At 41.8% G+C, this 72089-nt stretch overlaps 2 protein-coding genes across 2 annotated transcripts; one reads left to right on the top strand and one right to left on the bottom strand.

Annotated features, from left to right (window-relative positions):
* The first annotated feature begins 36385 nt into the window (after positions 1 to 36385).
* Olah (oleoyl-ACP hydrolase) lies at positions 36386 to 60378 on the top strand. Its single transcript, XM_038335274.1, has 8 exons — positions 36386 to 36518; positions 38157 to 38254; positions 42878 to 43008; positions 53475 to 53613; positions 54283 to 54382; positions 55046 to 55215; positions 59591 to 59673; positions 60019 to 60378. The coding sequence occupies exons 2-8, from the start codon at positions 38223 to 38225 to the stop codon at positions 60159 to 60161; spliced, it is 798 nt and encodes a 265-aa protein (XP_038191202.1). The 5' UTR covers positions 36386 to 36518; positions 38157 to 38222; the 3' UTR covers positions 60162 to 60378.
* Positions 60379 to 61892: 1514 nt separating this feature from the next.
* Positions 61893 to 66336, bottom strand: LOC119818061 (acyl-CoA-binding domain-containing protein 7). The gene is made up of 4 exons (XM_038335601.1): positions 66325 to 66336; positions 62214 to 62334; positions 62052 to 62114; positions 61893 to 61966 (listed from the first exon to the last, which is right to left on the bottom strand). Exons 1-4 carry the CDS (start codon positions 66334 to 66336, stop codon positions 61893 to 61895), a joined length of 270 nt encoding a protein of 89 aa, XP_038191529.1.
* Positions 66337 to 72089: the final 5753 nt, after the last annotated feature.

Raw genomic sequence — 72089 nt, 5'->3', positions numbered from 1 at the left:
TGTTGCTGTGATACAACTTGGGCTGGGCAGTGGTGGCACACACCTTTAGTTCCAGCACTTGGGAGGCAGAGGCAGGTGGATCTCTGTGAGTTCTAGGCCAGCCTGGTCTACAGAGTGAGTTCCAGGATAGCTAAGGCTACACAGAACACTGTGCATGGCCTAAGGGCCAAACTGCAAATTGGGAGACAAGGTATAGGCTGTGACAACGGTCTCCCTCCTCATCAGGTCTAGCTAACTTTGCTCTCCTGCTATGTTCTGTTTCCTTAGACCACCTATCCTAATTGCTTGTAAACTCTTCCCATTTGTTCATTGTAGTTAGTCCCATTCCTGGATTCAGTTCTCCAGATAATGAGACATTCTCTTGAGCATGAATTCCAGAAAACAAGAAAACAAACAAATAATAAAACCATTCACCCACATTCACTTTTAACCTGAACGGCAATCTAAACAAAGGTTAGAACCATTCATACAAGCAACTTCATCTGAACTAACCAACCTGAAATTTTGAACATTTTTTTTTCTTTTAAGGAGAGGTCTTATTCCATACAAACAGAAGAAATAACCTCAGAGATGCTCATAGCAGATACTTGCATCCCAATATTGTGGGACTTAGTCCTGAGAGGATAACAACTTGAGCTGAAAAGTTTACCTTCAGTTTCCTTGGACGCTGCTGTGGTGCACCCTCAAGAACGGGAACAAGTTCAGCCAAGAAACCTAAGAAGATGCCAGAGTTCTATTACAACACAATCTGGCTTCAATATAATCTGGATGATGACATTTGGTCAAAAGCTGAAAGGCGCCTTATGCAGCTGGACTTAGTTTGTAAGATTTAGAGGAAATGGTCTGCAGTACCTTATGCTCAGGCCTTCATGGCTGTCTACAAGGACAAGATACAATGCAAAGAAAGATGGAAGGGAGCAGCTCTGACATCTTAGATGATCCCTGTTTGTAGTCCTGGTTTATAAACAACAACAAACACCAGGACTCAGATGAAGTATCTTTTCCTACTACGGAACTCCACGCTACCTCTGTAGTCTCTCATTTACTCAGGCTAGCAGAAGAAAGTCCTCATCAGGATGCATACATCTTGCCCAGCAGCTGAGGAGCCGTGTGAGTTTCCCTGCTCAATGCAGATGTTCCAGCTGCTGGTGCACAGGCTTCTTTGCCCCAGCACAAGGCCAGCCCTCAGCCCAGCAAGGTAGGTGAAAGGATCTATTGCCATAGGGCACCCTTAGCTGAGGAGGTAAGAGGGGGAGGAAGGCACAGCTTGGGTCTGGGGCCCAAAGGCTAACATCTGGCTTCCTGCTATGTTTAGATTTCTGTTGCTGAGATAAAACTCCCTAGCAAAACAACTTAAGTGGTGGGGGAAGGGTTTATCTGGCTTCCATTTTCAGGTCATAGTCCATTATAAAAAAAATTAAAGCAAGCAATCATGCAAGAACTTGAGGAGTGATGCTTGCTGGCTCACTCTCTGGCTTTCTTTTGGATATACTTACTAGATATTATATATAAGAACACTTGCCTCAGGGAAGGGTGCCAATCACAGTGAGATGGGTGCTCCTGTATCAACTAATAATCAACAACCTCCCCACACGTGCGCGCATGTAGACACACATTCAGGCTAATCTGATCTGGGCAGTTCTTCAGTAGAATGTATTATGAAGCTCTTCCAGGGATGGTGCTTAGAGGCACTCAGAATGGTCCAGCGTTTGACATACCATCGTAGGCTCTCCTACAACACAGCCTGCTGTGTAGTACTCCATTGTGTAAATGTACCACATTTTCCCTATTCATTCTTCAGTTGAGGAGCATTTAGGTTGTTTCCAGGTTCTAGCTATGACAAACAATTCTGCTATGAACATAGCTGAGCACATGTCCTTGTGGCATGGCTGAGCCTCCTTTGGATATATACCCAAAAGTGGTATTTCTGGGCCTTGAGAAAGGTTGTTTTCTAATTTTCTGAGGAATCAGTAAACTGATTTCCAAATGGGCTGTACAAGCTTGCACTCCCATGAGCAATGGAAGAGTGTTCCATTTACCCCACAATCTCTCCAGCATAAGTTATCATCAGTGTTTTTGATCATGGCCATTCTTACAAGTGTAAGATAGAATCTCAGAGTTGTTTTGACTGCTTTTCTCTGATGACCAAGGATGTTGAGCATTTCCTTAAGTGTCTTTCAGCCATTTTAGATTCCTCTGTTGAGGGTTCTCTGTTTATGTCTTTACTCCATTTTTTATTGGATTATTGATGACCAATTTCTTGAGTTCTTTGTATATTTTGGAGATCAGCCCTCTGTCTGATGTGGGGTTGGTGAAGATCTTTTTCCATTTTTGTAGGCTGCTGTTTTGTCTTGTTGACCTTGTCCTTTGCTTTACAGAAGCTTGTCAACTTCAGAAGGTCCCATTTATTAATTGTTTCTCTCAGTGTCTGTGCTGCTGGGGTTAAATTTAAAAGTGGTCTCCTGTGCCAATGTTTTTAAGTGTACTTCCCACTTTCTCTTCTATGAGGATCAGTGTGGCTGGCTTTATGTTGAGGTCTTTGATCCATTTGGACTTGAGTTTTTGCATGGTGATAGATATGGGCCTATTTTCATTCTCCTAATGTTGATATCAAGTTATACCAGAACCATTTGTTAAATATGCTTTCTTTTTTCCATTTGATATTTTTTTACTTCTTTGTCAAAATTCAGGTGTTCAAAAGTGTATGGATTAATATTTGGGTCTTCCATTTGGTTCCATTGGTCCTCCTGTCTGTTTTTATGCCAATACCAGGCTGTTTTCAGTACTGTAGCTCTGTAGTAGAGTTTGAAGTCAGGGATTGTGATGCCTCCAGACATTCCTTTATTGTACAGAATTGTTTGGGCTATCCTGAGTGATTTGCTTTTCCATATAAAGTTGAGTACCATTCTTTTGAGGTCTGTTAAGAATTTTTCTGGGATTTTGATGGGCATTGCATTGAATCTGTAGATTGCTTTTGGTAAGATTGCTATTTTTATTATGTTAATTCTACCCACCCAAGAGCATGGAAGATCTTTCCACTTTCTAGTATCTTCTTCAATTACTTTCTTCAAAGATTTAAAGTTCTTGTCATACAGGTTGTCCACTTGTTTGGTTAGAGTTACTCCAAGATATTTTATGCTATTTGTGGCTATTGTGAAGGGTGATGCTTCTCTGATTTCTTTCTCAGCCCATTTATCATCTGTGGAAAGGAGGGCTAGTGATTTTTTTAAGTTAATCTTGTATCCTGCTACATTACTGAAAGTGTTTATGAGTTGTAAAAGTTGCTTGGTAGAATTTTTGGGGTTGCTTATGTAAACTATCATATCATCACCAAATACTGAGAGTTTGCTTTCTTTTCTGATTTGTATCCTCCTTATCTTCTTTTGTTTTCTTGTTGCTCTAGCTAGGACCCCAAGAACTATATTGAATAGACATGGAGAGAGTGGATAACCTTGTCTTGTTCCTGATTTCAGTGGAATTGCTGTGAGTTTCTCTTCATTTAGTTTGATGTTGGCCATTGGCTTGCTGTATATTGCCTTAATTATATTTGGATATGTTCCTTGTATCCCTGCTCTCTCCAAGACCTTTATCATGAAGGGATGTTGTATTTTGTTGAAAGCTTTTTCAGCATCTACTGACATGATCATGTGGATTTTATATTTCAGTTTGGTTTTATGGTGGATTACGTCGACAGATTTTTGTATGTTGAACCATCCCTGCATCTCTGGAATGAAGCCGACTTGACCATGGTCAATGATGGTTCTGATGTGTTCTTAGATTCAATTTGCCAGTATTTTATGTAGTATTTTTGCATCAATGTACATGAGTGAGATTGGTCTGTAATTCTCTTTCTTAGTAATGTCTTTATGTGGTTTGGGTATCAGGGTAATTGTAGCCTCATAAAAAGAGTTTGGCAATGTTCCTTCTGTTTCTATTGTGTGGAACAATTTGAGTATTGGTATTAGTTCTTCTTTGAAAATCTTGTAGAATTCTGAGCTGAAACCATCTGGTTCTGGGCTTTTTTTTTGGTTGGGAGACTTTTGATGACTGTTTCTATTTCTTCAGCAGTTAGAGATCTGTTTAATTTCCTTATCTGGTCTTGATTTAATTTTGGTAAGTGATATTTATCCAGAAAGTTGTCCATTTTCTTTAAGTTTTCCAATTTTGTGGAGTAAAAGTTTTGGAAATATGATCTGATGATTTTCTGTATTTCCTACATGTCTGTTGTTATGTCCCCCTTTTCATTTCTGATTTTGTTAATTTGGATATTCTCTCTTTGCCTTTTGGCTAGTTTGGATAAAGGTTTGTCTATTTTTTTGATTATTCTCGAAGAATCAACTCTTTGTCTCATTGATTTTTTGTATTTTTTTGTTTTTATTTTGTTGATTTCAGTTCTCAATTTGATTATTTCCTGCCTTCTAGCTTTCTTGGGTGAATTTGCTTCTTTTTGTTCTAAAGTTTTCAAATGTTCTGGTAATTCACTAGTGTGGAATTTTTCCAGCTTGTTTCTGTAGGCATTTAGTGCTATGAACTTTCCTCTTAATACTGCCTTCATTGTGTCCCATAAATTTGGGTATGTTGTATGGTCATTTTCATTGAATTTTAGGAAGTTTTTAATTTCTCCCTTTATTTCTTCCTTGATCCATTGATTACTCAGGTGAGCATTGCTTAATATCCATGTGTTTGTGGGCTTTCTGGAATTAGTATTGTTGTTGAATTTTAGTGTTAAGTCATGGTGATCTGATAAGATATATTGGGTTATTCCAAATTTTTCTATCTGTTGAGGCTTGTTTTGTTACCGAGTATATGGTCAATTTTTAAGAAGGTTCCATGAGGTGCTGAGAAGAAGGTATATTCTTTTATGTTTGGATGGAATATTCTATAGATGTCTGTTAAGTCCATTCGTGTTATAACATCTGTTAGTTCCCTTATTTCTCTGTTCATTTTTTTGTCTGACTGACCTTTCCAGTGGTGAGAGTGGAGTGTTGAAGTCTCCCACTACTAATGTGAGGGGTTTAATGTATGATTTAAACTTTAGTAGTGTTTCTTTTATATTTGAGGGTATCCTTGTGTTTGGGGCACAGATGTTCAGTAATCTGTGAATTCTTCACAGAGATTTCCTCTTGATAGATTTTTCCTGTGACTAATATGAAATGTACTTCTTTGTCTCTTTTAATTGATTTTAGTTTGAAGCTTATTTTGTTAGATATTAGGATAGCTGCACCAGCTTGTTTCTTAGGTCCATTCCCAACCCTTTACTCTAAGGAGATGTCTGCCTTTGAAGTTGAGGCGTGTTCCTTGTATGCAGCAGAAGGATAGATTCTGTTTCTGTATTCAATCTGTTAGTCTGTGTCTTTTTATAGGTGAGTTGAGTCCATTTATATTAAGGGATATTAATGACCAGTGATTGCTATCTCCTGTTAATTTAGTTTTCATTGTTGATGATGTTAATTTGTGTGTTTTTCCCTTCTTTGGGATTTGTTGCTATGAGATCATCAATTGTCTGTGTTTTTGTGGATGTAGCTAACTTTCTTGGATTGGAGTTTTCCTTCTAGTACTTTGTGTAGGGCTGGGTTTGTGGCTAGCTATTAGTTAAATCTGATTTTGTCATGAAATATCTTGTTTTTTTTTGGGGGGGGGGACCTTCTTACTAAACAGCCAGGTCTTTCAGAACTCAGTGCCCAGTGTTACCTGGGAGTGGAAAAACCACTTCCGGATGGGGCTTCTATCTGTCTCCCTCCTCAAACTCTGGAGTCACAGCTGGAGCTGTGTGTATGTGTGTGTGTGTGTGTGTGTGTGTGTGTGTGTGTGTGTTTTCAATGCTATAGATTGAACGTAGGCCCTCACACATGCAAGACAATAGCTTTACCACTGGGCTAAAGCTCCCAAGTTACTCAGGCTGTCCTTAAACTCATAATTTTTCTGCCTCAGCCTCCCATGAAGCAGGAATCACAGTCCTGTCCTGACAGACTTTGCTATGCTTATTTCCCACCAGTGTGGTTCTCTGTTTCCTGCACATTTCAGCTGTCCATAATGTCTATTGGAATTTCCGGTAATCTTATAATTTTTCTGTCTTTAGTATCCATTTGTGATCTCTTCTCACTCATGGTGTCACACAGAATCAGATTCTAACCTGCATGACGCACATACGAAACCTGAATTCCTATCCAGAACTCACAGATTGCCTTGAAATTACCACCCAGTGCTCCTCACTTTGAGAGGAAAGCAGGCACAATTGCTGCTGGAAACTTTCATAGAAATTGTTCTGTGTTTACCTCTGGTTAGAAGAGAAGTCAGCAGGAAGCATGTGCCACTCATGGTGGGGATTGGAGGGAGGTCTGTCCTCCCACGGTGAAGGACTTTTAAAATTCATCCTCTGATAATTTCCCGCACAGGAACAACACATTTTGTTCTTCTCACCACCCTCTTCCCCTCTCTGCTCTCCCTAGGTTCCCTTCCCAACTTCATACCCTCTAAGTCCCAATATTGTTGGCCTTCTGTTCATAGTTGTGGGGCTATCATCTGGAGCACGGGAGCCCTAACAGGAGCCACTTCCTTTAAGAAACTGACTCTCCCTATCCCAGAAGCCCTAAGTTTGCAAAAACTTCTCAGCTAGGCATGGAACTCTGTAATTCCCTGAGGCAGGGCAAGAGCATAAGCACAAGCAAGCTCCATCAGCTGATCAAAAGCATGGTAACTAATGATGCGCACTCCTAGCCAATCACAACATGCCAGCAGTGACCGCCAGTTTCAAAAGGACCAACCAGTATCGTTCCTGCAGCAGCTTAATTTCCCTAACCCCATAAAATCCCCCAACTTGTTTACAATAAAGAATTTACCTACGGGAATCTCCTGGTCTATGCTGCAGCCTTCAAGTATCTTACCCCTCCTCCCCCAGGAAGCTGGGACCACACAACAGGCAGCAGCAACGAGCCCACAAAAACTAGAATTCTCTCTCCCTTCTGTGCTGGCAATGTTGACTGGCTTGATATTGTGTAGGTCTTGTGGAGGCAAGGACAGCCACCGTGCCTTCACTAGCACAATGGTCTGGACTTGTCCAGAAGACAGTGTTTTCCATCAATCCTCTCTAACTTCCAGCTCTTAAATCCTTTGTCTCCTCTTCCTCAGGGTTCTCTGAGCCAAAGAGAAAGGAGTATAATATCCTTGGCTCACTTAGGGCTGCTCACAGTTACTCATTGACAAGGACATTTTTATGAAAGCCAAATAATATCCTAGGAGAGGACTCTGTTCTTTATTAATTTTACCATCTTCAGAGTTTTTCTGTTGAGCAAGAAAAGGAACTAAGGAACTCCAAAAAGAAAGGCAGTAGAAGAGAAGACTAAGACCCTGCTAGCCTTGGTTTTAATAGTAGGGTACTACTGATGGTGAGAGAAGTCTAGCTATAGTAGGTTGCGATGAAGGTGGCAGCTACCTTGTTTTAGCTCATATATTCCAGAGTAAACTAAAGAATGTTAACCTTAGGAGCCCACACTTTTGCAAAAATCATATCCTAACCAAGCCATAAAGGAGCAGCCGAGTGTAGGATTGGTCTTCCAAAATGAACTACCGAGAATGTAAAAGATGATGAGGGTGAGAGCTAATGATATTGCTCAGTGGGTAAAGGCCTCTGCTGCTGAGCCTGACAACCTGGCTGTGATGTCCAGGACACCACGATGATAGAAAACCCAACTCCTGCAAGCTCCATCCCTCCCCCGACTAAATTCAAATGTAATAAAATATTCTTAAAGATGGTGGGGATGAAATCTGTTAGCTGTACCTCCTGGGAGAGAAAGCAGGTGCACAGTAGAAACATGGGAAAACAAAGCTAGAGAAAAGGAGAACACAAAATAGAGAAAGGAGGTGAACCTTGAGCTGTGGCTTTCTCAATCCTTGGAATGCTACAAAGAGCATCGTGTCCCTTGCCTTAGCTGTAATTTTGAGCAAAGAGCTTCTCATACTTTCTGATTTGTTTCATTGAAATCCCATCAAGAGAAACAGAGGAAAGACTTCTACTCTCATGAATGTTGTGGTTTGAGTGAAAACAGCCCCCATAGACCCATAAGGAGGGACAATATTGGAAGGTGTGGCCTTGTTGAAGGAAGTGTGTCTCTGGGGGTAGGCTTTGAGGTTCCAGAAGCTCAAGCCAGGCCCATTGTCTTTCTCTTCCTGCTGCCTGAAAATCCAAATGTAGAGCACTCAGCTACTTCTCCAGCACCATGTCTGCCTGCATGCTTCCATGCTCTTGCCATGATGGTAATGGACTAAACCCCTGAACTGTGAGCCATCCCCAATGAAATGCTTTCCTTTATAGGAGTTGCTGTGGTCATGGTGTCTCTTCACAGCAATAGAAATCCTAACTAAGACAGAAGTTGGTATTATGATACAAATTTTGTCCCTTGCCAAATAAAAAGTGCAAAAAAACTTGCCCCTTGCCAGAATTATCAGCCCATAAAAGAGATAGAAATGACTGTTCTCTATCAAGGATTTGAAAGACCCACAAGACAAGGGGAGAATGATGGACCAACCTGTCTCCATCTTAAGATTAAAAGCCATCTTGTTACAAGGTCCAAATAAGTCCATTCCTGTTTTACATAAAACTTGGGTTTGATCATGTCTCCTTTTTTGTAATTTATTTATTTATTTTACAGCCCAGTCAGTTCCCCCCTCCCCTCCCAGACCCTCTCTCCTAACCCTCAATCCACTCCTCACTTTCTGTTTAGGAAAGGGCGAGTCTCCCATGAATATCAACAAAACATAACAAGCATATTAAGTTGCAGTAAAACTAAGCACCTCCCCATTATGAAGGCTGGGTAAGGAGACCCAGTATGAGGAGCAGGGTCCCAAAAGCCTGTAAAAGAGTCAAAAATAGCTCCTGTTCCCACTGTTAGGAGTCCCACAAGAGGACCAAACTACACAACTGTAATGTATATGCAGAGTGCCTACTTTGGTCAGTCCCATGCAGATTCCCTGGCTGTCAGTTCAGTCTCTGTGAGCCGCTATGAGCCCTGGTTAGTTGATTCTGTGAAGTTTCTTGTTGTGACCTTGACCCCCCTGGCTCCTACAATCCCTTTCCCCCATCTTCTACAGGATTCCCCGAGCTCTGCCTGATGCTTAGTTGAGGGTCTGAATCTATTTCCATCCATTGCTGGATGAAACATCTCTGATGACAATTCAGTTAGGCACCAATCCAAACACATCCCATAGTTAGGACAGACTGTAGGTCAAAGGTTATGTGACTGGATTGATTTCCCACTTCCTCCATTTGAAGCCTTGCCTGGTCACCCATTTTCTGGAATTTGACATGTCCCACATGCTATAGGATAGATTTAGGGCCTATATCCTGACCTCTACTCTGATAACATATTCTGTCAAATAATATTCTGCCAAATTCCTTTGTGACCAAAAACCCTTGGAAAAACTTTTCCTTTGCAGGTTTTTTGTTTTTTGTTTTTTTTTGTTTTGGATGACAGTTAAGAGAATGCCATGAATCACAAAAGAGACTTTGAACTTTTGGCTTTTAAACAGAGTTGAAACTGATAGACTATGGGACTTTTGACTGAATGCTTTTTGCATTATTATTATATGGCTACAAGCTCATGAGGTCCAGGGAGCGGAATGTTGTGTTTTGAATAAAAATGTACCCCATAGGACCATAAGGAGTGACACTATTGGGAGGTGTTGCCTTGTTGGAGTGGGTATGTCCTTGCTAGAATAAGTGTGGCCTTGTTGGAGGAAGTTATCACTTTTAGGTTTCAAAAGCTCAAGCCGGGCCCAGCGTTTCTCTTTTCCTGCTGCCTGGTGATCCAAATGTAGACCTCTCAGCTCCCTCTCCACCACCATGTCCGTGTGCTGCCATGCTTCCTGCCATGAGGATAATGGACTGAACTTCTAGACTATAAATGAGCCACCACAATGAAATATTTTCCTTTATAAAAGTGGTCATGGGGGGGCTGGAGAGATGGCTCAACAGTTAAGAGCACTGACTGCTCTTCCAGAGGTCCTGAGTTCAATTCCCAGCAACCACATGGTGGCTCACAACCACCTATAATGAAATCTGGTGCCCTCTTCTGGCCTACAGGTAGAGTACTGTATAAATAAATAAATATTTTAAAAAAGTGGTCATGGTGTCTCTTTGTAGTGTGGAGTGATGGGCTGCATTCCTGCCGCCTGGATCCTGTCTGCCTGGCTAGCTTATGCCCCGAAATAACAACACACAAATTGTATTCTTTTAAACACTGCTTGGCCCATTAGCTCTAGCCTCTTACTGGCTAACTCTCACATCTTGATGAACCCATTTCTAATAATCTGTGTAGCACCATGAGGTGGTGGCTTACCAGGAAAGATTCAGCATGTCTGACCAGGCAGCTGGCTCCATGGCGTCTGTCTCGGAGAGGAGAGTCATGGCGACTGACTAACTTCCCTTCTTCCCAGCATTCTGTTCTGTCTACTCTGCCTACCTAATTTTCTGTCCTATCAAAGGGCCAAGGCAGTTTCTTTATTAACCAATGAAAGTAATGACCCTCCTCCATCATCTCTTCACAGCAATAGAAACCCTAACTAAGACAAAGAAGAGGAACAAAAGAATGACATGCCATTTCCCAACTTAGATGGTCACTAAACCACATTGCATAACACACATCTCATAGTTTTTGTGGCCTGACACCCTTTGGCCTCACACCAATCCTGGAAGGAAATGGTGGGAATCTAAGCTCTGAGGCTTATGTGATTTGGCCTTTTAAATGATGGAGTAATGCTAGAAGCTGACCCAGCATCCTTCTGTCCTGCACAGTGCTGTCTGTCTTCAGAAAGAACTAAACATGAGCCCTAGGGAGGCCTTAGCCCAAAGCCAAAGTGGACATGGAAGTCATCTGTTTCAGGAGCTCCTTCTACTCCTTCAGCCAATAGCTGCTGAGATACCAGCCCATTGAGGTGTGGTCTCTCCTTCTTTAAAAAAGCAGCAACTGCCCTCCATTAGCTCTCTGGCTTCCGGCTCCGCTTCTGGCGACTAGGCTCCCTTCCTGATTGCGCAGAGGGCTGTTGTCTGGAACGGTGATCTGTCAGTTTTTCCCCTTTAAGTAAATAACCATTCTATTAATCATAATTCCAAACTGGTGTGGGATTGTTTGTGATTTACGCCTTCATCTGGTGCCCCAATGTTTGGTTTTAGGACCCCTCCTTTCCCCGCTTGGCTGCTGGCTGCCAGTGCAGTTTGGTGTGAGCCCTCCCTCCCTCACCCGTGGCCAGTGCCTTGTGTGTGGAGACAGCGCTTAATATAAATTATCACACAGTGGCTTTTCTTGCTGGAATTCTTTTTTTTTTTTTTTTTTTTGGTTTTTCGAGACAGGGTTTCCCTGTAGTTTCTAGAGCCTGTCCTGGATCTAGCTCTTGTAGACCAGGCTGGTCTCGAACTCAGAGATCCGCCTGCCTCTGCCTCCCGAGTGCTGGGATTAAAGGCGTGCGCCACCACCGCCCGGCTGGAATTCTTTATATTTTCCCTTTACATGCCTCAGATTGACTTCAAGTCCCCACACACCCTACTGTCTGCCTCCCACATGGATGTAAACTCCACAGGCCTGCACAGTCTCTGACTGCCTGGCCTACTCTTTTCTGAGACGTTTTAAAATCTCCCTTGCAAGCGCAGCGCTTAAGTGGCGCGAACCAGAGTGCAGGCGGTTGCTGAAAACTGCAACCCCTCAGGGCGACTCTGTCATGTGGAGGCCATATGTGGCTTCCGGGTTGCTCTTCTCTACCCCTGGTTTCTGAGTTTCTGTTTCCAAGTATGGAATTGATTTAATTACATTTTCTTTGTTGAGCAACTCACATTTCCCAGTTTTTAACAAATACTAAGGCAGACACTGAAACAGGACCCCGTTTTAGTCAAGTTTGCAGCGGTTCTACTCGCGACTCTGCAACAGTGCCACGGGCTGGATAATAGGTAATATGGCAGTTTTCGTTTCCAACGCAAATTTTACTGTTTTGTTTATTAATACATTGGACTATATCATGCAAGGTTTATATGATTATGGGGATACCTTAATTTGCTTGTTACTAGGTTTCAGTTTTATTTTATATTCTATCATTAAGAAAGAATAAGGCATTTGTAAGAACAATACAATCTCTATGGACTAATATTGAACAATTAGTTGAAAGGATTAAAATTATTGAAAATCAGAGGTTATCTGAACAAGTGGATACTATGATAGACAAAATTGACTCCATATCCAAGGGTACTAGGAAGTTACCTGAAAGGGCTCAGGCTGTTGAATTTGATGTTCAGACGTTATCACAAAGTTTTGATAAGGTAACAGACAGAATGTACCTCCAAGATGGGAATCTACATGATATACAAGAAAAGTTTAAGGAGGACATGTTATCTTTGAAGGAAAAAAATTAAAACTTTGGAAACACAGGTACAGAATAGGGATCAAAAAATTGATACATTGGTGAAATCACTAGAAACACATATAGGTCAGGAGATTCAGGATTTAAGAGAGATAATGATAAAAAGATTTGAAAAGAATGAAGAACTTATTGGAGCTGGTGAACAGAGTAAGGAGGCATAAAGACAGGATACAATGCCACCACCAGCTATTAGAACTGGCTTACCCAGGGTTTTAGCAACAAACCCTGTAATTTATTCTGACAAAGCGTCAACTTCTAAAGGCTCAAAGGGAGTCAAAGAAGCTAGATAGAAGCCAATAGAATGGAATGATCTAAAAGAAATTAAGCAAGCTGTCATTAATTATGGCTTGCACTCTGCATTTGTTAAGGTAATGATAAAGACTTGGGCTTCTAATGTCTGAGCTACCCGCCATGATTTCTCTCAGTTAGTGTCTGCAGTTTTAGATGATGGACCTTCCTTGATGTTTGGAATTTATTTCAGAGAAGAATCCAAACATACGGAACAGCAAGGAAGAGCAAAAGGTGTGAAGGTTTCCCAAGATCAAATTCTTGGTGTATGAGCATATGCTGATCCACAGGTCCAAGCTCTTTACGACGAAGAAGTATTATGTCTATGTCACCAAGCAGCCTTAAATGCTTGGAATAGGATACAAGATCCAGCGAAAAGGGTCGAATAATATACCAGGATTAGGCAGGGACAGAGAGAACCCTTTATTGACTTTTTGTAAAGATTAATTAAGGCTCTGGACATAGGGGTAACAGACCCAGAAGCTAGTTGAATACTTCTTGAATCTCTAGCTTTTGAAAATGCAAATATAGATTGCAAAAAGATAATTGGGCCTTTAAAGTCTAGATCAGCACCTATGGATGAATGGATTCAGCATATGATGAATGTTGAGATGTTTAGCTATAATGATGAATCTTGGGTAGGAGAAGCAATTTCAAAAGCAATGAGGAGACATCAAACTGCCAAGTGTTTTAATTGTGGTAAATTAGGGCATCTGCAAAGGGATTGCAGACAAAGAACTTCTAGGAATAATATCTCCTCTGGGAATGACAAAAATAGGAGACCTCGGCCTTCAGGTATATGTAGGAGATGTGGTAAAGGCTGACATTGGTCCAATGAATGCAGGTCAACAACAGACAGACAAGGCAACCCGATACCATCGGGAAATTCCTTGAGGGGCCTCTCGCAGGCCCCCAAGCCAACAGTGGCCCAGTCATTTCCAGTCACAGTTGAGAACGTGCCTCACCAAGAAAATTAAAAGCTCTAATTTCAGCTGTAAAAAGTAATACTTGTCTAAAGGATGAATTACATGTGGAGGACAAGTCAAAAAATTCAGTAGGACAGAGTAAACATATATTTTGGCAGACTTCTATTAATGATCAAAGACCAAAGCTAAGAGTCTGTATAAATGACATTTTTATTGAAGGCTTATTAAATACAGGTGAGGATGTAAGTATCATTACTCCAGAATCTTGGTATCTGAATTGGCTTCTTCAAGAGGTAGATGTTCAGTTCCTGGGAATTGGAACCCTATCTCGTGTAACACAAAGCACAAGATGGGTTGAATGCATAGGGCCTGAAGTGCAAATAGGAAGACTAAGGCCATATATAGCCAATATTGCAATAAATTTATGGGGCTGTGACCTGCTACAGCAATGGAATACCCAGATTAACATTCCTGTAGTTCCAGGAACTCATAATTCTGGGAAGGATATGATGAGGTATTATGGAAAAAGGTCACCATCCATTTAGGCTGTACAAGAACATACAGCAAATAGCAAACCTTTAGAGGTACCAACAGCCCTACCTTTAAAATGGCTAACTGAGAAGCCAATATGGATCAAACAGTGGCCGCTAGCTGAAGATAAATTACAGGCATTGGAACAGCTGGTACAAGAGCAACTAGATGCTTACCATATTGAAGAATCAACTAGCCCTTAGAATTCTCCTGTATTTGTTGTAAAAAAGAAATCTGGTAAATGGTGAATGGTGACAGATCTAAGAGCTGTCAACAAGGTAATTCAACCTATGGGCCCACTACAATCTGGAATTCCTTTGCCTTCTCTATTACCAAAAGGATGGCCTCTTACAGTTATTGATTTGAAAGATTGTTTTTTCACTATACCTTTACAAGAAAAGGATAGAGAAAAATTTGCCTTCACAGTGCCTACTTATAATAATTCTCAGCCTACTAGGAAATATCAATGGACTATCCTCCCACAGGGGATGCTCAATAGTCCCACATTGTGCCAATATTTTGTATGTAAACCATTGGAAATAATTCGTAAGCAATTTCCCAAGTCCATAATTTATCATTACATGGATGACATTTTGTTTTCTGATTCAAATAAAGATACTTTAGAAAGGATGTTTGAAGAAGTAAAGAAAGTCTTGCCTAAATGGGGATTACAAATTGCCCCTGACAAAATTCAAAGAGGAAATTCTATTAATTACCTAGGTTACAGAATAGGGTTAGAGAAAATTAAAATGCAAAAGGCACAAATTAGGAGAGACCAGTTACAGACTCTTAATGATTTCCAAAGATTGTTAGGAGACATTTCCAGTCTACGACCAGCTGATACGATCAGGTGGGATAACACCTGATCTAATAGTTCATTTAAACAAAACCTTAGATGGTGATAAAGATTTGAATAGGCCCAGAAAACTGACAGCTGAAGCACAAAAGGAACTGACAATGATTGAGGAAAAATTACAGGAGGCACATGTGGATAGGGTGAACCCAAATCTTAGCTGCATCCTAGCCATATTGCCTTCCAGAATTTCTCCTACAGGGATTTTAATGCAGAGGGAAGGTACTAGTTTAGAGTGGATATTTATGCCTAATAAACCAAGTAAAAAATTAAAAACTTATGTGGAAAAAGTCTCTGAATTAATTATAAAAGGTAAGCTGAGACTTCGTCAACTAGCAGGTACAGACCCAGCAGAAATTATAGTGCCTTTTACTACTGAGGAAATAAAAAAGCTATGGGAAGACAATGAACCATGGCAAAGAGCTTGTGCTATTTTTTTTTGGAGAAATTAATAGCAACTATCCCAAAAGTGATAGACTTACCCTCATAAAGAGAATTTCTTGGATTCTTCCTATAATTGTACAAGATGCTCCAATAACTGGAGCCCGTACGTTTTATACTGATACAAATAAATCAGGGAAAGCATGTTACAAGTCAGATGAATTGAGTAAGGTGGAACAAAGCCCTTATAATTCTGCCCAGAAGGCAGAATTATATGCCATTCTTATGGTGCTAAGGGATTTTAAAGAACCTCTTAATATAGTTACAGATTCACAATATGCAGAAAGAGTTATCTTGCATATTGAAACTGCTGAATTTATTCCAGATGACACAGAGTTGACTTCATTGTTTATCCAGGTACAAGACGTAATTAGGAATAGGCTTTGTCCAATGTACATAACACACATCTGGTCCCATACGGGTCTGCCTGGTCCTCTAGCACAAGGTAATGCTGAAATTGACCAATTATTGATTGGAAGCATGTTGCAGGCCTCAGAATTTCATAAAAAACATCACTTCAATAGTAAGGGCTTAAAGAAAGAGTTTTCCATTACATGGCAACAAGCTAAGGACATTATAAAGAGATGTCCTACTTGTTCTTTCTATAATCAAACACTGTTGCCTGCAGGGAGTAACCCAAAGGGTACTCAAAGGAATGAAATCTGGCAGATGGATGTGTTTCGCTTTATGGAATTTGGTAAATTAAAATATATATACCACACCATAGACACGTATTCAGGTTTTCAATGGGCTACTGCCCTGAGCTCAGAAAAGGCTGATTCAGTGATCACACATTTATTAGAAGTTATGGCCATCATGAGTATACCTGCACAAATAAAGTCATATGTATCTAAGAAAATGAAATGCTTTTTTGATTATTATAATATAAAACACATTACAGGTATACCAAGTAATCCTACAGGTCAGGCAATTATAGAAAGATCAAATTGTACTATAAAGGATATGCTGAACAAACAAAAAGGGACGAAAAATACCCCCAGAAATAGATTGCATAATGCTTTATTAACCTTGAATTTTCTTAACGCTAATGAGAAAGGAACAACAGCAGCAGAAAGACACTGGATAATGGAAAAGTCTGCTGAACTAAATTAACCGATTTATTTCAAAGATGTGCTGACCTCTCAATGGAAGCCAGGAGATGTGCTACATTGGGGAAGGGGTTTTGCTCTTGTTTCCACAGGAGAAGAAAAATTGTGGATACCATCAAAATTAATAAAGGTTTGATTTGAAGAGGAGAAACCTCTTGGAAAGGTGAAATGACAGCTCATCCACAATGATGATATTCATACAGGTTGTAAGAAAAACATATAGAATGGGGCAGGGTTCTGTTCTTATCTCCATAGGTAAACATTCATCTTTGAAAAATTCAAGGGACCCTGGATGTTTGAATACTGACAGATGGAAAAATAACTGCCCAGTAGGGATTATCAAGAAAACTGAATAGGTTCCGTAAGTAAAATATACTAAATCATATTTCTAAATTTATAGAGCTGGTTTGGAGTTGGACTCTGGCTCAGTCCCTCTCTAATTCCAAGCCTGTTGTTAAGAGAAAAACTCAGAGTTTCTGGAGTTTCTGTCTCATGTCAAGAGCCATGATATGGGACAGAAAGAAATATGAGTTTAGAAAACATCTTTGCTTTTCTTCATATCTCTCATACTTTTCATTGAATATATCTATCATGCCTCTCATTGAATATATATATATGTCTATATATGTCTACACGGTTAATGTTTAAGTTTTTCACAATGAACAATGAGTTTTTCCTGCAGTGACATTTGAAATTTCCAGGAAGAAGATGAGGCCCCATAACAAGAACTCCACCTGGTTGATATGACGTCATGATACTGATAGCACTACTACAAGACAACAAGACCCGTTTTGGGTACCAGCTGCACAAGACGGTTCCAACTTGGTTAGCTGAAATGGTGCACATTTTGTATTCCAACTTGGTTAGCTGAAATGATGCACATTTTGTACAACATTCTGGCCAGACCTGCACAAGATACTCAGAGACTATTTGCAATTTTAAAAGACATTGATCTTGAAATTTAACCATCATTTTACTTTCACAGGATCCCCCAGAAAGAACGTCGCCCCCATGAGAGCTGGAAGTAATTCTAGAGGATGACGTCCCTTCTCCCAGTAAAGTTTGTCCTTGGGTTTAGGGACATTATTTAAGGGTTGATTATAATTAGTATACAGTTGAGGGTTGGGGGGTTGGGAGAGGAATTTTAAAAGCTCAGGGATCTTTTAGGAAAAAAAAGAGGGATAATTGGATGATGGGATAATAGATTTGTAATTGTTAGTTACTGTTTTTAGACAAATATATTGTTATCGATTCTTGTATATTGATACAATGTTAAATTATATTAACTATTGTATGCATGCATGTTCTACCTCTGTTTAAAACATTTTTATGTATATATATATTGTATTGATATATGCATATTTACCATATTGCAGTGTACATTTATACCTCTGATTAAGATACTTATATATTGTTTATGTATTGCTATATATTTACCATATTGCAATGTATATTTGTACATTGTTTATATTTGAAGGTCATATTGTCCTCATTTGTTGCACAGTTGTTTATTGTCTTAGTCTTTAAGTTAGATAGGTATTGAGAATTATATAGATCTATAGTCATCTATGTTTGTCATTTATAATTAGACTAATCAGGTTCATTAGATACATAGAGATTATACTCAGAATAGATAGATAATCTTCAACCTCTTCAAAGAGCTGTAGAAAATGGCCTTTAGTTTAACTCAGAGTTCCATGGTAGACAAATAATTTGGTAGTGAGACACAATTGCTCCTGGCAACACCAATCTATTCCCGAGAGAATGTTGAGCACCAAAGACACTCCACATGGAGCCTTTCTTCTTGGCAGAACTGGCCTTTGGGCAAAGAAATGCCCATACCCCAACCACTGATAGATACAGAGTATCCGTAAATGGATAAAACAGGACTGTCATATCCTGCCAAGACAGGGTAACATAGTTTTGAAAAGTTTCTTGCCTTGAAAATGGTATGTCAGTTATGTTAGGCCTTAGCCAAAGTTGGTTGCTTCAATGCTGCAAACGTGACTTTGGGTGATTGTCCAGGTAGCTAGTTGTCTCTTGTGATTTGTTGCATGTTTTGGAAGTTGTTTGAGTGCACTTCCTAATTACTCAGGTAACATTATTTCCCTTCTCAGATCTTCGATGGGGTTGAAGACTATATAAATGTAGTTCCTTTCCTCTCATGACTTGGCCAAGTTATTTATTATACAAGACTTAAGCTAGTTAGAATAGGGTATTTGTATTTATTGTATATAATTTCATAGTATGTTTAAAACTCTCTTACTTAAACAAAAGGGGGAGGTGTTGTGGGAGCTCCTTCCTCTCCTTCAGCCAATAGCTGCTGAGATACCAGCCCATTGAGGCGTGGTCTCTCCTTCTTTAAAAAAGCAGCAACTGCCCTCTGCTCGCTCTCTGGCTTCCGGCTCCACTTCCGGCGACTAGGCTCCCTTCCTGATTGCGCAGAGGGCTGTTGTCTGGGACGGTGATCTGTCAGTTTTTCCCCTTTAAATAAAAAACCATTCTATTAATCATAATTCCAAACTGGTGTGGGATTGTTTGTGATTTATGCCTTCAGTCATCCATTGCCTTTACGTTACATTATGATCACAACTGTTCCCTGGGAAATTGAGTCCTGTTGGGGCAGCTGGCCCAATCCCTGCGTTCAGGGGCGTGGCTGCCCCAGGGGAGTAGGATACCCTTAAATAGGATCGGGGCGCCGGAAGGAGCCCCGTTTGCTATCCCCTGCGTTACCTTCTGCTCCGCTGGACCCTTGGTTCTGTAAGTTCCCTTATTTCCCCTTTTATTAAAACTGATTTATTATAAAAGGACTATTTTGGTTATTTCCTAACCCCTCCGACTGCTGGTACCACTGGTACCCGCCGGTACATTTGGCGCCTCCCACGTGGGGCAGAACCCCGGGCAGCCAAGCCACCTGAGACCACCCGTACCCCACAGCCTGCTGCTGTCGGCAGATTTCTGCTCACAATTCACAGGCAGGCGGAGCCGGCTCAACTTTAATTCAGCTGATTGAGCCGGAGCACGCACTGTTTTTTATTATTCCCACATCTCCATACGGAGACAGCCCATGGCCGAACGATGCAGTATCCTTTGCTGTACCAGGCCTGCTGCTTTGCTCCACCCAGGAGCTATTTGCCCGGCCTCACGGGCCGCTCCACACCGTGGAACCAGACAAAACCGCGGCTTGCTCCTGTGCTCCGCGCGCGTCCCCGTAGCTGTAGCCACCAACGTGCTCAGCCCGGTCCAGCCACCGGCAGTTGAGAGCTGAGCTGTGCGTGTGCCCACGCGCGTCCCCCCTCCCACCCCCAGGGCGCCGGGTCACCCCGCCAAATTGTTTGTGAAGCTTTTGCAGAGATTCAACGTTGATTTCAAGCTAGCAAGACTTCGCCGCCTTGAACTCTACGCAGGACGCCATCTTTGGTTTCCCAAAAACACGTGAAACTAGGTGCACTGCGCCATCTAGTGGCAGACAACGGTAATTACAGGTAATTTTTCATTTGATTGAAATTAAGCATTCAGATAAAAAATGTCTGATAATATCACTATTAAAGGATTCTATAATTTGTTTAATTACACGATGACTGAATTTTTGAGCGATACAGATGTGGTTTCCTTTGGCTGGATATTTACAGGGCTTGGTATCTTCTTTATTTTTATTTTTTTCATTACAACGTGGTTGGAAGATAAAAAAGAGATAGAGTCCTTACAGGCAGGAGCTAAAAAACTAAACAAGGACATAACTGGTTTGGAAAACACTAATAAACAGCTTGAAAAGACGGTTGCAGCTCTCGAGGAAAGGAATAATAGACTTTCCTCTGAGATGGCTTTGTTAATTGAGAAAAATATGCAAGAGTTTTGTAAATGGTTTGAAACTTTCGAGGAGAAGTTTGAATCTCATGAGGAAAGGAATAACAGATCTCTCTCTGAGATGGCTTTATCACTTGAGAGGAAAATGCAAGATATGGAGGCAGGAACAGCTGATTTGAATCATAAGTTGCAATCCCTGTCGGTAAGAACTGAAACACTATCTGAGAATTTGAATCATAAGTTGCAATCCCTGTCGGTAGGAACTGAAACATTATCTGAGAAGATTCGAACCGTTGAATATATTAACAAGACTTTATCAAAGGGCTATGAAAGATTACTGGACAGAATTTCAATACAAGATGGCACCATTCATGCCATAAAAATTCTGTCCAAGGATGAGACGTTATCGGTGTTGGACAAACTTCATACCTTTGAATCCTCTATGAAAGCCTTGGAACATAATACTGGGCAAGAGATTGAGGCATTGCAGAAGGCAATGGTAAATAGATTTGAAAAGATCGAGGAAATTATGGACTCTCATGAACAGGAACAAATAGTACAAAAGAAAGTCCCAACCCCATCGATAAATAGAACTCTCCGGGATAGCTTTAATAGAACTCTACCTATTTTCCCAGTGATAACTACAGAAAAGGTGACTGGTTCTAAAAACCCTAAGATCACCAAGGAATATACATGGGAACCCATCCGTATGAATGATCTGAAAGAAATTAAACAAGATGTTATGAATTTTGGGATGCATAACTCCTTTGTTAAGGAGATGCTAAAGTCTTGGTCCATAACAATTAACCCCACCCCTAGGGACTGGTTGGACCTAGTCTCGGCTGTTTTAGAGAACGGACCTCAATTGAGCTGGAAGTGCATGTTCAGACAAGAGGATAGGCTTTTAGAACAGCAGGAAAGATCAAAGGGAGTTGACATCACCCTAGATCAAATTATGGGTGAAGGACTTTATTCTGATCCTCTAGAACAAGCTAATTATGATGAACACACTTTATCCATATGTACTACCGCAGCCTTGAAGGCTTGGGACAGTGTTCAAGACCCAAGACAGAGAACAGAATCATATATCAGAGTTAAACAGGGTCCGAGAGAACCATTTGTTGACTTTTTACATAGACTAACTAAAGCTGTACAAATGGGGATATCTGACCCAGAAGCAAGGCAAGTAATAATTGAGTCCTTGGCTTATGAGAATGCCAATGTAGAGTGCAAAAGGGTTTTGACGCCTCTAAAGATCAGATCAGCACCCCTGGAGGAATGGGTCTTGCATACAATGAATATTGAATCGACTGAGTTTCACACCGACACCTGGGTAGAAGAAGCCATTGCCAACGGTAAAAGGAGACATCAAAATACCAAATGTTTTAATTGTGGCAGAATGGGACATATGAAACGGAATTGCAGACAAAGGATTTACAGAAATAATAATAATAATAATAATAATAATAATAATAATAATAATGCCTTTTCCAGGAATAACAGGAATAGGAGGCCTCAGCCTTCAGGGTTATGTAGGAGATGTGGAAAAGGTAGGCATTGGGACAGTGAATGCAGATCGTCAAGAGATAGGCAAGGAAATCCGCTGCAGGCGGGAAACGCCATGGGGGGCCCATGGCGAATGTGGTCCAGTCATTTCCAGTTACAACGGAGAACATGCCTTGTCAGGACAATTAGAAATCCCCATGTCTGCTGTTGGAAGCAAAAATAACCCAAAAGATGAATTACGTGTATTTTGGCAAACTTCTATAAGTGATCAAAGACCCAAGTTAAGAGTGTGTGTAAATGGCATTTTCATTACTGGCCTGCTGGACACAGGAGCGGATGTTAGTATCATTACTCCAGAATCTTGGCATCCGTATTAGCCACTACAGGATGTAAATGTTCGACTTTTGGGAATTGGGACCCTATCTCGAGTAAGACAAAGCAAGAGATGGGTTAAGTGCATAGGACCAGAAGGACAAATAGGAAAATTAAGGCCATATGTAGCTAATATTGCATTCATACCTGATGATACTGAACTAACCTTATTGTTTATCCAGGTACAAGAAATGATCAGGAACAGACTTTGCCCTATGTATATAACACACATCCAATCCCATACAGGTCTGCCAGGTCCTTTAGCATGAGGTAATGCAGATATTGATCAGTTATTGATTGGTAGTGTGCTGCAGGCTTCCGAATTTCACGAAAAGCATCATGTCAATAGCAAAGGCTTGAAGAAAGAGTTTTCTATTACATGGCAACAAGCTAAGGAGATCGTAAAGAAATGCCCTACTTGCTCTTTCTATAACCAAGCACCACTTCCTGCAGGGACTAACCCAAAGGGCACTAAAAGGAATGAAATCTGGCAATTGGATGTGTTCCATTTCGCAGAATTTGGAAAATTAAAATATGTACACCATACCATTGACACTTATTCAGGATTCCAATGGGCAACTGCTTTAAGCTCAGAAAAGGCCGATTCAGTAATCACTCACTTATTAGAAGTTATGGCCATCATGGGTATACCTGCACAAATAAAGACGGATAATGGTCCAGCTTATGTCTCTAGGAAAATGAAACAGTTTTTTGCTTATTACAACATTAAGCATGTTACAGGTATACCCTACAATCCTACAGGTCAAGCAGTCATTGAAAGATCAAATAGGACTATAAAGGATATGTTGAACAAGCAAAAGGGGTGGAAAATACCCCCAGAAATAGATTACATAATGCTTTACCAACCTTGAATTTTCTCAACGCTAATGAGAAGGGGACAATGGCTACAGAAAGACATTGGATAATGGAAAAGTCTGTTGAATTAAATCAACGAGTTTATTTCAAGGATGTGCTAACCTCACAATGGAAGCCAGGGAATGTGCTGCGTTGGGGAAGGGGTTTTGCTCTTGTCTCCACAGGAGAAGAAAAATCGTGGATACCATCAAAGTTAATAAAGGTTCGGTTTGAAGAGGAGAAGCCCCTTGGAAAAGAAAAATAACAATTCATGCACAAGGATGGTGAACATACTGATGGTAAGAGACCTATAGTTCGGGGGCAGGGTTCTTTTCTTATCCCCACAGGAAGACGCTCACCTTCGAAGGATCTGAGGGACCCTGGATACCTTGAACACTGATGGATGGAAACCAATTGCAACCCAACAAGGATCAGCATTAACATTGGGTAAGCTCCGTGAGTATAAAAAACAATTTTTTGAATGTGTGTCAATATGCATTTCTTTATAGATATTTAGAGCTGGTTTCTTGGAGTTGGACTCTGGCCCAGTCCCTCTCCAATTCCAAGCTTGTTTATAAGAGATTTCTCAGAGTTTCTGTCTCAGGTAAGGAGTCATGTTATGAGACAGAATATTAATAACAATAATGTTGATAATGGTACCAATATATTTGCCTTCTTTGCCTTCCTTCATATCTATGGTTGTCTTTAATGCACCTTTCATTGAAGATATGCACGTATACGTCTGTATGTGTCTTTGTAGATAATGCTTATCTTTCTTGCAACAAAAGACAAATTTTTTCTTCAGTAATCTTTGCAGTTTACAGGATGAAGATGGGGCCCCGCAACATCAACTCCAACTGGTTATTATGACATCATGTTTTTGTAGCGCTAATATTTGGCCTGTTTTTTGGTACCAATTGCACAGAACACTTTTGAATAGTGCACATTTTTGACAACATTCTGGCCTCATTTCCTCAAAATATTCAGAGGCTGGACACATTTTTCCTAGATGAAATGTTACCCTGGGTACTCTACCATCATTTGCTTTCACAGGCACCCCTGAGAAGAAAAGTCGCCCCTATGTCAACTGGAAGCAATCTTAGATGACGACGCCCCCCCTCCCAACAGTTTACCCTCAGGTTTAGGGACACTAATTGGTGGCTGGTATAGGGTTGTCGGATTGTAGAAGGCTTTATATGGACTCAGGGGTATAAATTATGTGTATATATATATATATATGTATATATATATTTATATCAGAAAAAGGGGGGGAGGGATTAACTGGTGATCTGAAGGAATAATTGATTTTTTTGAGTTATTGTTTTTTGAAAAACTATATGAGTGTTGATTCTTGTATATTGATATATTGAACATTGTATGAGAGTATGATACCACCTCTGTTTGAAACAATTGTTATATTGACATTGTTTACTATATTGCAATGCACATCTCTACCTCTGATATTATTTATGTAATGACATTGTTTACCATATTGCAATGTACATTTCTACCTCAGATATTATTTATGTAATGACCCTGTTTACATTCGGAAATCATTGTCTTCATTTATTGCACAGTTGTCTATTCTATTAGTCATACAGTTACATAAGTGTTGAGAATTATATGTTGGTCATATTTATATTTAGGACAATCAGGTTTTTTAGACACATAGAGGTTGTATTTAGTATAGATAGCATAATCTTCGACCTCTTTGAAGAGCTGTAGAACATGGCCTTTAATCTAACCTAGAGTTTTGTATTTATGAGACACAATCACTCCTGGCAACAATGCTCTACTCCCGAGAGAACGTTGAGCACCAAAGACACTCCACTGGGAGTTTGTCTTCTACTTGGCAGAACTGGCCTTGGAGCAAAGAAAAGCCCATACCTCCATTACTGACTAAAGTACGAAATATCCATAAGTGGATAAAACAGAATTGTCTTATCTTGCCAAGACAGAATAGGATAGTTCTACTAAAGGTTCCTTGCCATTGTATAATGGTATGTCAGTTTTTTTTCAGGCCTCAGCCAAAGTTGGTTGCCTCAACATTGCTATCAAGACTTCGTGTGGTTGCCCAGGTAGTCAATTGTCTCTGTTTTCTGTTGCACATTTTGGAAGTTTCTCGTTTGTGCTTCCTGGTTGCTTTGGTAATATTACTTTCCTTCTCAGATCTTTGATGGGGTTGAAGATTAGATAATGGTAGCTACCTTCTACATTATTTAGACTTCCCAAAGTAGAGTGATTAGAAAAATTTTTTGTTATATGCTCCTCGCCTGATATTGTTTACTTCTTGTAATTTTATATGATCTGTTCCCATTGTATATAGTTGTATTTGGTTTCTGAATCTGCCTTATTTAGACAAAAGGGGGAGATGTTGGGGCAGCTGGCCCAATCCCTGCGTTCAGGGGCAGCCAGGGGAGTAGGATACCCTTAAATAGGATCTGGGTGCCGGAAGGAGCCCCGTTTGCTATCCCCCGCGTTACCTTCTGCTCCGCTGGACCCTTGGTTCTGTAAGTTCCCTTATTTCCCCTTTTATTAAAACTGATTTATTATAAAAGGACTATTTTGGTTATTTCCAAATTTGGTACCAGCCGGTACAGAGTCCTCTGTGACTTTATAAAAGATTGGTCCCTACTTTTAATTATGTGTAGCTAGGAGTGGGGCTGTACACAGGTGTGCAGACACCTTCAGAGATCAGGAATGTTGAATCCAGCCAGAGCTAGAATTACAGGTGCTTTGAGCTGCTCGACATGAGTGCTGGGCTCCAAACTCGGGTGTCCTTCAAGAAGAGTGTGTGCTTTAAACCAGTGATCCATCTCTCCCTACCCCACCATGACTCTTTGATAGTAAGAAGTCTTAGTTACTCATTGAAAATACAACTACTGGGGCTGGAGCCCATAAATGGACTGAGCCGATATGCTCAGTGTTTTCCTAGATTGTACCCAGCCTTTGTCATGAGTGACAGTGTCTGAGAAGGCCAGGGATGGTATGAGAAATCCTGCGTTGAATGTAGCACCTTGACCCAAATACCCTACATTTGGGACACAGAGGGCATTGAACCAAATGGTCTCATCATTGGACACCATTCTTTATATCTTTGGGGAAGAACTCTGACGCAGAAACAAATAGAACAGAATGTGTCCTCTGTGTTGGCACGACAGAAAGACAAAGGCTAGGCACTTTTCCAGATGGATCAGGAAAATCATTGTCAGAGTCTTGGGCAACTAGAGATATGTAGGAGACTATCAGGAGTAAAGGTGGGGTGTGTTAAAACTCACAGGGAAGAACGTGGGAAACTGAGCCAATGGAGGGTCTATGACCATTCACAATTCACGGGGTGTTAAAACAATTGTCCTAAATGCTGGGATTAACTTCAGCATCCTGATTAATGGCTACTCATTAAAAAAAAGCTGAATTTTCTTTGTGTCCCCATAAAAGTAAAGCTTGAAATAATGAGCCGGCTTTCTCACCACTGTTCTTCATCATAGGGCACACAGCCAAGGGCCTTCCCTCCGGTTCCAGTGAAAGTGAACTTCTAAACTCACAAATCGTGAGATCATTGGCATTAGTAGATCAATCAGGTAGACTCCAGAGAAACCTGTGGTGACCTATGATTGTTCTGCTTTGCCACTTTCTGCCATTTTATGACGCTGAGAGAAACCTTTCCAGACATACGAGCTAAAGAAGCCTCTATTCTTCATAAGTTACTCAACCCAAGGTGTTTTGTTTCAGTAAATAGAAAATGGACCAGAACAGGGCCTGCATGGACTTTGTCTAGGAAGAGGGGGAGTTATTCCAGAGCTGGCCAAGAACAATACTAGGCAGTTAGTTAGTGTGAGAGACAGTGCCTAAAGTGGGGGGCCCCACATCTGCAGTGAGCACGCACAGCCTTAAAACTCGGTTTGCACTGAGCTGTAAGCAGAAGGTGTCCTTCGGTGTGCTGTGTTTAGCAGAATTGCCCCTTAGCTCTGGAGAAACTGAGATATCTCAGTGTTTTAAGTGTCGTCTGCTGTCTTTAGCTCACTTTGATCAACCCATAAACCTCCAAAGCTTCATAAAGTACCAGCTTTGATCACTATTTAGTGGGATCTCACCTCTGGGTCTCATATCTGAGATTTTATCTTTCGCTTGCAGGTGCCTCAAGACAGCTTCTTCGCCCTTCTGTCCTTCCTACCCTCCTTCCCCCCAACCGAAACTTGCTGTCTATTCCATGACAGGCTCCAGCTGAGAACTTCCAGTCTCGCTGTTGTTCGTCCTCTCTAGTACTCGCCGCGGTCTTCTGTCCTTACAGGGCATCCTTAATTCTTGCTCCTCTTTGGTTCTCTGACCTTCCTACCCGCCAGCTTTCAGGCTCAGGCACATGTGTTCCGTGGCTTCCTGCAGACACTCTAGAAACCTGACTAGCTGGAAAAGATTCAACCCTGTAATCCTAGGGTATTGGCGACTCTGAGCTCAGCCTTATTAGCCCCCCTCAAGGAAGAATGTTAGGAAAAGAGAAAAATTTAGGGGACACGAAAAGGTCAAGAAGTCCTTTCCTTTATCTGGTTCCCTCCCAAGCTGGCTGGAAACCAAGGAAAACAGTTTCAGAATCTGTCTCAAGTGTAGCTGGTGTGGGATTTTAGCCAGCATGTGTAAGGCCTTTGGTTGAATGCTCAGTACTTTTTAAAAATCTTTCAACACAATTGATAAGATAAATAAAGATTTCCTACCTAAGGACAATGTTTATTTTTCTAAAGACAATTAAGGATGATAAAGAGGGCAAATGGGCCTGGCAAGATAGGTCAGTTTTACGTGAGATGAGGGTGTGTTTGGGAGCCAGGCCTTCAGGTTACTAGAGCAAAAGATTAGTCCCTAAAACCTACTTCATTCTTTATCAGCAACACAATGGAGCACTTTCAATTCTTGCTGTCTTTGAAAAATTTTCAATGAACATTACAGGAGGCCATTGTTTTAAATTAGGCTCCTAACTGACTGAATTAAAGGTTAAATCAGAGTCACTCGTGCCAAGACTCCAAGTTATCAAATGAAAATCAATTTGTTATCTCTCTCTCCAGGATCTTTAACTTTCTGGGGATTGTTCACAGTGTCTGTACTCTTCCATTTCCCTCAAGAGTATATAAGGGTTCCTTTCCCTCACGATCCTCACCAGCATTGTTAATTTTTTTAAATTTCTTGATGGCAACATTCTCAGTGGGATGGCATGGACCTAAGTAAGCATAACTTTGATTTACATTTCCATGATGGCCAAAGATGTTAAACATTTTTTTCATGATTTGGAATTCATATTAGATTCTTTATCATTGATATGACAAAGCACTGGGAATGAGTCCACTGAAGTCAAGGGGAAAGGGTTATTTTGGGCTCGCAGTTTGAAGGTGCAGCCCATCCCATCATGAAAGGCATGACAGCATAGGTGTGGGGTGACTGGGACATTGTGTCTGAGTCAGTAAACACAGAGAGATAAACTCCAGTACTGAGTGTAATTTCTCCTGTTTATTCAGTCTAGTATCCCCCTTATGGAATAGTACACCCCCATATTTAGGGTTTATCTTATTAGTACTGTTAAACCTTACTGTAATTACAAATCCCATCAAACTGACAATCAGGATTAACCATCAGAAGTCCACCCCCTGTCAACTTGATATCCGTAGGTTCACAGCCATCTATAATGCAAAAATATAGTGAGCCCGACTTCAAAAGTCCCCCTAGTCTTTTTCAACAGTCCTCAAACTGTTCACGTTCAATAGTCCATAGTCTCTTCTGAGACTCACAGCAAACTCCTTGCTGTGAACATCTATAAAATGAAAACCAAGTTATACATATCTACTACATAGGGGCATAGAAAATCATTCCCATTCCAAAATGAAGGGATAGAAAAATATCAAGGAAAGGTCAAATTAAAGAAATACTGAAAGCCAGAAGAGCAAACAAAAATCCATGAGGCTTCATATTCAGCACTAAGGACTTATGCTGGAATCATCGGAGCTTTATTGGCTGTGTGCAGGCCATTCTATAGCTCATAGTTTACTCTCTCTTGACACTGTTTAGTGTCCTCTAAGTGACGTCATGGTTGGTCTCCTGGCAGCTTGTCTCACGTTTGTTTTCTACCTTACATTTACTCTCTGGAACTGGACACCCTATAATCTTCAGGAAGTCTCACAATAACATTGTTTGTAGCTCTTTCCTCCTGAAATGGGTCAGGGGCTTGGGATGCGAGGTTTCCAGTTCTTGTTGCCTGCCAGAGGAGACTAGATGATCCATGGGTCCTGTTGTTAAAAGGAGTGTGGCAGTGTGGCAGCAGCAGACAGTGACTTCAAAGTCATCACCATCTGCATTTTTATAGCCTAGAGTCTAGAAGACATCATTTAACAATGATTAGAGTGTGGGTCCCATAAATAGTGAGAGGATTGGGAATGGAAACTCTTGCAACAGGAATAACCATGGCAACCAGAACTTTCATCCCAAGGAAGCTTGAGTTGCTTTTTTTTTTTTTTTTTTTGAGACAAAAACTATTCTGTGAGTCATGTCCGTGGAGGCTGAGGGATCACGCTCTGGACTGAGGTTGCAGGCGCTGCGGCTTGAGTGTCGGTGTGTCATTGATCCACGCTACCATGCGGGCCATGAGCAAGAGGAAGCTGCAACCCATGTGGGCGGTGCTCACGCTGACCTCTTCAGCTGTGAACAAGATAAAACAACAGAAACCAACCTTCATGAGGTCATTGATGGAAGTCCCAAGTACCTGCAAGATCTTTTGTGATTTTCTTCTAATATCCAGGGCAGATTGAGTGCTAAACTCATCTATTTGGGGTGGTTAATCCTCCTTCAGAGGACTCTGGTATCAAATATGTGTGCTTCTGGAAATTTCTCCTTGTGTTTATCTTGGCAGGTAATGGTGTGTTCAGTGAGTCCTTGTTCAATGGTAGACAATCAGTCTAATTGATGGGCTTAACTCAATCAGTTGTAATTCTCCTGATCAGAGGGACAATCTGTCCTCAAAATCCCAATCAGGACTCATGACATCGACACCCACAGGTCTGGAAGGATAGTCACCTTTTGATGAATTCTCTGTGATTCTATCTCTCATTCTGAGTAATGGCCTGCCCAAGTACTGTATGAAGGTCTGTTCAGGAGAGTTCAAAGGTCCAAGTTATTTGTTAGAATTCATCTTTATATTTTTATTAGTCATAAGAAAAACTTTCCCGAGTCATCTTATTTTCTTTAAATCTTACAAGGAAAACCTTTCCCTGTCAGTGTTCATCTTCTTGGGTAGCCCTTGTGGAAGCAAGCCTATGAGTGGCTTCCACAGTCTAACAGAAGACTCAGGATAAGGTGGCAGCTTGGGCAGTGACTACAGATAGAGCTGGAGCAGGTAGAAAAGGGCAATTGGAGAAGCAGAAGACATATTTATTTGCTCCCCGCAAGATACCTTAAGAGAAGCAAGCTTCTCCCAAGCATTAAGGGGAGTGTCTGGGAAAGTCTCTACTGAAGCTACAATGGAAAGCTCCAGTTTGTATTTCCTAGAACCATCCTTGTTGTCCCATTAACAAAAGAATTATTCTGTGTGGGGGACTTCATACCATTTTTCCATATCACTTATAGAAAAGATCTCTCTGGAGAACAGTGTTATCGTTCAGATTGCCTTTAGGGGAAGCCGCTTCACTGTCCTCTAGATGATATAGAGTACTCAGATGTCACAAAAGAAAAGTAAAATGTTTGGGGGTCTGGGGGTTGAGGATCTGAATTTCTTGGGATGCTTTCTAAAGGGGCGTCCACTGATATGGAAAGCTGATTTCCCTTCTGGAAGAACATAAGGGATAAAGATCACAACTACCCTTGAGTGCCATATCTGTCTTTCTGGTTGCCTCCAGTTCCTGCTGTGCTTTGGGCTTCTCCAGAACAAACTGCAATAACTGAGATGCCTGTGAAATCCCAGAGATTAGGAGTTATTCATTTGCCTGGTACCTAATTCCTTCCTGTACCTCCTTAGTGACTTTTAGAAGATTTGTGTGGCTTGGAAGCCACTTCAGGTTCTGTGTAATTCAGCATCTGGAGTTTTGGGCAGCTCTCATGCCCATCCTCAAGTAAATTTTCTTAATCATGTACTTGGACCAAGGGAGGGGACTGACTGGGAAACATAATCCCGATCTGAGGGTTTTAAATGATCTGCCAGAATTCCCCTCTTGGAGCCCCTCCCGCTCTCAGGAGTTCTTTCTTACTTCTCCTTAATAAATCTACAGTCATTCTGATGAACAATTGAATAAGTAAATAATAAAAGAGAATAGTAAATAAAATCACAGAGGAGGGAAGGATAGGTGACCCTACGATGCAGTTCCCATGGCAATAGTCTCCTCATTCCTTCTGCTAATATGGACAAACGGGGGTTTTCCCTTTAATTTAGTATTAATTTGGTTGGTATTCTAGTCTCATAGAGACATCTTCAGGTTAAACAAGGACACTCCAGAGATTGGAACGAAGTAAAAGCAGATGTCCCTAAGGTTTCTAAAATTAATATGACCAAGTCTCACAGGGTCATGGGACACCCTATACCAACAGGACAAGCAGAGGGAAGCCTGTTCCTATGAGTAGTGTGAGCTCCCCAAAGATGTTTCAGAAAGCAAAACAGTTCCATTTTAACTTCAAAAGGAAAGAAAATATTCAAAATTTCTCTCACACACTTGCGGCAGAGTCAGCTTTAGAAGAAAAGGAGGCACCCACAAAACAGGAGTTGACCTTGGTGGGAATTGAGTGAACAGAAAGAGCCCAAGGCTGGAGGGATGTAGGCAAGGTGGAGGATAAAGAGGAGAATATGGGGAGAACAGTTGTAAGATTCAGTCTGGGCTACCATTTCAGTCACAACAGGGGTAGTAAAGGCAGAAAATGCCAACTAATGGTTACAGAACAACAGAAGCAGAAACATCATTCCTTGGCTTTGGAGCCAAGAATGTCTCACCTGTGGCCCTCACTAGACACTAAAAGGGTTTCAACTAGAGAGGCAAAACAAATGAAAAGAAAGAGGTTTTTAAAAAAAGATTATTGAACTAGAAAAAGAAAGAGGATAAGAGAAAAAGAAGAGAAAGCGAGACAGACTCAGCTTATGAAAGGCAGGGTGGTCTGCAAGTGATTTGAGTCCTGGCACCAGCGTGTCATGGAATGCCTCGATGCCTGGATATCTAAAAAGATAAAAAGAGAGAGAGAGAGAGAGAGAAGAGAAAAGAAAAGAAAAAGAAGACAATCTGTTTAAGGCAGGACTGGCCCCCAGGGTCCTGAGTTCAACTCTTTTATCTATTCTACCTGCTCTTGCTTACATCTTTCTCTTTCTGTCTCCTAATAGATGGACTTGAAATATACTTCCTCTCTCATGTTTACTTAGAATAAATTTGAACTGGGAATTGTTTGTTCCTTTCGGAGTCTGGTCATGGTCTTGTGACTGATCTTGTGGCTAAACTCATGCCCATCCCCTGCTTATTTAAACCTCAGTGCCTGCCCACGGTCACCCATTTTACAGGAGAGCAGCAATTGGTTGTGTAGCCCACCATCTCGAAGTCTCATTCTTCAGATCAAATCCAAACCCCTTAATGTTAAAGGAGGAGAATGGGGCAGGGTGAGGTCTAGACAGCTTTGTGTAAAGCTGTATGCAGTTAGTGCATGAAAAAAATCAGATTAGCAAAGAGGAAGAAGAGGAAACATAGACACCTACCCACTCAAGGCCAACTGTGCAGATGGTGATGTAGATTAATGATGCTTAAGAGCCATGTGATGCATGAAATTTTGTGCAGAACTCCTACTTGTAACAAAGCTTGCACAGAAAAAAAAAGCATGTTAAGCAATGGAGACAAAAAATTCATGTTGTACAAATGAGCCATAAGCTTCTGCTGTGGTAGCTTCAAAGTCCTAGTTCTTTGTCTCCAAAAAACATCTTGAGCTGCCAACCCTACTCTCTTTGTTATGGTCTATTGCCTAAGTGGGGAGCTCATTTTCCCTTCAAAGGGTTGTCTTTGTTTCTACAGTAACTATGTGTCCCTACTCAGTTTTTTATTTTAGAATTCAAGAACCTGGAAGCCTTCCAGAAGCTCACACTGTACCATCACATCGGCCAATATAAACACAAAGTGCTTACCAAGTTATGACCAGGATCTGGCTTGACATAGCTATAGCTATAGACATACTTACTTTGGAGTTACTGGTAGCTTTCCCCTCCCTAGTTTCACAGAGCGTTATGATAAAATCATCGACATGAGATGTGGGGCTTCTTGACACTCATGAGTTCTCTGTGGTAGAAACATAAATGGGTATTTTTGCATCTTTCCAAAATGTCAAAACTTATTGAGGAACAACAAATTCAAAGCTACATTGTTTTCGTTAGCTGCAGTTTGCCAAGAAGTCCTGATCTCTCTGCCAAATGGCTGTTAGCATTAATGGCTAATATTAACTCTTACCCTACAGACGTAAGGGATTACGCTTATTCCAGAAGCCAAATAGAAAGATCAATGCCAGATATAGAATACTTCCTTCAAGCTGTTGGCGAGGTGTCCAGAGGACATTAAAAACAAATCAGGCTGGTGCCACTGCTGTACTGGACAAGGCAGACTGAGGCATTCACGATTCAGAGCAGCTCTGGTCTCCATAAGACCTGCACAAGATCAACCCCCTTCCCCAACATTCGAGCAAGCAATGGGAAGGAGCTCAAGAGCCCCCAGTCCTCACTGAGGACTGAGCTAAGAATAGCTGACGGCTTCTGGGAAGAGGGGAGTCAGTATTCGCTATGAGTAAAACAATTTTAACTCTTGGACTACTCAATGCTCAACATACAGAGCTATATGTAGGTCACAGAATGGCTACACATGGGTTAAGACAACCACAGCAGAGTTAAAGGAGGCTTTACCAGAGCAGAGGGAGAGAGCTGAGACAGATGCAGGCACTAGTTAGGAGGCTGAGAAACCCAGCTGGAAAGTCACTGGGGCGCTACTGGAGAGGCAGGTCAGCAGGTTTGACCTGAGCATCACGATTGAACCGAGCTGGAAAGACAAGGTGTTTTTGGAGCTCACAGGTGCAGAGTGCAGGTCTGTGGCCGTGATGTGCAGGACTGTCTCCAGGCACACAAACAGGAGGCAGTGTGAGTAGACCATATTAAGAATGGGGACCAAGCTAAGGGGAAGCCTGCAAATGCTGTGGGCCTTGAACACACACTCCCCCACACCAAAACACCCCCACAAAAATAAATAGATGTAATTAAAAACAATTTAAATGAGCGGGAGAGGTGCCTCATTCTGATATTAGTTTATTTTAATTTTCTATTTTGCTTATTATTATTGTGCGTGCCATGAACGGAATGCAGGCTCTTGTGTGCCACGGTGGTCATGTAGGGGCTAACTTCGTGAAGTCATTCGTCTCTTACTTTTACATGGGTTCCAGGGGCAGAACTCAGGTTTAAACCTGACCTTGGCTTGGACTTTCTCTCTTTTATCCACTCTATGTTTCTTCTTCCTTTTTTTTTTTTTTTTTAGACTGACTAAATATTTTTCTCTTCCACTTTTGGTGATTGGTTGTTTTTGTTGTTGTTGTTTTAAGGCCTTACTTTAGAAGTGGAAATTTACGAACTTACCAAAGTCTAAATATTAGCTAATGTAGGGAGGGCTCTTTCGTCACATATTGCTGACTTACATGTTTGGCCTGACACTTCAAATGCAGATTAGACTCAGCACACATTACAGTTATACTTTAGGCTGCCATTGTCCCTGCTCGCTCTGTCATTTGCCACACTTCTCCCCCCTCTCATATCCTCCCACATCCCACATCTTCCCAGCGAGTGTTTTTGCCTCCTGACCAGTCTTCTACTTAGCGACAGTCTAATTTCCACCACTGTGAAAGTGTTTTTACATTGGCTGGTTTATTTTATTTTATTTATTTGTTTGTTTGTTTATCCTTTTAATAAACAAACGTAATTTTCTTTTTTGATCCCCCAGTGTTCTGCCCTGTTACATTTGCAGTTAACTTTCAGTACTTTACAATTTCTTCTAAACTACAAGGAAAGTTGTAAATAATATTTTAATTAGGATTAATTTGTGTAGACAATGGTTTATTCTTCCATGTGCTTATTTAAATTTTTATTATTGAAATTTTCATATAGATATACATTGAAATATGACCACACCTGGCCCTCACCATTTTTCGCTCTCCATCTCTCCCCATATCCCAACATGTCCTTCTCCCGACTTCATGTCTTTTCTATGCTAACCCACTAAGTCTCGTTAGTGTTCCAATATGCACATGGCTGTGGACCAATCATAGGAGCAAGGGAATTTGACCAGTTGCTCAGGTTTTTAAAAGACATTTTTACTGGGTCTGAGAATTCCATGCTGTCTGAGATGCTTTTGTAGCTGAGCGCTAAAGGAGGTACTTAACATTTGCAAGGTTCACCACACACACACACACACACACACACACACACACACACACACACACCGTGTGCCTCTTTCTTTTGCTTGGAAATAAATTCTACTGTGTTTCATTTCTGGGGCTCTTCTACCTGCATTGTTAGCTGCTTCACTGCTGCTCCCGAGGATAGCATCTGCATCCTGCGTCCTCACTCTCAAGGACCCTGTTCCCCTGTTCCCTTTACCTGTTGTTTGTTTTTGTTTTGCCTTCAGCTTTGCTGCTGCACATGTGAAAGCAGGTTTCCCTGTTGTCTGTCTTTCTCAGCATCTGCTGGGCATGTTTCACTTTCAGCCTGGTGTCACGTCTCAGTCCTGGTAAACTCTGAGCTCCTGCTTCTTCAATATCATCCATTCGCCTTCGTTCCTCTGCTTCAATGGCAAACCAAAGTTTCCTGTGTTTCCCTTAGAGAGACTCTTTACTGCTTTATCTGTGGATCCTGACACTACTGAGAAAAGATGTAGATCACCTCGACGATCTTGACTTCAAGGAAATAGTTGTTGAATAATAAATTTGGGCCTTGAGTAACGCTTGATCTCCTCCAGCATAACTGATCACAGGCTCTTCTGTTTGGTTTTTATTCTTTCATTTTGATTTACTTTCTCTCTAGCTCTGGCTAATCTCCAACTCCTCATCACCATGCTCCAGCGTGTGTGCTGGAATCGCAGGCTGGCGACACCACGACAAGCTGCATTTGGGATTGTTTTTTAAGAAGCAAAAACTTCCTCACAGAGTCAAGGACCGCCTAGTAAATTATCAAGGTGAGTCATCTGAGTGGTTAGGATGACTCTGAGTTCTTAGAGATAAAAGGCCAGCTCCTCACCCTCTGTGAGCAGGCGCCCTGTTTCTCTCAGTGCGGGGCCATTCTGTTGTAAGGGAGCATCGCTGAAGGTTGAGCCTCAGCTCTCCCCAACACTCCTGAGATCCCACCACTGAGGCTGTGAATGAAATCATAGTCTTTACATGACTGCCAGGGATTCAGGGGACTCCTAGGAGGTAAGTGGGTTAAGAATCCTTATAAATTATGTGCCATTTATACATTTATAAACTACAGTAATTTTTATACTCTTTAACTGAATGCTGGAAACTTACAAGATTAGAAGTTTGATATTCTGGCATTACCAGAGCCTTAACTGGAGTTAAGAGCTTTACTGGAGTCTTAAAGGTAAAACCCTGAGTTTCAGCAGCCCAGACACAGTTAGACTGTACTACCAAAGGCTGTACTACCAAAGACTGTACTACCAATCTGACTGTACTACCAATCTGACTGTACTACCAATCTGACTGTACTACCAATCTGACTGTGCCAATTAAAGTGACAAGGAAAGGCAGAGGACGGGGATCCCATTCACGTGGACTGAAAGGGTCCAGTGACCCCCATGTCCACAAAGGGAGAATGGAGGGGCAGGGGAGAGACGTGATAATGAGGAGTTTTGGACTGAGGGGTCTGCTTGATCATGGTCTCCATTCTGGCTCTTCCAGACAGCTCCACAGAGTTGCAATCACTGCAATCGGCTGCGAAGTGTGAGCTGGCTCCCTTCGGATGATGGCATCTGCTTCACAGTGATGCTCACTGGCATGGAGCCCTCCTTGCTTGGCCAGTTTTCTGTTCTGTGGGCCTTTGCTGGCTTTGACCCCCACAGTTACTGCTGCTTTCAAGCAATGACTTATGATGCCTTTAAGCTAGAAGGGAAATAAAGTGGCTTTGTTAGCTGCAGACTGTAAATGAACACTCTGAATGGTTAATACAATTAAATGCTTTGGACAGGTAAGACAAGGACCCAAGGTAAAAGAGGTAGACAGAAAGAGGAGGCAGAGATGCCAGGTATTCTGTTGTTGTGATTTTTGTTTGTTTGTTTGTTTTTGTTTTTTGACTTTTGTTTTTGTTTCTAGAGACTGGATTTTCCTATGTAGCTTCGGCTGTATTGGAACTCATTCTATAGCCAGGCTCAAACTCACAGAGATCCGCCTGCCTCTGCCTCCCAAGTGCTGGGATTAAAAGTGTGCACCACCACCACCTGGCTGTTGTCTTCTTTTTGCTTAATTTAATTTTACTTTTAGTTATCTTGTGGTTCAAGGAGCCAATCCTTTTTTTTAAGCAACAGTAGTTTCAAAGTACCAGATCTAGTAAATCTAGTAATAAGTCCCCCCATTTCTTTTTAAAAGAATCTCTAAGTCTTTCTTAATACGTAAAAGGGCAAAACTTTATAAACTCCCAGAAAACTAAGATACCCATTTTCAAGACAAATATCTTTGCTCTCACTTCCCAGTAGGTTCTGTCTTCTGACCTGGGCATGTTTAGCTGCTGGGCATTACAAAGGATGTGCTCCTGTCTTCATGCATGTTATTTAAAAGTCCTGTTAACGTGTGCAGTGACAACGGTCTATAAACAAAGGCCACTAATGCCAGGCTGCCGTATACTGTGTTGCCTCTAACCTGTTTTCCCTTCCTTCCTCTTCCTCTTCATACATTCCCTCCTCTACTTCTTCCTTTCCCTACTTCTTCCTCTTGCTTTCCTCCTCTTCTCCATCCCCTTTTAAAGCAGATTTTGGAATGATCATCATAGTCAGCAGGTTTAAAAGAAATCTTGTCACTCTGTGCACATAAAATTTACAGGAGATTTTTATGTCTAAGGGAAAGTTGAATTCAACAAGGACACCACAGATTGCTGAGAGCAACAGTTTCTTATCAACTCACAGCATGGAAACAAAAGTCCACACCAAGATAACCAGGTAGGCTACATCTGGGAATTCCTGCATGTCCTAACCCCATCTTTGGTGATTCAGAATGCCAGCTTTGTTAGATTACTTTATTAGATTTAGAGAGGTTTACCCCACATCCTCTCCAGCATAAGCTGTCATCAGCATTTTTGATCTTGGCCATTCTTTTACAGGTATAAGATGAGATCTCAGAGTTTTTTGATTTGCATTTCTCTGATGACTAAGGATGTTGAACACTTCCTTACGTGTCTTTCAATCATTTTAGATTCCTCTGTTGAGAGTTCTCTGTTCAGGTCTGTAACCCATTTTTTATTGGATTATTTGTTCTTTTGATAACCAATTTCTTGGGTCCTTTGTATATTTTGGAGATCAACCCTCTGTCTGATGTGGGTTGGTGAAGATCTTCTCCCATTCTGTAGGCTTCTGATTTGTCTTGTTGACCGTGTCCTTTGCTTTACAGAAGCTTCTCAGTTTCAGGAGGTCCCATTTATTTTTGTTTTTCTCAGTATCTGTGCTACTGGGGTTAAATTTAGGAAGTGGTCTCCTAAATGCATTTAAGTGTACTTCCCACCTTCTTTTCTATGAGGTTCAGTGTGATTGGTTTTATGTTGAGGTCTTTGATCCATTTGGACTTGAGTTTTGTGCATGGTGATAGATAAGGGCCTATTTTCATTCTTCTACATGTTTATATTCAGTTATACCGGCACCATTTGTTGAATATGCTTTTTCCCCATTGTATATTTTTTGCTTCTTTGTCAAAGGTCAGGTTTTCGTAGGAGTGTGAACTGATATCCGGGTCTTTGATTCAGTTCCATTGGTCCTCCTGTCTGTTTTTATGCCAATACCAGCCTGTTTTCAGTACTCTGTAGTAAAGTTTGGAGCCAAGGATTGTGATGCCTCCAGACATTCCTTTATTGTACATGATTGTTTTGGCTATACTTGGTTTTGTGCTTTTCTGTATGAAGTTGACTGTTTTTCTTTTGAGGTCTGTGAAGAATTTTTCTGGAATTTTGATGGGCATTGCATTGAACCTGTAGATTGCTTTTGGTAAGATTGCCATTTTTACTATGTTAAATCTACCTACCCAAGTCTGTTTGAGTCATAACATCTGTTAGTTTCCTTATTTGTTAAGTATCTTTCTGTCAGAGTCTCACTTTCTGGTGAGAGTGGGGTGTTGAAGTCTTCCACTGTTAGTGTGTAGGGTTCAATGTGTGATTTAAGTTTTAGAAGTGTTTCTTTTACATATGAGGGTGCCTTTGCATTTAGGGCACAGACATTCAGTATTGAGATTTTCTCTTGATGGATTTTTCCTGTGACTAATATGAAATGTCCTTCTTTGTCTCTTTTGATTGATTTTAGTTTGAAGCCTATTTTGTTAGGTATTAGGATAGCTACACCAGCTTATTTCTTAGATCCATTTGATTGGAAATTTTTTTCCAACCATTTACTCTGAGGCGATGTCTGTCTTTGAGGTTGAGGTGTGTTTCTTGTGTAGAGCAGAAGGATGGATTCTGTTTTCGTATTCAATCTGTTAGCCTGTGTCTTTTTATAGGTGAGTTGAGTCCATTTATATTAAGGGATATTAATGACCAGTGATTGCTAGTTCCCGTTATTTTAGTTTTCATTGTTGGTGATGTTATTGTGTGTGTTTTCCCTTTCTTTGGGGTTTGCTGCTGTGAGACTGTGTTTTTGTGGATGTAGCCAACTTTCTTGGGTTGGAGTTTTCCTTTCTAGTATTTTGTGTAGGGCTGGGTTTGTGGTTAGGTATTGATTAAATCTGCTTCTGCCATGGAATATCTTGTTTTGTCTGTTTATGGTGATTGAAAGTTTTGCTGAGTCTAGTAGTCTGGCCAGGCATCTCTGGTCTCTTAATGTCTGCATAACTCTTGACCAGGATCTTCTGGCTTTAATTGTTTCCATTGAGAAGCCAGGTATAATAATCATGATAGGTCTTCATTCATGTGTTACTTGATCTTTATACTTTGCAGCTCTTAATATTCTTTCTTTATTCTGTATGTTCAGTGTTTTGATTATTATGTGGCAAAGGGACTATTTTTTTGGTCCAGTCTATTTGATATTCTGTAAGCTTCTTGTATCTTCATATGCATATATTTCTTTAGGTTGGGAAAGTTTTCTTCTATTATTTTGTTGAATATATTTTCTGTACCTTTGAGTTGAAATTCTTCTTCTTCTATCCCTTTTATTTTTAGGTTTGGTCTTTCCATGATGGCCCATATTTCCTGGGTATTTTATGTTAACCTTTTGTTAGATTTAATATTTTCTTGAGATTCTCTCTTCCATCTCTTTTATTTTGGTGTTTATGCTTGCATTTGTGGCCTCCTGATCATTTTCCCATATTTTTCCACTTCCAGAATTCAGTCTGTTTGCGTTTTCATTATTGTCTGTATTTCAGTTTTTAAGCCTTGAATCATTTTTTTCATATGTTTATTTGCTTTTTCTTGGTTTTCTTCCAATTTTTTGTTTGTCTTTTCCTTCATTTCTTTGAAAAAAGTTTCATTTCCTCTTTAGGGACCTCAAACATTCTCCTAAAGTTATTATTTATGTCATTTTATTCTACTTCACCTATATTGGGGTGTTCAAGTCTTGCCGTTGTAGAGCCACTAGTTTCTGTTGGTGTCGAGCTACTCTTTGTGGTGTTTAGTGTGTTCTTATCTTGTCTACCCATCTTTTCCTCTGATTGGTGTGGTTGGGGCTGTGACTCTGGTGATCACTCTTCCAGGTGCCAGTGTGTCCAAGGCTTAGATGGTTGCTCCTCGTGGTGCAGTCAGGGCTATGGTTCCAGTCACCCTGGAGGCCATTCAGGGTTCAAGAGGTTGCTCAGCATTCCAGGGTGTCATTCAGCAATCCCGGAGGTTGTTCGGACCTGCTCCCACAGAGATTGCTTGCTTGGGCCTGGGTTCCCACACTTGGGTATCATAAAGCCGACAGGAAACTGATAACTAAAAAGGAATTTCCAGCTCTGAGGTATAGCAGGACTGATTGTCCCAAGCGATGCTGAGGTCACTGGTAGTGAGCTAGCTCGCAGCACTTTGTGGGCTTCTCCTCCTGCTCCATTTTTTTTCTTTATCTCAAAGAAACTTTCACCCATGACCATGTATTAAGTGTCTCACTTTCCTCATGGTCTCAGTTATTTTATTATAAAGTAAAAAGTCCCCTGTGAGAACAGAGTATCTAGAAAGATCCCAGTTCGTCATTTTTTAAAACCTGTTTATCAAGACCAAATGTTAAAACATAAATGTGAAAGAGAAAAGATTTAATTGGAGGGATGGCTCAGCAGTTAAGGGCACTTGTTACTCTTGCAGAGAAGCCAGGTTTAGTTCTCAGCACCCAGAGGATTCTGATAACCTTTAACTCCAGGTCTAGTAGTTCTGATGACCTCTTCTGGCTGCTGTGGGGATTGCATGCACGTGGCACACATATACTCAGGAAAAAACATTTATTCGTATGAAAATCACAATTTTTTTTTCGAGATAGGGTTTCTCTGTATCACCTTGTTGCCTGCTCTGGAACTAGCTCTTGTAGACCAGGCTGGCCTTGAACTCACAGAGATCCTCTTGCCTCTGCCTCCCGAGTGCTGGGATTAAAAGGTGTGCACCACCACTGCCTGGAGAAAATCACATTTTTTTTTCAGTACATAGTTCTTGAACTCTGCTCTGTTGGTCCTGCAAAAAAGTGGACATGCCAGGGAATGCATGGCAGAGTGAAGAAGCTTAAGATCATTTATGAGGAAGGAAAGGGGAGAGGAAAAAGGCTGAGAAAGAAAGCAGGCCAGAACTCCAAGATCCCTTTCAATGGAATACCTATAGTCCCCTCCCTTCCTTTCACCAGTTCCCACTACTTGAATGTTCCTCCAGCTCCCAATAACATCATCATTTGGGGACCAAGCCTTTAAAACATGAATTTTGAGGAACACTTACAATCCAAATTGTAATACTGATAACTTTTAAAAAAGACAAAACAGACTTAAAATAAGGCATATGGTTTCTCACCTGGGAGGCTTACATATCTTTGTAAGAAATTAAAGGATCAGTTTGGAAGTTTGTCAAGAGAGGTTTAAATTGTGGAGAATAAAAATACATCATATATCCATATAGGATGGCTGTTTAAAACAGAACTTCTATGATCAGTTCTTGTAATGCTTAATCTTGCTATAAAATTTCTAATGACATTATGCACAGGTTCAAAAGCATTGTCTATCAAACATTTAAAAAGTAGTAAAATTTCATGTTGTGGATAATTTGTAGATGATTTAAGAAGTGTCTCTTGGTGGTGATGCCCTGAGACTAAAGTCTATGAACTGTTTGAATAAAACCATTTCCTTAACTGTGAATGAAGGCATGTCTGAATTGATAGTTACATCCCTATAATTGAACATACAAAACAAATAGACATTTCATCATTCTATCTATGTACTTTTGAATTCAAATCATAAAACATAGACAATTTAAACCTATGGGACCTTGCTTCTTGAAAAAAGAAAGGCAATTACTTCATGTATGAACCCATGCACTATGTAGGTAAATGAGAATTATTGTTAAAGCACACCTAATTCAATCTTGAAGTCTTATCTGATATAATTATGTGACGCTAAATGTATTTGAATTTTTGTTCTAGGAATGAAAACATCTTGAACTGTTTGTACCAAAAGCCTAATGCAGTTTTTAAGCTGATTTGTTTTCCCTGGGCCGGAAGTGGCTCCGTTTATTTTGCCAAGTGGGGCCAATCGTTTAATGGATTACTGGAAGGTATGTTGAGTTTCATTCTGTTCTAAGTAATCTAAGAAGCCCAGTAACAGCTGGGAAAAGGACCTTGAGTGCATGGAGTTTTCTGGATTTGTGGACTTCTAACCCTTATTAAACTGGAAATAGTCTCAGTCATTATTCAAAGCTAGAGTTTTTGCCTGTCTTCTCCCTGTTATTTTGATGTCATGGGATACTGCACCACGGGCCACTGAAACTCTTCAGGGTCTTGGTTCCCTCTCCATGTGCCTCTGTCTTCACTCACTCATCGGATTCTTAGGATTCTCGTCAGGGGACTGAATCTCACAGCATCATGAAACACGTCTTCTCAGTGACTTCCAGTTACATTATTCCCTCCTGGGATTTCTCTCTAAAACTCTAATAATGTAGCTTTCCTTTTTTAAATTAGTCTATATTTAATTGCACAAAAGAAAGTGCAGTGTTTCTTGGCATAGGACATGGCTCTTTGGTCACATCCCACCCCTTCTCATTCTCTCTTAGTCCTCCATGCCCTGTTCCTTTCCATATCTCTTCTAGTTCCCACTGGCTTCTGTTGGTGGCTTCTCCTCCTACATCCCATATATTAGAGGAAGCAGGATACTTGTTTTACTTAACACACTAAAATGAAATGCTTCTGCACCTCAAAGGAAACAAGAGTAAATCTATTCTGTGTGGGCGCGCGTGTGTGTGGGTGGAGATCAGAAGTCAGAGGACAACTTGCAGACTTCAGTTCCTTCTTTCCACCATGAAAGCCCGTGGAGTCAAAGTTAGGTCATTGGACTTGTCAGCAAGTGCCCTTACCTGTTAAGATGTCTCACATGAATGTTATCATTTATAGGTGAATGAATAGAGTTGGAGGCTTTGTGTCGTTTGAAGTGCAGAAGCACTTCATTTTAACATCATCCCTCTTGTCAAACTTCCTGTTAGACTCTGAGTTATTAGAGTTGCCTTAAGAAAGTTATATTTAGAAGCTGGCTGTGGTGGTGCAATTCTTTAATCCCAGCACTTGGGAGGCAGACACAGTAGGATCTGTGTACATTCTAGGACAGACAGAGCTACACAAAAGAGAGGCCATGTCTCAAAATAAAATAAAGTGGAAAGAAAAAAGGGTATAGTTAAAAAAAGAAAGTTACATTGCCTGAGCCTAAGTCTTAAAATGTTTCTGTAGTTTCTCAGGAGATGTCTCCTGTTTGTGTGCTGATGTTCTGAAAAGTACTGATTGCTATGGTTTAAGTAAAATGGTGCTGTTCTGTGAGGGCCACAGTGGCAGAAACACTGCTAGTCCCCTAGTGGTGGCAGTGAGCAGCAGGCCATGAGACTACAGTGGGCCACGAAGGCAGCTGGTCCAGGCAGGGAGCCGTGTGACTGGTGAGAGACCCAGATGGATAAGGCACACAATGCAGAGTGAGGATATTTATTTAGTGGATTATGGAAGGGAAGGGGAAAGGAAAGAAGGGAAGAAGAGTGAAGAGGGGAGAGAGAGAGAGAGAGAGAGAGAGAGAGAGAGAGAGAGAGAGAGAGAGAGAGAGAGAGAGAGAGAGAGAGGAAGGGGAAGGGGAGTAATGGGGAAAAAGGAGAGAAACAGAAAGGGAAGAGAGCTCAGACTGGAAGCAGAAGGAAGATACCCTGTTTCCGAGGTGGACAGAGTGGGTGAGGCTTGTCTTTTAAAGGGATAAGACAGACCAGTATACTGATCGTGATAGTTTACTTTTTAAATTTTCTGAATGGGATAATCCCTCACTCTCCAATCCCTAATGTTCTTTCAACTACTTGATTTTGTTCATCAATGATGCTTTCTACTGAGAGTTTTCTGTTTGTTTTATTTATATATTTGTTTATTTTTGTTTTTCTTTTTCATTTCCAAATCTTCACAAACATACAGAGTTCCAATGCTGTTGCCATTTTTTTTTGTACAACATCCGGAATTTCTCTTCCAGTTCAGTGTTCCTTTGAACTGTTTTCCTTGTTCCATTTGTTCGTGTACATCTTTCTTGAGATCATTTTTTCTGTAGTAGACTTTCAAGTAGTTGTCTGGCATGCTGTCTCAGTCCGGATTTCTTTGGCTGTGAAGAAACAGCATGACTGTGGCAACTTTTATAAATGAAAACATTTAACTGGGGCTGGCTTACAGTTCAGAGGTTTAGTCTATTTTCAGGGTGAGAAGCATGTGGCACATAGGCAGACATGGTGCTAGGGAAGGAGCTGAGAGTTCTACATCTTGATTCTCAGGCAGCAGGAAATAAACTATGTGCTGGGCATAGCTTAAGCATATATAAGACCCCAAAGCCTGCTTCCACAGTGACACACTTCTTCCAACAAGGTCACACCTCCCAATAGTAACACTCTTTATGGACCAAACATTCAAGTACCTGAGTCTATGTGGGCTATACATACCTCTTCAAACTAGCACACATTCTAAGTATTTTAATATGTTTGACTTGATTGCTGAGGGGTTATGAGCTTTTTAAGAGTCAGATTTTATTGCCTTTCATCCTTATTCCATGTCTACATTTCACTTGAGTGTCTTTGGATATGTGTGTTACTTTCAGTTTTAGCTCTCAGTCCTCACTGCCATTCAGAGGGGAGAATGTAGATCTTAATAACGACAATCGAGAAGCAAACCAGATGTCTAAATGTAATAGAAAATAACTGAAGGCAGCAGATACCTCCTCAATAAGCAACTAGGGAAAAGGGGCTGAGGATAATTCTCAGATGAACTGGGATTTTAAAAATTAGTAAAGGTAAAGACATTAATAATTACATTAAAAGAGAAATGCAGACAGGGAAAAGAAACTCAAAGAATCAAAGTGGGAAGACTTACGAACTGAAGGTATAAGAAATAACAACAAGAGGACTGGAGAGATGGTCTCAGGCATAAAGAGCACTGGCTGTTCTTCCAGAGGTCTTGAGTTCAATTCCCAGCAATGACATGATGGTTCACAACCATTTATAGTAGGATCTGACACTGTCTTCTGGTGTGCAGGTATATCTTTAGAGCACTCATATGTAAGATATAAATAAATAAAGTTTTAAAAATTTAAAAAAAGAAATTTCTGAATTTAAAGAAATGACAGTGAATGAAAAACACAAGAAAGTCAATACAGAGCATGAAAAATCAATATTGTTCTTCTGAAAGGGAAGAAGACACAGATGCTATGTGCAACCCCCCTCCCCACCCCACCAACATCTCTTTGAAGTGTACTTGGAATAGAAGACCCACAAGTTGGCCCCAAAGGACTGTTGCAGGTTATACTCCATCCTGCTGATGTGTGCAGTATCATGGCAGCTAGGCCGACTTCCTGTCAGAGTTCTCCATATTTATCCCAGAAGAGCTGCCAGAGGAGTACACAGGCTGCCTCACGCTGTTGTCATTAGCCAATATGGAGGACCAGTTACTTGGGTTTTGCCTGATAACATCAGCACTCTGCATAAGGGCATGGCAGTGGGAAATGCCCAGGTAGGGTGTTCCTACCAGTAGACTCCCAGGCTCTGAGGTGTAGAGGCAATCAAGATGAACCAGTTTCTTCTGATAAAGCAGGGTACAGGTGTCTACATCCTGGCCATGCTATTCCCAGTTCCAACCCTTGCTCCATTTATGCATAACTAGACTTGATTCTCCTCCCAAGGTAGGGTCAGATTTCTCACCTCCAAGCACATTTCACTCTTCTCTCAGCTTGGCCCACGCTTCCCAGAGGAGATAGTGTCTATAAACCAGTGTGTGAGTCACAATCAGTCTCCCAATTCTCGAGGTGGACACTCACTTAGCTAGTGGAGAAGAGTGGCTTTTGGAACTTGGGAGATATAAATAAATACCCAGGGCCTCTTGCTGAAGGATTTGCTGGGAAGATGCCTATTAAGCCCTTCATTGTGGTGCCCATGAGCATGCCATAAAGAACAGAAAACCTTTGCTGCTCCTGTAGTATAGGTCACAGACGCCCTTCCACTCAGAAACTACTCTGTATAGTGAGCGGTCCTGGCTGTGTACCCAAGCAGCCTTCCTCTTCTTACTTGCTAATACCACAGTGGGGAGGTGTCTCTTCCTTCCCTTCTGTGTTGTCCAATGTTAGAGCCCTCTGCTGATTACACACATCTGAAGTTTTTTGGGTTCATCTAGTTTGTCTGTATTGTTTACTATTGTGCTCCTGTGCTGTTCCGTGTTACCTGTTCCTCCTTGAAGCTACGCACTTTCAATGCTCTTTCAGGCTCGTGGAGATTTGGGTATTTTTTTGAGTGTCTAAAATCTGCTATCTTCCCTCTCTGTAAACTTCTTTCTAAAAGAGATGATAGATAGATAGATAGATAGATAGATAGATAGATAGATAGATGAATGGATGGATAGATGGATAGATATAGATGATAGATAGATGGATGGATGGATGATAAGGAGATAGACAGATATATTAATGGATGATAGACAGAGAGACATAGATAGATGATAGATAGATAGATAGATAGATAGATAGATAGATAGATAGATAGAAAGATAAATGGTCTTGTTATATTACTCTGGATAGCTACTAATTCATGACCCTCCTTCCCATCCCTCTGGGTGCTGAGAATTACATGTGTGAGTCCATGACTACCTTACCTTTATTCTTCTTTTGTCGTTGTCTTTGAGACAAGGTTACACTATGTAGCTTTGGCTGGCCTATAACTCACTTTGCAGATCAAGCTGGCTTCAAAGTCAACGACATCCACCTGCCTTCACCATGCCGGGCTATTATCTCTATCCTTGTAATACCTTGTGTAGTGATGAGACATGGGCTGTGTTCCTGCCACCCAGATCCCGGCCACCTGGCTAGCTTATGTCTCGAAATAATTGCACGGAAACTGTATTCTTTTAAATACTGCCTGGCCCATTAGCTTCAGCCTCTTATTAGTTAATTCTCACATCTTGCTTTAACCCATATTTAATAATCTGTGTAACACCACGAATGGTGTCTTACCGGGAAAGATTCAGCATGTCTGACCTGGCGGCTGGCTCCATTGCGTCTGTCTCACTGAGGAGAGGCATGGCGTTTGCCTATGGCGACTGCCTGAAGCATCTGCCTAACTTCCCTTCTTTCCAGCATTCTGTTCTGTCTACTCCACCTATTTAAATCCTGCCCTATCAAAAAGCCAAGGCAGTTTCTTTATTAACCAATGAGAGTCCTCCATCAACCTTGACATATTTAGTGTAGTCAAATAATTTAAAAGAAAGGAGAGTGAGTTGTACATTCTTGTCACAATCTTGACTTTTTAAATTAGAACTATTTATGATGCTGTGTTGCAATTCTGTACTCTTGCTCTGTGAGAGTGTCAATACTTGTAATTTTTTGTTTTCCTAGAAGTAGGTCTCAGGAGCTGGACAAATTGCTGAGTTAGAGCACTTGTCTTACAAGCACAAGGACCCGAGTTTTGTCCCCAAAACATACATAAAAATACCAAGCATGGTGGTACACACTGGTAATCCCAGGACTGAGTCAAAGGAAACAGGAGGACCCTGTTTCTATATCAAGTCTAGGCAAGAGCCAGTCTCAGAGGAGGTAGATCACACCACTGAGAATGACAACAGAGATGGTTTCTCTCTCTCTCTCTCTCTCTCTCTCTCTCTCTCTCTCTCTCTCTCTCTCTCTCTCTCTCTCTCTCTCACACACACACACACACACACACGATTGAGAATTCTGCATTGTACAGTCACTGACGCAGCTCTAATACAGGAGGGAACTGGAAAAGCTCAGTTCCTTCATTACAGCATTCTCTCCTTCCTGGGCAAGCCTTCATTTCTTCAGCTATTTCCTGATGCCTGCAAACTGATCTGTGTATATAGCTTCATAATTCATCCCTTTGCTTCCTCTGTTTTTTAATAAGTGTTGATATACTACAAAGTAGTTCTTCTTTTTTTTTTAAGAAGGAAGTTTCTGTCCTGCCATATCCCACAGTCATTCAGTCACAAAGAGATACACAAAGACTTATATTAATTATAAACTGTTTGGTCTATTAGCTCAGGCTTAGTATTAACTAGCTCTTATAATGTAAATTAACTCATAATTCTTGTCTATGTTTAGCCACGTGGCTTGGTACCTTTTCTCAGTGAGGCATTCTCATCTTGCTCTCTCTGCATCCATGTTGCAGCTGCGTCTCTGCCTTTCCTCTTCCCAGAATTCTCCTACTCTGGTCTCCCCATCTATACTTCCTGCCTGGCTACTGACCAAACAGCACTTTATTAAACTAATATGAGTGACAAATCTTAGCAGTGTACAAGTGCATTATCCCACAGAATTTTTCTTTTTAAATAATCTATAGTTTTCATGCAAGTCTATTTTGTATGCCATGTATATTCCCTTTTTCATCTTCTACCCCCATGAACACCTTTGTCTCAGTAATTTTACTGCTGCTTTCATGCATAGATACATATATAGATTATGTATCTACATAAAACAAAGCAGCACAAATGGGAGAAAACATACAGTATTTGTCTTTCTGAGACTAGCTGAATCCATTTAATATGGTTATTCCCAGTTGTATCCATTTCCCCACAAACAATATGACTTCATCCTTTATGGAAAATGTTCCCACTATATTTATAGACCACATTTTATTATCCATTAATTTGTTGGTCTATAATTTTTCTGTTGTAATGGTGATGTGTGAGCATCCCCATGAGGGGTAGACTTAGAGTCCATTGTGAGTGGACTGCCTGGAACATTTTTACACAACTGGTGGGCTGTAAACTATTCCAGTCAGCTCGGAAGGCAGCATGGAGTTTTTTTTTTATTTCAAATGTAATTGTTAAAAGAATATTGTATTTTTAGATATCTGTGTTTGCCTGCATGTTCATGTGCACACCATGCATATCCAGTTCTCATGGGGGTTAGAAGAGTACCAGATCCCAAAATGTCCCGAGCCACACTGGGGTTACTGGAAACAAACCTGGGTCCTCTGAAAGAGCAGCAGGTGCCACCATGCTTGTTGCTTCAGATACTTCTGAGAAAACACAAGATTTACTTCAAGATCCCCAATGTGTCCTCTCCAATGTGCCTAACTTTCTTCTAAAGTGATGCACCTGTGTACTCCGACCTCCTCTTGGCTTCAGTTTCAGAAGTTAGTAGGTGATAGGATGAATGACACATGAACTATTTGCATTGGAAATTGTAGCTCAGCCCAAATCGTAAAAGTGGTTCTAATAAGCTAGAAAGTCTTGGGAAATTACGTATTGACTCTCAGCCTTAATTTTATAAGCTGCAGAAGGAGACTTTGGCTTGGGCTTCTTTCTCATGATTCTGTTTCTACTTTGTGGAAATTTCTTTGATTCTCCCCCTTAAGTATGATGAGTGTCCACAGATAGTCTGTGACTGCTAATATAATATATACATTCTCTATATCAAGTACAAATTTTACTATATAGCTATAAAATTTACATTTTCAAGCTTATCTGTTTCTCCATTTGACATGTGAAATCTCTATTCTCTCTCTCTCTCTCTCTCTCTCTCTCTCTCTCTCTCTGACATCTTGTATTTCTACATTACAAAAGTGAATCTGGTAAGCAGACATTTGTAACTGGGGCTGTTTACTCATTAAGAATCTTAGTGGCTTGTAACTTTTCCTGGAAGGATGTAAACAAATGTCCATTTGTTCCAAATAGGCACTACTGTCAGACCAAATAAAAAAATCCACCCAAGCCTACCTTAGTGAGCAAGCAAGTTTTGGGAGGTTACTTACAGGAGTATGAGTGAGATGTTACTTTACAGGACATGAATAACACTTTACCAAAACACTCATCCCAACATAAATAATGAAAGCTGCCTTCTGATTTAAAAGTCTCTTCTCTCCAGCAATATTATTTACATAACCTTTGGGAAGAGCCTTTTGGGTCCTGTAAGGTTAATGAACTTTATGAGACTTGTGAATTGTTGACATCTTTAACCATGAAAGTCTTGTTGACTTTAGAGGCAATTGTTATGCAATATGTAAGCTTTAGAAACACCAAGAGTCCATTTCAATATTGTTTGATGTTTCTGTCTCCAAATGGTACCTTGTCAGATATTAAAATACAAGCCATGACTTCTTCTTGTTTCTATTTATATCTTTATATAAACCTGCTGTTCTATTTTGCTTCCTGTTGCTGTGATAAACACAATAACCAAAACTTGGGGAGAAAAGGGTTTATTTTAGCTTACAGGACTCTATAGTCTATCATCAAAAGAAGTCAAGGCAGGTACTTTAGGCAGAAACTCATGGAGCAAAGCTGCTTACTGGCTTGTTCCCAGACCCATGTTTAACTACCATTCTTAAACAGGCCAGGCTCAGCTGATTAAGAATGAGACTGTTCAGAGTAGGCTGAGTCATTCTACCTTAATTAGCATCAAGAATATGTCTCATAGACACACTCACAGGGCAGTATGATAAAAGTAATTCCTCAGTTGAGGGCCCCTCATGTCAAGAGTGATGTCAAGGTGATGACCAAAATTAGCTACCACAGCCTCCATTTATATTTTGGTTTATCTTTGTCAACTCTTTCTGAAGCCAAGCACATCCAGCAGTTTACTTAAGTGAACTGTATTCCCAGCCCCTCGAGCTAACATTTTACCTCAGTTGTCCTGAGTCAGTTCTCTCAATCACTAGAAACGTGATTTCAGATAGGAGGCAATCATTGAAGAGGATTCCCTTTGTTTTTAAAATTTTTAACATTTTTTTGGGGGGGAGTACAGCCACTGCTGAGTTTGTGTGGAGGTCAAAGGGCAACTTTCAGGAGTCAGTTCTCTCGTATCATGTGGGTTCTGGGGCCAGACTCAACTCATCAGGCAGAAGTGGCTTTTATGCTCTGAGCCATCTTGAGGACCCTACATTCTTTTACTGTGGGTTCCTGTCTTATGTTAGGGAAGTTTTACATGATTTCTTATAAATTTTTCTGACTCCCATAACTGCTCCCCCCTTTTTTGGCAATCTCCTTTTGTCATGATTTCTTTTTATTTTATTTGTATGGGTGTCTGTCCCATGTCAGTGAGGTACCCACGGAGGCCTGATGTTGGATTTCCCAGGACTGGAGTTAGAGACGGTTTTGAGCCACTGTGTGGGTGCTGGGACTCAAGCCCAGGTTCTCTGGAAGAGCAGCCAGGCTCTTAACTGCAGTGCCATCTCTCCAGCCCCCGGGCAATCTTCTTTGCTTTCTTTCCTTTTCCTAGTACTTTTATTCTGGTTCTCTGTATCCACAGATACTTTGCCCTTTCTGATCACAAGGAAAGGATTTATTTTTCGAATTTGAAAAAATAACTTTTGTCTTTTTATTCAACTTTTTTCCCTGACAATTTGTGCAATTGTCTCTTTCTAGTCAGGATTTTAAATTTCCAAATTACAAAGATCATTTGTACATTCCTTATTGGAGTTAATTCACTTGGGAGCATTGTTTTTTCTCCTCCATGAGTTCCTTAATAAATATTTTCACTGGACAGAGAAGTCTGATCTTCCCATTCTGTATTTGGTGTTAGGTTTGCCTTTGTGTTGAATTTTTCTCCTAAGCAGTAGTGCTGGGTATGAGGTGATGCCTTGCTAACTCAGTTTCTTAGTTCACGAGTGCCCTCTTGTGTTGACACCATGAACATTGGTACCTTGTTTGTATAGCTTGCTTGTTCTATATTCTTCTTATGCTTTGATATCTTCATGTTTCTATAGAATTTTAGCTCCATCCCTTTCTTTCTTCAGCAGTTTTCCCTTTATAAGGTATCTTCTTGGAAATATATTCCCAGCTTTTCTCTGTGCCCTCAACAATTTTAAGTCCTTCTTGTTAGTGGTGGCGCACGCCTTTAATCCCAGCACTTGGGAGGCAGAGGCAAATGAATCTCTGTGAGTTTGAAGCCAGTCTGATCTATAGTGATAGTTCTAGGATAGCCAGGACTACAAAAACATGTCTTGAAATACAGCGCGTGCGCACACACACACACACACATACAAATTCTTAATTTTTTCCTTGTGGCTCCAGCTGTACTTAGCTCAGATCAAATTCTTCATTTACTGAAAGAAGAAAATACTGTGATTCATATATGAATGGATTTTAATGACATTATTGTAAATGCTCTCATTTATAGAAATGGATGCTCTTTAGTTTGCTTTCTGTGTCTGTGATAAAAACCATGACCAAAAGCAGCTTGGGGTTAAAAGGGTTTATTTGGATTACACATCTGGAACACAGTCTATTGTTGAGAAAAGTTAGGGCAGGAACTCAAACAGGAATGCAGGCGGGAAACCACCAGATAAGACTGTCACACATCCATAGAAGCATGTCTTGTAGTGGCCTCCAGATGCAATCAAGTGACAACCAAGCTTGAACTCAGAGCCACCATGCCGGGCTTGACCATTATCTGCTTCTTTGAAATGGTGACATCATGTAAATATAAGGCCTTTTACAAGGCCAGGGCATCTCATCCATCTGTGTCAAACTGTTACAGCGTCTCGGAGTCTTCTTTGTCTGTGTTTAAGTTACTTGTGTCTTCCAGTGCATTCTGTAAGGCTGGCTGGAAGAGAAACTCGATCCCAAGAACTGTTCGCAAGTGACATCTACCAGATAGTTGATGAAATTGTGCCTGCTCTGCTTCCCGTTGTCCAGAATAAAATGTTTGCATTTTTTGGACACAGGTATTTAACTTCTATTGTACACAGCGAGGTGCCCCCTCTCTGTTTCTCTCTGTTTCTCTCTGTCTCTCTCTCTCTCTCTCTCTCTCTCTCTCTCTCTCTCTCTCTCTCTCTCTCTCTCTCTCTCTCTCTCTCTCTCTCTCTCTCTCTCTGTCCGTGTGTGTGTGTGTGTGTGTGTGTGTGTGTGTGTGCGCGCAACTCTATGTGGCATGTATGGGTGTATGTGCATGGAATACATGGGAAAGCCAGAAAATGACTTTGAATGTTGGTCCTTAGTCACCGACATTTTATTTAAGATGGGGTCTCCGAATGGCCTTAAACCTTGCCACATATGTCAAGCTAGCAGGCCCACCCTCTTTCAGGGATCCCCTTCTCTTTGTCTCTCATTCCTGCACTGTTGAGATTTCAAGCCTGAGCCGCTGAACTGAGCTTTTGACATTGGTTCTGGGGGTCAGAAATTGGACCCCACATCCACGAGGTCAGAGCTTTACTGACTGAACCGTCTCTCAGCCTGGAAATGCTTACTATGTTGACACAGTGGTAGTAGATTTTACAGAACAGTCATCAGCCAGCTAACGTTTGCCTGTCCCTTAGTCACTGCTGTTTGTGACACCTGGTCACCATGAGTTTTGTCCAACGCTATCTGTCATGTTTGTTTCTTCCCTGCTTTAGTTTGGGATCCTACATTGCTTTGATGACCGCACTGACCCTAAAGGAGAAATACAAACTGGAGCCGCTGCATTTCTTTGTGTCCAGTGCATATGCCCCCCACGTACGTGTTCTGGTTTTCTTTGGGTGGGGGAAATGAAGGAGCAGGACATGGAGTACTAACAATTGGGTGATTTTTCTCCTTTGGTCCAGCCGGGGGGTGATGACAGGATCTACCTTGTGCTACTGAAAACCCCTGTGATCTTTCAATGTATTTCTTTCCAACCTCGGAAATGAACTTCCATTTCTTCCTGAATACTGTCTCTTTTTTTCTTTCCCCTGGAGCTAGTGCTGTCCTTCCCTGCTTTTTGTCACCCTGGAGCTAGTGCTGTCCCTTCCTGCTTTCTGTCCCCCTGGAGCTAGTGGTGTCCCTCCCCACTTTCTGTCCTCAGCATATCTCCTCAGTTGGGAACTTACCAACATCAGGAGAGAACCCAATCATTGCTGGGAAAGAATCTTAACATGATGCCAAAATTGGGATCGGCTGTGACTTTTCAAGCCAGTCTTGTGATTCCGGGTTCCTTCTTGCAGCACTGACCTTCTTTGCTTCCTCTGCAGAAACTGGCACAGGCCCAGCATTCTAAATTGGGAGTGCATTTTGGTGGCCTTTTGATGCTAAAGGTCTTAGGACACTGTCTTCTCCCTCCTGAATTTAAGGAGGCAGGCTTGGGTTTGTGGGCCTGTGCATTTCATGAAAGATCAGTCTTGTGTTTGTTGATGTTTCAAGTCAAAATCCCGGCCTCAAATTCCTGAACTGAACACACTGTCAGAAGAACAAGCCAGGCACTACCTTCTGAGTTTCGGAGGCACCCCCAAGCATCTCATTGATGACCAGGACTTTCTGAATCAGTGCCTTCCCATTATGAAGGCAGATATTACCATTTTGAAAAACTTTGTGTAAGTAACTCTCTCTCTCTCTCTTTGTGTGTGTGTGCATGCATGAGTTGATATTTATAGAAAAATACAAGCCAGGTAGTGGTGGTTCATTCCTTTAATCCTAGCATTCAGCAGTCAGGGGACAGGTGGATCTCTGAGTTCGAGGCCTGCCAGATCCACAGACTGAGTTCCAGAACAAACAGGGCTACACAGTGAAACTCTGTCTTGAAACCTCACCCTGAAAGAAAAGAAAGAATAATATAGATCGGCAGTTCACAGAGGCTGTGCATATGAGAATACACTACTCTAAAGGCTGCAGTGCATTCGTGTGCTCTGAGGCCTCTTGGGATATTTTTCTGGCTTGGAATGGATTTGGGCACAGGAATTATATCTTTAAAAGGTGACTGGCAGATTATTTCTTTAAAAATTTTCATGGTTATTTATGATTGCATGTGTTGTCGCACAATAAACATGCCTTGTATAAATTATTGCCATCACATTGTAGGCATCAGCAAGAGTGGATGGGCGACTTACTAAGTGTGCAGGGCGAGAGCCGGGAGCAGAGGCAGGCTGGGTTCACCAATCAGTGAAGGAATTTCAGAACTCCATACCCCTCCATCCCCTTCTCTGGGAGGGTATCTGTCTCCATGCTTGGTTTTTCTGATCAGACTGAATGTTAACACATCAAATCCTTCCCCAGACTCCTGAGTCTGTTACGGGGGAGGCTTCCGAATCTTAAGTTCCCAAGGGAAATCACTTTGAGTTCAGCATTTAGTCTCCTGCATTCCCATACCTGGCTAGCCCTGACTCCCCTGGGCTAAGACATTTAAAAGCATATTTATTTCTTTTACAAAGCCCAGAGCTAGCACTGGGGCAGTCTGGTTGCTGGGGAGGGGAGGAGAGGAGGCATGAGTGGAAGTTGACAGTTACAAGTGGGACAGTCATCTTGAAAACCGACACAGCCCCATCGTTTTCTCTGTCTCCATTCATCACCTTTCCTCACAAAGTTCATGGTGCCCACACCCATGCCAGACACTCAAAGTCCTTCTCCCTCTCTCTGTATCTGATTGAATGTCTCACCAGGATAAGCTGTTTTGTGCTTCTGAATTAGCCCAGAGTCAAGATTTAAGAAATATCCACTGAATGAATGAATGAGAAAGAAAGAAAGCAAGAGAGAGAGAGGGAGAACACATTTTAATGAGCTGGTATTCAGTTACAATCTAAAAAATCAGTTTAATGCCTATTAACATTCTAGTGATAGTCTTCAAATGAATAGGGAAATAATTCTTAAAATTCATATGGAAGCACAAAAGATCAGTTTTCAAAGAATCCAGAACAAAAACAAATAAACAAACAGAAAACAATGCGACACCAGGTCTCACTACCTCTGATTTAAAATCACACGATTGAGCCATAGGACGGAAGGCAACTAGAGAACACAATCAGATCTGTGGACCAGTCCGTGGCAATGGCGGCTGCAGTCGGGAACTCTATGTTGTCGTCTTGAGGTTTGCTAAGGGCAGTGTTTTAAAATGTTCTCGTCACAGAAAGATCAGTTTGTGTTCAGCTGTCTTCACTATCCATCTGGCTTTGTCATGCAAGCAGTAATGTGGAAGGAAGCGTCCATTGGGACAGCAAGGGGCTGCCAAGAGCAGGGACACGTGAGACACCTCTGCGGCCTCTGCTTTCCCTTATCACCTAAAATCCTTTTCAAACTTTATTAAATAAAAACTAAGCTTTAGGGAATGAAACAGCATAGTGCTGGCATAGTAAGAGACATACCACCTATTGTAAGAGAATTAGAAGGGGCAACAATGAATTCACATATTTATGCTAAATAGAAAATGCTGAGAATATACTATGGGGGAAGGACGTTCTAATACATTTAAACTATTGTTTATTTGTTTATTTATTTATTTATTTACTCTCAGTGTGGGAGGCAAGTGTATGTGCATGCTAAAGGATACATGTGGAAGTCAGATAACAACTTTTGAAAGTTGGTTCTTTCCTTTCACCATGTGGGTCCCAGAAATTGAACTCAGGTAATGAAATTTGGTAGCAAGCATCTTGGCCCACTGAGCCATCTTTGGCCCAGTACAGTCTCTTTAATTAATAAACAATTTTGGGATACCGGATATCCAATGTAAAAGTAGAAAATTGGATTTTTACTTTACACACACATCATACAATAATATATGTGTATGTTTATAATATGTACAAAAATCATGAACTATATATATGTAATTCAGAATGTATTAAAGGCAACCATAGAAACCATAGATCTGAATTTAGGAAACTTCTGGAAGGAAATATACAGAGAAATTTTATTACTATTTTTATGGAATAAATTTTTTATATGACCTGAAAACACGGCAAAGAAAACGATCAACAAAGAGACCTACAGATCTGGAGAAAGCATTTACAAATTATATATCTGATGACGTGGCACAGCCTCGCGTATATGGGTCTATAGAAGTCAACAGATAGACATAGGGACAGAATGGAAGATGCCATCTCCCGGAGAGTAGGAGAGGAATGGGGAGCACTGGGCAGAGCACAAAGCTCCAGTTGACAAGAACACAGGTTAAATAAGATCCACTGGGCATCATGGTGAGTACAGCTGATACGAGCACAGCAGGTTCTAAATGCTCCCTCTGTCACAAGGCCAAGTGTGTGAGACGGTGGATAGCGTCACTTCATCCCTATAGTCTTCATAGTAACCAAAACACCACACTGGGACGGTCACACAGGTCAGCTTAAGAGTTCTGGGTAGTGTGGGAGGTGCACAGCCCGCAGCTTTGTGCAGCCTAAGCAGGCATTCTCCTACTGCGGCTCTGCTCCAGCTCCTGGCTTTCTGATATATGATCCCACTGTGTAGCCCAGGCTAGCCATGAATTTGTTCTGTAGGCCAGATGGGTCTTGAACTTGCTATCCTCCTGCCTCAGGAGCCTGACTGCTGGGATTTTGCCCATGTATTATATACCCAGGCACAAATAATTTTTAATTGAGAAACAATTTATATCATCATGTAAATTTAATGAAATGATGTATGAAAAAAACTTGCCATCATAATAAAATGTACTCAGTGGACAAACATGTCTTCCTCAGAGCCCATCCTTTAAGATCAAAACTGTCTGTCCAGGTTTTTAGCAACTGTGAGATTTTGAGCACATGCATTTACGAGTTTGGGTTTCCTCTACGCAGTGAAAAGTTGGTAACACCTTATGAGGTTGTAATGATTAAATGAAATTACGCTAGGTTTAGCCAATTCTTACCCAAAGTCACTTTAAAGATTCATTGTATGTGTATGAGTGTTCTGCCTGCAGGTGTGTGTCATATTCATGTAGTGCCTGAGGAAACCAGAAGAGGGCATTGGTTCCCCTGAAAGTGAAGTGACAGACAAGTTCCCAGCTATCCTGTGGGCACTGGGAACCAAACCCTGGGTCCTCTGCAAGAGCAGAAACTGTGGAGCCATCACACAGCCCCAACAAGGTCACTTTGAAAAGAATATACAACAAGCATGACACCCACTGAATTTTTTCACTCCAAGTAGCCTGAGTAGCACAAACGTAAAGTCACTCAGGGATGGCCCACTCAATGTGGGAAGTGCCCTCAACATTCACACTCTCCTCAGGGACTCAGACTGGGCTGGCTCCTCACCAGTTACCTTCCTCCAGACTTCAAAGGCACTTTCCAATCTGCTCTTGAATCTTCTCTCATCTCCCTTCCTTCTTTCCTGTTTCCAAATAAGCCCCGCCCTCCTCACTCCTTAGCTCTCAGATTTAAAATATATCACACGAGGCCCACAGGCATCTCCCGGCCCTCCCCATCTCCATCACCAAGGTGCAGACCATTAGCCCACTTTCCGCTGGAAGATCCAAAGCCTGTGACCCCACCCAGCCCTGTCTTCTTCCGGGACCCCAGTCTTGGTTCAGCTCCCCTCTGCCCCCCCCCCCCCGATTCCACACATATTAGCCTGTTGGCTATTTGATTGTTTAAAGATGTATCCCACATCACCTAGGCAGTCTGCCTTTTTTTTTGTAAGATTTCCTGCTTTGGATCAACTTCTTGTGACCATTTTCAAGTTCACTGATTCTCTCTCCGGCTGTGTCAAGTCTACTAGAAAGGTCGTCAATAGAATTCTTCTTTTTCCCAGTTTTAAAAATTACATTCAACTCTAACACTTAGTTCATGATTAGAGAACAGTCTGAGCCCCATGAACCTCACGTCTGTTCTAATGGAGAGAGGCAGTCCCTGTGAATGTCGTCCTTGTTGGGACCAGCGGAAGAAGGGGAAGAAGCAAGGCTGTATACCCTGCTTCCTTTCAGTGAAGTCAGGAAGAGGAGAAGACTGGGATGTTAAAGATGAAATTACAATAGCCTTTTCACATTTACAGCTTTGACATGCCCTCGGAAGCTCTTCTTTCTCAGGACATAACATGCTTTGTCGGGTCTGAAGATATAGTAAAGGACACAAAAGGTGAAATTGCTTTTATAACTTGGGGTATTTTCTTGAAAGATGTGGTGGGGTATTCTCGGCATATGTCAGCTAACAGTCACTGAAACGGATAGAAAATCAGCTCAAGTTTTCCTGTGTGTAAACAAAGAGATGTTGGTCTCTTGTAAAATTTAAGATACTGGTAACAACACTGAATATTGATAAGTCTTAAAGAGATTAAAAACACGGGATACACAGAACCTGAGACCCTGGATGTAAGTCTATCACTCAGTGTCAGCTTTTAGTGAAATAGTACCTGGAAGTAAGTTTTCTGCTGTCATTGGATGATGCCATCGGTTACTAAATACAATGCTGTATATTCCTTAGGTTGGGAAGACATAACCAGCGGGAAGGTTGACAGCCACAAGCTGCCAGGTGACCACTTTTATCTGTTGGAACCTAACAATGAGAACTTCATCAAGAATTATATAACCAAGTGTTTGGAAGTATCGTTACTTGCTTGCTTTTAGATGGGCCTTCAAATATGCAAACCAGTCACAAGCTGTCCCTCTAGCTCCTGGAGATGGAGCATTTAGTTTCCAGAGATTGGAAGGCGCACATTGATGGATTTCTTCATGGAGCATCTCTCTATCTGGGGAAAAGGCAAATGCTAAGGGTCAGGGAGGCGAGGAGCTGCTGTGGATGAGGGCTGCGGGCTGCAGCAGGAAGGGGCTGCTTTTCTTTGGGGGTGTGGCCACTAGTGGTTACTCATGCTCCATGTGCAGCCTCGTGCCACACCAGGCAGCATGGATTGGACTCAGTGTGCTGTTTAAAAAGAAAATGAGAAGGGCGGCATGGAATTGGGAGGGGTACACATTGGAGGGCATCCGTGGGGGGGGAGGGAAAGGCAAGTGAGGGGTGGATATGATCAAAACACAGTGCATGCATTTAGGAAAAATTTAAAGGATAAATAAAAACATTGTTAGAGGAAGAAAACTTCTGCTAGAGTCCTTTATCTTTTTATGAGAATCTAATTTCATTGACTCTTATATAAAGTTTTATCAACAAAGTGCCTTCAGGTGGGGTTACACCTGAAGCCTCTTGCTCTATTCTAGGGGCAAGAGTGATTGACAGAGGGAAATGATGATTTCTCCATCACCACACTGTGACTCAAAGTGTAGTCTAATCTATAGAATTTATAGAAATATACATTAGACCTACTGCATAAGAAAGAGGACTTGCTGCTTTATCAAAATACAATACTAAACAATTACTGTCCATCGTGATAGGAAGACCTTGGGCTGCTTACAACCCAGCTGTCTTGTGATCCTGCTGCCCTGGCAGTGATTGGTTGACACTCAGAGCCCTTCCATGGGCAGCCAAACCACAGCCTGGTTAGGTAACTTTTCCATATCATATAGAAAGCCAGGAAGTGGCCATTAGGCAAATCCACCTGTCACTCCAGAGTGCCCATATTCATGGAGCCCGCAGTGCATGGTGTAGCAAAGGAACTGAACTGTTCTGTTTCTCCAACCTGCTCACCCTTTCCTTCAGTTTTAGGCTTTCCTGTTTTGAGACAGGGTTGTCCTTAAACCCATGACCTCCCAAGACCTCCTGGCTCCACTTCCTGAAGCATCCAGAATAGTCTGCCTGCTATTCATTCTGAACAAACTTTTCTTTTTGCCCAGTAGCACAAACTCATCATATCAGAACAGATTAAGTCAAGAAAACAAACACTGAGGCTGGGGAGATGGTTCAGTCAGTAAAGTGCTTGCCTTATAAACATGAGGACCTGAGTTCAAGCCCCAGATCACCAAGTATGGTGGAGCACATTGTAATCCCAGTCCTGGGGAGGATATCTGGGGCAGTCAGTCTAGAATAGTTGTTGAGCTCCAAGCAAGGAGAGATCCTGCTTAACAGGAAGCAAATAACATATCTTAGAAAAAGCAGCCAAGGTTTTTCTCTTGCCTCCACATGTGTGCATACAAAATGTGTAACACACATATTAACACCCACACACAGACATATATGCAAAAAGGAAACATATTTATTAAAGTTTATATGCAGACTACAAAACGACTTTTTAACATCAGGTTGCATAAGCAAGCAAAATTAGGTAATTATGTTGACATAGTCCAAAGCATTAGAGTCCATGCTAATGGAAAATACACATGATTTATACAGTTGCCAATGCATTTCCCCTACACACCATGTTGCTATTATGAAGGCTTTCAAAGGAGATGTGTCTCCCCTGTGCAGTTCTAAATTCCGTATTTCTCGATCAGCTCTCTTGCTTTAGAAACATAGGCACTCATGGCATCTTCCTTCGACAACCCTAGAGAGATACAAGCACGCTATCTACCTGACTCGTGTGGGGGGAGGTAAGAAGGTTTGTTTTTACTTATTTAAGAGTAAAATACCTTGTTGGAGGCTCCACGCTTCCCACTTGGCCTTGCCCTTCATAGCTAACATTACTGGACATGCTGCCAAGAGGAGGAGAGAGTTACAATGTTAATTTCACTGTGCACTTCTACAGACACTGCAGACAAGTACATCTATTGGCTAAAACAAGCATCAGGTACCTCCAATGTTGATGTCTCCTATGATGGACTGTTTGTAGAGCCCGTAGAGTTCCTTGAGTTCTTCATCCTCCGGTCTGCTTTTCAGCTTCCTCACGTCTTGTGTGGCCTGGTCAAAATTAGCCTAGGACAAAAGACAGCAAGAACACACAAAAGGTGCATATGTGGTGTGTATACACAGCTGCAAGCAAAACATACACATAAATCTAATTTTTTTATTGTAAGTCTCATGTCAACTGTCTTCCAGTAATGTTGTTTAGCTTACATTGGGTTGAGTGGCATATGTGTCTTATCCCAAGGAAAAATTTGTTTTGCAATCTCTCCCTCTCCTCCCCTCTCTTCTCTCCTCCCTCCCTCTATAACAAATGCTGAAGAGAATTGACTTTACAAAAAGAAAAGTTGGTTAGCAGCCATTGGTGTGTCCACAGAGCCGGAGAATAGCTACAGGGAAACACATCCAGAGGAGTCTGCCTCAGAGGCTGGTGCTTGCAATGACTCCTTGGTAAGGGTGTGCAGGTATCCAGTGTGAAGACAAGAGCTGGCAAAGGCGGTCCTGGCCATCCAGAAAGAATTCACCAGGATCGAGCATAAAGGGTCCGTCGAATGACATCAGTATCTTCCCCTGTACATCCACAATAAAGGGCAGGCAAAGCTATTCACCACTGTCTGCTGACTGATGTCAAGAACCAGACCACAGACCATTATTAGATCCCTGGTGGGTGGATCAGAATATTATCACAGTTGACATATCTTTATGCTTATCCATTGGCAGTGAATTTCAAAACACTCTGGACAAAAGGGATGCCACCTTCCCTATGTTCCTGTGCCCTGGGAGCTGGGTTCTGTGTGGCAGGGTCTCTATTTTGGCTAAGTGAGTGTCCTTCATCCTTATTAAATGTGTGATCTTGTGATCTTCCTCTCACTTGCAAACAATGCCCTTCTCACATTGGTTCACAAGTGTACTCCAAGGCCTCTTGTTCCCACCCTTCCTGTGGTTGAGATGATACCCATAAAGAGCACAGAAACCATCTCAAAGAATGGCCTGGGGTCTCTGGATCCTTCCATTCAAAGCTCACCCCTCTGAAGACAGCCTGTGAAGGTGGCTCACAGTTTGCCTTCCTTCCCTTTCTGTATTGAGTGAACTGAACAGTCAGCTTACATATCAGCCTGGTAAATCCCTTTGAGCAAGTCTCCCTTGATGAAGGACTGCATTAGGAAGATAAATCCCTCAGTTATTAGAGTCACACAAGTGTGCATGTGTGTGTGTGTGTGTGTGTGTGTGTGTGTGTGTGTTTGTGTGCGTGCGTGCGTGTGTGTGTTCTGAGCATAAACATCACCCCTACCCTGATGACCCACCATTTTTTTTGTGGTGTCTTGGAATCAAACCTAGTGCCTCAGGCAAGCTCTTTACAACTGAGCTGCATCTCCCGCCCAAAGAGACACAGCACCCAGTCCACTGCTTTAGTGCCATCATCTAGCAAGGAAATGTGTCTGAGGAAGGTGACTGTCCCACCAGGTGTGGAAGCAAACACCTGTAATCCTAGCATCAGAGAAGCTGAGGCAGTAGGATCAGCCAAAGGTTGAGGCTAGCCTGAGCTAAATAACAGAAAATAAAATAAACGAGAGACCTATATTACAATTTACATATAAAACTGGGAGATTATAACTGAATTAGGAATTCCATCCATCTTTTCACTTCCACAACAATAGTGAATGCACCCTCACTGTCCCTTCCACTAGTGAGCCACAAACAGCACCAGGAGGTACATAATGTCTGTCTTCTTCCATTTCCATTTTGAAGAGAGAAGAGGTTTGAATATGCTAACCAGCTACTCGCTGGCTTTTCAATACATTGTTTACTTTTATTACTATTTTAAATTTTGAATTTTGAAATAAATTCAGACCCAGGTACGAGTTATAAAACTACCACATCTTTAGTACCTGCTAGGTTTTCTTCTGTATAGTCTTTGTAACAAGTCCTTACCTCCCGTTCTCTCAGTGTGCAAATGAACTAACAGTATAGACCTGTGTGTGTGTGTGTGTGTGTGTGTGTATGTGTGTGTGTGTTAAGGTTAACTATGTTGCCCAGGCTATCCCAGACCATCCATGCTTAAAAGATTCTCTCTCCTTCAGTTTTTCTAGTGGTGACAAGTGACTCCAGGGACTTCCTGCATACTAAGTGCCCTACCAACTGAACCACACAAGCCAAATCCCCTTTATTTCTTACATGGACTTCCCACCTGCCTTCATCTTTCTTTTCTGCTCGAACTACTGTTTGTTTTGGTGTGTGTTTTGTTCTGAGACATGGCCTCATTAGCACAGTGTAACTTTGAATCTGCTCTGTAGCGAAGGATGGATGTTGATTCCCGATCTTTCTGTCTCCAAGTCCTGAGTGCTGGGATTAGAGGTGTGTACTGCTACACCCGGCTTGGACAACCCAATCCTCCAGAATGTATTGTATTCTTTTGTTATATTATTACATTAGTAAGGATTTCAAATGGAAATAATAAGCATATGATTTAACAAAATTTCATCTGTAATACTATTCAAGTATACACCATTGCAGTAACTATCATTCAAACATTCTTTGATCATACTGATGCTGATATCAAGTAAGCAAGTGTTTTAAAACTAGAATCATTTTTTTCCCCTTCTGTTTTGTTTTTGTTTTTGGAGACAGGGTTACTGTGTAACACTCCTGGCTATCCTGAAACTCGATTTGTAGACCAGGATGGCCTTGAATTCACTGAGACCCACCTGCCTCTACCTCCCAAGTGCTGGGATTAAAGGCGCAGGCCACCACCACCCACAGCTAGGTAAGGTATCTTACTTAGAAAGTTTCAGGACAGCCAGGATGTTTTCGAACAAAACAAAACAACAACAAGAAGATATCCTTACCTACTGCTGCTTTAAATGTTGCCTATGTGGCTCATCCAATGAGCTCTCTCCTCTACTTTTACTTATTCTACATTTACTGTTGTGTGAGTGCGGATGCACAGGGACCATGGCATGGATGTGCAGCTTAGGCAACAATTACAACAGTCCGTTCTCTGTCAACTACATGGGTGCCAAGGGCTGAACTCACATAACCACGTTTGCAAGAAGGCACCTGGCTCCTCTCCTCTACTCTGAGATAAGACGATAACTGAGGTACATACACACACACACACACACACACACACACACACACACACGCGCGCGCACACACGCACGCACGCACACACACACACACACACACACACACACACAGAGAGAGAGAGAGAGAGAGAGAGAGAGAGAGAGAGAGAGAGAGAGAGATTGATTAACATGTCACAGTCTAACAGTCTAAGAGGCAGATGCCTCTGGGCATGTCTTAGTGTCTTAATGTCTCTGGGGTATGTCATTCAGCCGTGATATCATCTTGCCTGAAGAAATAGTTTAAGACGTTGGCTATATTCATGATAGAATATGTTAAGCATTAACACTGTGCATCTTAGAAGGTGACATAGTGAGGAAGTGTTCCTAATATAACCGCTACATAAGAAGCAAATCACGAATGTAAAATGTTCACATACCTATAATCAAACACAAATAGAAAAAAGACCTAAGAAAGCAACCTACCATGTGGCTGTCTACTAGGGGAAGGCCCTCCTGGTTTTTAATTTATTCATATTTATTCTCTTCACTTCTATCAATAAAACGGTAGGTTCACTTCAAAGAGGAACTTGCCATGCTATTCAATAAAACACTTGCCTATGAGAACCTCTGGAGGTCCCATGAGCAAGAGGACTTGAGACCCCTGTGGATGTCACCTGCTTCCCTGAGTTTTTAAGACAGAGGTTAAGGAGGGAAGCTTGTCAAATTTTCAGGTCTGGTTAACTTAAACCATCCCTGGAGCCCAGAGGGGTTGCTATGGGGAACCTGGGTCCTTGTCAACAGATGGCGCAGTGCAGTCTACAGTGAAATATCAAGACACTTAGGCAGGTGTGGGGAGTGACTGCAGGGTCACAGCTGGGCGCTCCTGAGCCCTCCACTTGCCCCCGCCCTGCCCCACAGCTGTCATGCCTCCTCTTGCCCCATCAGAGCGCTCCTTCAGTTGATTTGCTCCTGCAAATCCTTCCCAGATCTGGCTTACCTGCAGGGACATAGTGACGAGGTAAAGAAGGCTGTGGCTCTCCAGCTCTGGGTCCCAGTCCCCAGGGTTTGACTACTTTCTTAAAGAGAAGCACTCCTCCTCTGGCCTCTCCTATAGGTTGTGCGCTTGGCATGGGAGACTCTAATTGGTCACGGGACCTGGGGGGGGGGGTGGAGCCGCACAATGGCTTGTACCCGCCCATTCTCTCAGAGGAGGGGTATGGGCTGCCCCTCCTTGGAAAGGGTTGCTAGATTATTATCTCTCTGCTCCTGGCTCACACTTCAATTATTTTTTCTTTTTTTTCCTCAAGAGGTTGTTTGCAGGAGCTAAGAGAGGTCTCCACAGGCTTTGGAACTCACCTGGGCGTCCTTGATTGATTGTCCTCTGTTGTTCTAGAAATCTGGGTGGTGAGTGGGGATGATGGGACCTCTCAAGAGTCACCACTAAGACTCATCAGGATTGAAAGGGACCAAGGCTGGTGAACCTTGTCTTAAGAAAGCAAGAGCATAAATTCTAAGCTCGAGCTGCCCTCATCTCCGCCGGTATTTATGTACAGCAAAGCCTGCAGCCTGTTTAGTGCGACCAAGATCTCCCCAGCTGCAAATTCACCATCACCTGGAGACTGCAATGTCTCATGGTGAAGCTGTGCACCGCATCTGCTAGACTTGTGGAGAACAGGAATAAACATTCCAGTTCAGGAGAAGAAGTTGTTTCTGACCGATTAAATCAGATTTGTGGAGATGGGGACAGAAGAAAAGAAACCACATATTTAAAGAGACTGAGTTTGAACAAAGGTCAATGCAACCTGAGATGAAGTCGCGGGGGACGGGGGGGGGGGGATTTCCAACTAGGTTCTGTGTTAAATGTATTTTAGAAAATATTTGCTACTTTTTCGTTCATGTGAATTTTCTTTTTCCCACTTTTCGATTATTTTTCAGTGATGCTATTTGAAATTACCTGGCACAAGTGAGAAGGAAACACGGAACATGCAACAACCCCGCTTAGGAGTTTATTCGAGGTGGAGTGTACAGGCCTGGGAAGTCAGTGTGCAGAGAGAGAGAGAGAGAGAGAGAGAGAGAGAGAGAGAAAGAGGCAGGGGCGGGGCTCTCGCAAGTGCGCAAAGGCTTAACTGAGTCATATACGGATGATGTAATCCACGCCACATGTGGGTCAAGCAGGGCCCTTTAACATTCCCTGGGGGCCCATTGGGCACTTCTTGTAATGGTAAAAGTAAAAAGTAAAATGTGGACCCGCGAAAAGATCACAGGTGGGTTCCTGGAGGAGACATTCCTAGGGCCCTTCAGCAGAGGGTGCTTCCCTCTGGAGACAGGCGGGTACCTGGTGAAACAGGCAGGTATTGGTCTCTCAGTTCTTTCGTAAGACCCGGGGGTAGCTTTGTCAGTTCTGTGTAGAGAGCAGTCTCATTTCCATAGTGCGGCGGGTCATACCCGCAAAACAGCTTGAAGATGTGTCTTAGGTTTGGTTTGGCGCCATTGTCCTTCCTGTTCATTGTCCTGAATGTCTGTGTATTGTGTGTTGTGCTTTTGTCCTGACTTAGACTGATGCTGATATGGGACAGACTCAAATCATGACTTCTTTGACTTTGATATTGTGATCACATCCAGGACTTTGGAGACAGGGCCATAACATAGGGGAATATTTTCCTCGCCTCCTTAAACATTTCATGACAAGGAGTCAGCCTTGGCCCCAAGCACCAGGCTGAGGGCTGCCAGGTAGTGTGCTGGGGGGCAGTGGGCTGTGTGGCTGGGTGGCTGGGCTATGCAGCCTTGTTGTTAAAATGTAGCAAGACAGCCAGGCACAGTTGTAGGTGGCAGACGTATCCCAATAGGATTTCAAACACTAAACAGAAAAACTGGGGTCAGTTACTATAAATATCTGTCATCATTTATAGGGGCTGGTTACAAATTTATATTTGTAGTCTGTGTATAAAGAAAATCTACTATTAGTCTCAAATGTTCCACACTGGTAGAGGATTTTGTGTGTGTGATATAAATTTAAAGGTTTTTATCTTTTCTCCTTTCTTTTTACTTTCCTTTTTATTCTTCATTTTCTGAACCACATGTAGAAGTAATTTTTCTTTCTGAGTGAAAAAATACTCCCATCATAGAGAGAGTAGGTGATGTTTCTCTTTTCTCTGGATTGCTTGTTAGTTAGTTCCCACTAAGACGCTTATCAGGGTGGGTCACATCTGAATTCTGCGTGGTCATGAATTTTGAGGGAACACTTAACTTTAACACTTCAATGACTAGTTACGGTGGAGGAAGCCAGGGGACTCACATTGAACAAGATGTCACCTAGCCAGTGCAGATATTCTGTGGGCCGAGTCTGCTGGGGCCATCGCTGACCATGGAGTCTAAGTAAGGAGTGGGCTGAGTGAGTCCTGAGTCTTACTGATGGGCTGAGCAGGAATGTGCGTGCGCCCAGTTCCATAGGATTCCTTAACTGCAAGGAGAAAATAAATAACTAGGCCAGAGAGAGCAACTGGGACCTTCTCTGGGTGTCCAGGAATGTCGCTAACTTGGGCAGTGGACAACCTAACCAAAAACAAGAATCAGGCCATAGAGCAAGGCTGGTAGGTTTGGAAGGTTCCTATTTGGAACAACTGTCTTGTATTGCTAACTGTCAATCTTGTGTAAGGTAGGTAGTCCACAGAACAATGAATATAAAAGGCTACTAAATACAAAAGGAGTTTGACATTTTAATCAAGACAGTACAAGCTAGACTGAGTGGCGGGGTCAGAGCAGGGAAGGGGTATGGCAGTTGGTGTGCAGTTTGCCACTTCCAGAGCTGATTGGCGCTGCCGGCTGGCACGTACTCCAGGATCTGCTGAACAATGAGCTTGAGCCTTTGGTAAACAAAAATCATAACATCTGCATTGTGTAAGCTAAATACTTGGTGGTTGTTCTCCAGTATGGGTTGCACCTCGGATACAGTGACTACACATGAGCACAGGGCTCGGTGGATCCCAACAGAGGGATTTTCAAATCTTTCTGGACAGGACAAGGTAAGATTGGAGCAGCAGTGGTTTGCCCTGTGTGCGGTCCTGTAAACTGTCTCAGTATGCTTGTTCCTCCCACCCTTCTCCATTATGCTTTTGACACACCATCCCTGAGATAAATTCTTAAGGTGCAGAGTGGAGTCTTACATTAACGAAGATGTTCATTTTCTTCTTCATCCTAATAAAGAAACTGTCTTCTGCTGGGTCTTAAGGTGGTTAATTCCCATTTTCTTGATACATTGTCATACCGATTTCCAGAGGGGCTGTACAAGTTTGAACTCCTTTTGCAGTAGAGGGAGTGCTCCCTGTCTTCACATACACTCTTCAAGATAAGCAGTGACCACTGTTTTTGGTCTTAGACATTCTGACAGGGGTAAAATCGTATCTACTGTCATTGCCATTTGTACTTCCCTGATGCCAAAAGGATTTGAAATATTCCTTAAATGTCTTTCGGCCATTTGAGATTCCTTATTGAGAATACTTTATTTAGATGTGTGCCCCATTTTTTAATTGGATTATTTGGTATATCGATGTCTAGTTTCTTGAGTTCTTTATATATTTTGGAGATCAACCCTCTATCAGATGTGTGGTTGGTGAAGATCTTTTCCCATTCTCTAGGCTGCTGTTTTGTCTTATTGACCTTGTCCTTTGCCTTACAGATGCTTCTCAGCTTCAGGAGTCCAATTTACTAATTATTGCTCTCAGTGTCTGTGCTACTGGTGTTATAATTAGGAACAGGTCTCCTGTGTCAAGGCGTTCAAGGCAGAGAAGATTTCAGGACAGTTTACTCTTGTCTCTGTTGTGTGGTTTTTAAAGATCAATCATCGCTATGCACATCTACAACGAAAAAGATCAAGCAGAGCAGAAGGAAATACAAAGGTACAGTTAGAGGGGACAAAGAGCAGAAGAAATGTAGTGTTGGAGCCTTGCTTGGTGCTGAAGAGATAAAGAAGAAGGAAGTAAAGGGAGGAGTCCCCACAGGGCAAGACCCCAGCCAGCTCATCCTGCAATTTGTGAGATGAAAACGCCTTAAGGAATGACTTGTCTCTAAAGAGCAACATCAAGTCAAAGCTTATGCCAATACAATTCAAGAAGGGTCCAGGTTCCAGGTTTCATGCTAAGCAGGCAGCAAAGCTCGGCTACTTTGGTCCTGTGGTTCTGGTGATAGAGTCATGAAGGGAACATGAGTAAGGGGTAGTGGGATCATCCTCTGTGCTTAAGGAAAGCTGCTGAGACCAGGCATAAGTCAGGGGTGTCCCTGCATGGAGGCCTAGAGAGGACAATACGAGAGCTATAAATGTGAAGCCTAGAATTCCTGGAGACTCTAGGATGTTGGAGATGCCAGACCCATGGATCCCCATTAAGGAAAGCTGCTAACAGGGAGTGGACGTGGCTCAAGAGAAGGAAGTGTGCTGCAGTCCACTAAGTTGAGAGGACTGGAGAGTTGGAGAGCCCTTTGATACCAGACATGGAGATGCAGAGTCTGGGGTTTGCCCTGATGGATTTTGGTCTTGCTTTGGTCCAGCCTTTCCTCACAACACCCTCTTTTCTCCCTTTAGTAATGGAAATATGTTTTCTGTGGCATTGTATGTTGAAACAGGCAACTTGAGTTTTACTTGTATATTGGGTTACAGTTTAAGAGATTGACTTGAGTCTCAGAAGAGATTTTAAACTTTGAAATAGTGTTGAGATTGTGAAAGTCTATGGGGAATTTTGAACTTTGACTAAGTGAATTTTGCTTTATGATATTGCTGCAAGCCTATGGAGGGCCAGAGAGTGGACTGTGGTGGGTGGAATAAACCCCCATAGGCTCTTATATTTGAGTGCTTGGTCTCCAGTTGGTAGAACTTTTGGAAGGGAGTAGGAGGCAGGCCATCTGAAGGAGGTACATCACTGGAGGTGGCATGGAGGTCTGAAGCCCACAGGACATGGACGAGCCTCTGTGTGGGCATAGGAGAGGAAGAGAAAATGGACAAGACTATTTCTGATGGAGTGTGCAGATGGAAAGGAAACAGACACGAAAGGCTGTGGAGGATGGAGCCCATCCAGGGTGGAGGACGGGGAGTGATTGTTTGGTAGGGTGTTCCTAGCGCCCCTCCGCCACACCCAAGAGCCCTTTATGACAGGGAGACAGGAGCTCCGTGATGTGGACCTGACCCAGCTGCAACCCCCCAGAGAGAACTCTCAGAGTTCAGTTGCCTGAGAGCAACAGGGCGATTCAGATGGAGAATTTTCTCTCTCTTCTGGAAAGCGTTGATCCTTCATGGCTGACCCCCAGCTCTGCCACTTGGGCAATAGACATGATCTTTGCCTTTGTATGTGGGCTGGGGCTCTTCCGCCTATTATTACCCCTCCTCCCCCTTGACTCACCCTCATATCCACCAGCAGAAAACAACACCCCACAAAAGGTAAGATTGCCTTAGGCCCAACCCAAGAAAGAATAGTTCCTTCTGTCCAGGCTTCAGTTTCTGAACCAAGTAGGAGGTTGTGAGAGGGGATCTCAGCCAAGAGCTGGACCCCATCCTCCTGAGACCTGGCAGGTAGGGGAGAGCAAGAGTGGGCTCCAAAATGTCTGCTCTCAGACCATCCATACCTGGGAGAAGCCCTGTTCCTTGGTGTTTGGGGCAGTGTTCCTGGGTTGGATAGGGACCTCTGAGAAAGGAAACGTTCTGAGCCATGGTTTCTATGTTGCTCTCTGACATACAAGCTTATAGGGTTGATCGAGCTGATATGAAGTGGGTGATGA

The sequence above is a fragment of the Arvicola amphibius genome, chromosome 6 (genome assembly GCF_903992535.2).
Source record: "Arvicola amphibius chromosome 6, mArvAmp1.2, whole genome shotgun sequence".
Lineage (NCBI taxonomy): Eukaryota > Metazoa > Chordata > Mammalia > Rodentia > Cricetidae > Arvicola > Arvicola amphibius.
Note: the sequence above shows the minus strand (reverse complement) of the source record. Positions and strands in the feature narration are given on the sequence as shown.

What these genes read in the sequence shown, in the direction of transcription:
- Olah (XM_038335274.1), top strand. Translation starts at nt 38,223, where the DNA reads ATGGAAACAAAAGTCCACACCAAGATAACCAG. An exon ending in TTTGCATTTTTTGGACACAG is followed by an intron (nt 53,614 to 54,282) that starts GTATTTAACTTC and finishes TCCCTGCTTTAG; the next exon opens with TTTGGGATCCTACATTGCTT. An exon ending in TATAGTAAAGGACACAAAAG is followed by an intron (nt 59,674 to 60,018) that starts GTGAAATTGCTT and finishes TATATTCCTTAG; the next exon opens with GTTGGGAAGACATAACCAGC.
- LOC119818061 (XM_038335601.1), bottom strand. An exon ending in AGGAGACATCAACATTGGAG is followed by an intron (nt 62,115 to 62,213) that starts GTACCTGATGCT and finishes TCCTCTTGGCAG; the next exon opens with CATGTCCAGTAATGTTAGCT. An exon ending in AGCGTGGAGCCTCCAACAAG is followed by an intron (nt 61,967 to 62,051) that starts GTATTTTACTCT and finishes GTATCTCTCTAG; the next exon opens with GGTTGTCGAAGGAAGATGCC.